Source organism: Rhinopithecus roxellana, chromosome 16, assembly GCF_007565055.1.
Source record: "Rhinopithecus roxellana isolate Shanxi Qingling chromosome 16, ASM756505v1, whole genome shotgun sequence".
NCBI lineage: Eukaryota > Metazoa > Chordata > Mammalia > Primates > Cercopithecidae > Rhinopithecus > Rhinopithecus roxellana.
Window position 1 is genome coordinate 113,430,749 of NC_044564.1, and position 72,089 is coordinate 113,502,837.

At 41.8% G+C, this 72,089-nt stretch overlaps 1 protein-coding gene across 1 annotated transcript; it reads left to right on the top strand.

Annotated features, from left to right (window-relative positions):
• Positions 1-7,283: 7,283 nt before the first annotated feature.
• UGCG (UDP-glucose ceramide glucosyltransferase) lies at positions 7,284-46,146 on the top strand. The gene is made up of 9 exons (XM_010361339.2): positions 7,284-7,840; positions 25,691-25,832; positions 33,270-33,372; positions 35,197-35,298; positions 36,872-36,984; positions 40,261-40,439; positions 42,050-42,136; positions 42,942-43,131; positions 43,603-46,146. Exons 1-9 carry the CDS (start codon positions 7,743-7,745, stop codon positions 43,771-43,773), a joined length of 1,185 nt encoding a protein of 394 aa, XP_010359641.1. The 5' UTR covers positions 7,284-7,742; the 3' UTR covers positions 43,774-46,146.
• The last annotated feature ends 25,943 nt before the right edge of the window (positions 46,147-72,089 follow it).

The window sequence follows — 72,089 nt, forward strand, 5'->3', positions numbered from 1 at the left end:
CTACAATATACTCTGGTTTGTTTAATATTTGAGAATTGTAAAGTATTGTATGCTCTGTCACAAGGAATAATTTGCCAAAGATAAATCCTTCTAATAGGTAATTTTATTTTTTATGGGTTGAAACAGTAAAGGGAGAAATAGCGAAAACAAAAGTTAGTAATGTAGATGAAATGAGACAGAATGAATGTACTTCCTCAATTAAGGAATAATAGTAAAACTTTATATCCATGTCCCTGGAATTGTTATAAATATTTTACATATGTTAACTTATTTAGTCCTCACAACAACCCATTTATAAACAAAGAAACTGAGGCAAGAGGCTGGGCACAGAGCCTTACACTTGTGATCCTAGCACTTTAGTAAGCTAGGGCAGTAGGATTGCTTTAGGTCAGGAGTTCAAGACCAGCCTGGGCAACATAGCAAGACCCTTTCTCTACAAAATAAAAACAAAAAAGCTGAGGCAAGAGAGGTTAAGTGACTTGCTTAGGTCACATAGCTAGTAAATGGTGGACTAGAATTCAAACTCAGCCTGTCTTGCTTTCACAGTATTCAGGCTTAGCCAATAGTTTATACTGTAACCTAAAGCAAAGCATTCTTAAGATAAAGTATTTTGTAGAGATTCTAAAGTCAGGAGGTCTAGTTTATCTTAACAGCCTTTGTTTCTTAGTAAATATTAAATTCAAGTTTTAGTTATATTGTTGGTGATTCTGTAAAATGATACAATAAGAAACAGATTTTGTTGGAATTTTCCTGAATTATTTTGTGAGAAAAAAAGCACTTACGAAAAAGATTGTTCTTTTAAATGCTTCCACTTTTTTTTTGTGCTCTTAATGAACTATTCTGCAATGACATTATGTTTCATAAAATTCCTCTTAACTGAAGCAAATTATATGGTCGAAGGAAAGGGCAAGATGTTTACATTTCCAGCGCATCTTAGTGGAAAAACATGATATACTTTCCTAAGTCGCAGATGGTGAAATTGACTTTCCTAAATCTCAGATGATGAAGTATATATTACATTGGTTATCAAACTAAATAATGCTAGACCAAAATCTACTTTGCAAATTGAATTTTGAGAGTTGAACATCTACTATATGTTGTTTAAATTAACTCAATACTGTACTTGCTTACTTAAATAGCACCGGCTTTGGAGTCTGACAGAGCCGGGTCCAAACTCCCATCGTTCTCACTTATTGAATGTCATCTGGGCATTTAACTTAATCTTTTTGGGTTCTAACTGTACAGTTTATGATTGTTGTGAAAATCAAGTTAATGGTTAAATAATTTCCCTAGCATGTCATTTATGTTCCCTTGTTCAGTAAATATTAGTCAATCTCTCTCCACAATAAACTTACTGAGTTTGTTTACACACATACACAAGCTGCATAGTCTAGGTGAAGATTTTAACATTATGAGCTTAGAATGAGTCATAACTATCTATCTAAAATGAAAGAAATTTCCAAAAACACTTTTAAAAAGATAATAGGCTGGACGCGGTGGCTCACGCCTGTAATCCCAGCACTTTGGGAGGCCGAGGCGGGCGGATCACGAGGTCAGGAGATCAAGACCATCCTGGCTAACACGGTGAACCCCGTCTCTACTAAAAATACAAAAAATTAGCTGGGTGTGGTGGCAGGCGCCTGTAGTCCCAGCTACTCAGGAGGCTGAGGCAGAAGAATGGCGTGAACCCGGGAGGTGGAGCTTGCAGTGAGCAGAGATCGCGCCACTGCACTCCAGCCTGGGCGACAGAGCGAGACTTTGCCAAAAAAAAAAAAAAAAAAAAAAAAAAAAAAAAAAAATTAGCCTGGTGTGGTGGTAGGTGCCTGAAGTCCCAGCTACTGGGAGGCTGAGGTGAGAGGATCACCTGAGCCTGGGAGGTTGAGGCTGCGGTGAGCCGTGATTATGCCACTGCACTCCAGCCTGGGTGACAGAAGGTGCTTAAGTGCCCACAAGGTGCTAAACCCTGGGATCTGATGGCAAACTAGTAATTCTTTTTAAGACAGAGTCTTGCTCTGTCACCCAAGCTGGAGTGCAGTGGTGTGATCTCACTGCAACCTGTCTCAAAAAAAACAAAACGAAAAGATAAAAACAGTTGATATTTACATGGGGCATATTTGAACATCTTTCGAATTTAGCTTCCGTTAAGAATAAACATGAGTGGTTCGATCGAGGAAAGTATGGATTAAAACAAGATTAAGCATGAAATTTTAAAAGTAAAATGAGTATGTGATTTAATTTAATTTTTTATTTATTTTTGAAAAAGTCTCACTCTGTTCCCAGGCTGCAGTGCAGTGGCACGTGATCTCGGCTCACTGCCACCTCTGCCTCCCAGGTTCAAGCAATTCTCCTGTCTCAGCCTTCTGAGTAGCTGGTATTACAGGCACGCACCATCATGCCTGGCTAATTTTTATATTTTTAGTAGAGACAGGATCTCACCATGTTGGCCAGGATGGTCTCAAACTTCTGACCTCGTGATCCACTGGCATTGGCCCCCCAAAGTGCTGGGATTACAGGCATGTCTGGCCAAGTATGTGATAAAAAAAAAAAGACTTTAGGCCGAGTGCGGTGGCTTACGCCTGTAATCTCAGCACTTTAGGAGACTGAGGCAGGCGGATCACAAGGTCAGGAGATCGAGAACATCTTGGCCAACATGGTGAAACCCCGTCTCTACTAAAAATACAAAAACTAGTTGGGCGTGGTGGTGTGCGTCTGTAGTCCTAGCTACGCTGGAGGCTGCGGTAGGTGAATCGCTTGAACCTGGGAGGTAGAGGTTGCAGTGAGCTGAGATTGTGCCACTGCACTCCAGCCTGGGCGACAAGAGCAAAACTCCATCTCAAAAAAAAAAAAAAAAAGATTTTAATTAGGCATTTGGATATGAGTTAGCATAGCAGCTGAGAAGAACATGAACTCTAGTAAACTCTAGTCAACTCTAGTCACTCCCCTGGACCACACCCACATATATAAACACAGGATACCAGTGGTTTATCAAGATCAGGTGCTGAACTGATAATTTGCCCGGAATCTTTGTATCATTTAAAGGCAATTTACAGTAACACAGTATCGTAGGATCTGAAGCCTTTTACAAAGTTACCATTTCATGCATAACAAACCAATGTAAATTAATCACCTGAGCTGATAATTATTTTTCTACTTAATTCTAAACATGCTTAGAAAAAAGACAAGAATTATTTTTTATTGGCATTAGCACCACAAATTTCATGCTAATTAATTCTAACTTAGTTTATGAAACTTCAAATTTACTCCATTTCTGGAGGATCACCTTGTTTTCACCTTATTTTTAAAGTTTTTATAGGGCTGAAAATTTGCAGTATGCCTATCTTTTAAAAATAATAATACACTCACCAGAGAAAACTGAATTGTGATCTTTAAAATGTTTATATGAAAAATTATTTATAACAATGACAAAGATGGAAAATATGTCTGATATTGAGCCAAAAATTATGCTGTTGACTGTCAAGTAGAGTAAGGGCTTTGGAGTAGGTCTTCAGGGCGTGATTAGTTGAACTAATATGTAATTACTCTAATTCTCTGGCTTAATTTTATAAGGTAAAGGAGGAGGTATGGAAGTTAACGTGTATTTTTCTCACAAAGAAAAACCATTTAAAAATCTTTACAAAGGAGAAAGCTGAGAAATTTTTCCAGAAAATTTCAGAAGCCACTGAAATTTTTCCAGTGACTTCTGTCAATGGATAAATAAGCATTTTATCTATTCATTCAGTCAACAAATATTTAAGTGTCCACAAGGTGCTAAACACTGGAATCTGATGGCAAACTGGTAATTATTATTATTTTTAAGACAGAGTCTCACTCTGTCACCCAAGCTGGAGTGCAGTGGCAAGATCTTGGCTCACTGCAACCTCTGCCTCCCAGGTTCAAGTGATTCTCCTGCCTCAGCCTCCCGAGTAGCTGGAATTACAGGTGCCTACCACCATGCCTGGCTAATTTTTGTATTTTTTGTGGAAACAGGGTTTTACCATGTTGCCCGCCACCATGCCCAGCTAATTTTTCTATTTTTTGTAGAAACGGGGTTTTGCCATGTTGCCCAGGCTGGTCTCAAACTCCTGGGCTCAAGTGATCCTCCCACCTTGGCCTCCGAAAGTGCTGGGATTAGAGGCCTGAGCCACTGTGCCCAGCCACAAACTGGTACATCTTATTCAGACATTTGTAGCATTTCCAACTTTATACACATATTTGTACACTAATTTTTTTAAAAAATTTCTTTTCAGAGTAGTTTTAGGTTCACAGCAAAACTGAGCAGAAAGTACAGAGGGTTCCCATATACCCCCTGCCATTCCCTCCACCAGCCTCCTACACTATCAACATCCTGCACCAGAGCGCCATATTCACAGGTATACATATTATAGGATCATACAGAATAGTTTCACTCACAGCCCTAAAAATCCTCTGTCATCTCTTTGTCCCTTTCCTCTGCTCCATGGCAACCACGGATCCTTATACCATTTTCATACTCTTCCCTTTGCTAAAGCTGTTGTTTTAAAATGAAGTTTGGGTAAACATAGTTTAACTAGGGTCAAGCATAAGGTAACTGATCTTTAATCTACTGATTATACTCAATTTAGCAAATTTGTTAACTCTTAAGAATATCTACTTTCACATTTCTTTGGCCTCATTTTTTTGTGTTATTGGTCATACTGTATAAAATCCTTTGTTGTAAGGTTTCAGAAAACATTTTTTTCAAAAAATGCAGAATATAAAACAATGCTTAAATTAAGCAATTGGTGTAGTTCCTTAAATCTAAGAGAGCATTTAATTATAAGATGCAGCATTATTTTATATATCACTAAGATGCACTATTATTTTATATTTGAGTAAATAAAAAACCACAAGCCATTGGCTGGGCGCGGTGACTCACGCCTGTAATCCCAGCACTTTGGAAGGCTGAGGCCAGTGGATCACCTGAGGTCAGGAGTTCGAGACCAGCCTGACCAATATGGTGAAACCCTGTCTCTACTAAAAACACAAAAATTAGTCAGGCGTGGTGGCATGCACCTGTAGTCCCAGCTACCCGGGAGGGTGAGACAGGAGAATTGCTTGAACTCGGGAGGCAGAGGTTGCCATGGGCCTAGATCATGCCACTGCACTCCAGCCTGGGCAACAGACTCTCAGGAAAAAAAAAAGGAAAAAAGAAAAAACACGCCAATTAATTGTAATATGGCATTGACTGTGAGATGCATTTCCATTTCAGAGAAATTAAAATTTATTAGTGTTTTTTTTAAGTGTGCTTTAGAATTAACTACAATAGTAAATTTTTGTTTGGAATGTTGTTTCAATGTTAGGATTCTATTCTGTTTTTTTTTTTTTTTTTTTGACAGGGTCTCACTGTCACCCAGGCTGGAGTCAAGTGGCACGATCACAGCTCACTGCACCCGCCACTTCCTAGGATCAGGTGATCCTACCACCTCAGCCTTCCTGGTAGCTGGGACTACAGGTGCCATCACCATACCTGGCTAATTGTTTTGCTTTGTTTTTTTTTTTGTTTGTTTTTGTTTTTTTTTTGTAGAGACAGAGTTTCGTCATGTTGCCCAGGCTGATCTCCCAAACTCCTGGCTTCAAGCAATCCTCCTGCCTGGGCCTCCCAAACTGCTAGGATTACAGGCACGAGCCACTGCGCCTGGCCCTCAATCCTGCTATTTTTATCAACCAGAAACTCTCAACAGCGGGAATTTGATTTTGAAGCATTGTTCTTTCCCACTGATTCTACACCAGTGGAACCAAGGATGTCAATTGAGGAATGGTTCAGACATTAACTCTTCTAGTTGTTGTTTGTCATTTATTTGCAGATTGAGGTAGATCATTCAGTCACTATTAACTATCATAAACAGCAATAATAAACAACTTTTCTTTTTCTTTCTTTTTTTTTTTTTTTGTTTTGAGACGGAATCCCGCTGTTACCCAGGCTGGAGTGCAGCGGCGCGATCTTGGCTCACTGCAACCTCCGCCCCTCCAGGTTTAAGCAATTCTCTGCCTCAGCCTCCGGAGTAGCTGGGATTACAGGCGCCGGCCACTACATCCGGCTAATTTTTTGTAATTTTAGTAGAGACAGGCTTTCACCATCTTGGCCAGGCCGGTCTTGAACTCCTGACCTCGTGATCCACCTGCCTCGGCCCCAAAGTGTTGGGATTACAGGCGTGAGCCACTGCACCCGGCCACAACCTCTTTTCAAAATTGAATTCAGTTCTGAAATCTCTCAAGGGAGGTCGTGGATTATTTAAAAGGAAATTACTTGAAACAATAAACATAAAACAATGTAGAAATAGCATAAATTCATCTAGATTGAAGAAACAGAAACATGGAGTACTAGTATCTTCTTGAAATTACTTAAAATTAGGACAAATAGTTACCCTACTACCCAAGTGGCATTTCTTTCCATTTTAGAGCTGTGCTGTCCACATATACAATCAAAATTTTCTAGTAGCTAGCCACAGTTAAAGTCTTTAAAAAGAGAAATTAACTTAATAATTTATCTAATTTAATGTAATATGTCCAAAATATTATCTTTTCAACATGCAATCAATATAAAATTTACTAACGAGATGGTCTTCCACATCTGGTGTACTGTTTACACTGTACTCCACAGAGTGGCGAGCTGCCTTTCCAACCCTCACTTAGCCACATGTGGCTACCGTATTGGACAGCAGTCTTAGGGGATTTCAGTATCAACTGATTCTTTAATTCTGAGTTTGAGAATTTCTTTTTATAATACACACGGTCGCTAAGGTGCTTAGAGATCTGTGAGGCGCATGGAGATTATTTTACTCTCAGGTCCCTTTTGATCCAAGATCCCACAGCACTAAAAGCAGTAAGAGGGAAGGCAATGGGCAACCCTTGCGCCCAGGAAGGTGGCCTAGAGGAGGGGCTCGTTGCTCCAAGCAGTGCCCTGCGGGGAGGCTGCAGATGCGGCGTTGGAAGTGGGATTTCGAGACAAGCTCCGGCAGCTGCCCGGAAACCTTGTCTTTTTCTGGGGCACCCGGGAACAGCAGGGCCGGACGGAGGGGGAGCAGCACAGGGTCCCGAGCCGCCACCGCTGCCAAGGGAGCTCGGCCCAGGGCTGCAGCACTTCCCGCCTAGGCGGGCGGCAGCCGGAGCCAGGAGCCGGAGGAAGCCCAGCCTGCGTCCAGCGGACAGCAGGACACGATCTCCCCGGCGCGCTCTCGCCGGCGCCGCAGCGGGCGCGCGGGCGGCAGGGTGGGCGTGGAGCGGCGGGGGCACCGCCCCTGGGAGAGGAGGGCGCCGCGGTTCCGGGGGAGGGACGCGCAGAGGAGTGGGGCGCGAGCCGCCGGTTTTGATTAGTGCGCGGAGCTGCGGCGGCGGAGCCAGGCGGCGGAGCTGCTCGGCCGGCAGCCCGGCGGCGAGACGGAGAGGCGGCGGAGGTGCCGGCGCGCAGGGTCTGGCCGGCGGCAGCGAGGGTCGAGAGAGGCGAGCCGGGGCGTGGGGCCGCAGTTACCCCGACCAGAGCCGGGAGACCGCAGCACCCGCAGCCGCCCGCTAGCGCGCCGAAGACAGCGCGCGGGCGAGAGCGCGCGGGCGGGGGCGCGCAGGCCCTGCCCGCCCCTTCCGTCCCCACCCCCCTCCGCCCCTTCCTCTCCCCACCTTCTCGCCTCCCGCGCCCCCGCAACGGGCGCCCACCCTGTCCTCCTCCTGCGGGAGTGTTGTCCGTGTTGGCGGCCGCAGCGGGCCGGGCCGGGCCGGCGGGCCGGGGGATGGCGCCGCTGGACCTGGCCCTGGAGGGAATGGCCGTCTTCGGGTTCGTCCTCTTCTTGGTCCTGTGGCTGATGCATTTCATGGCCATCATCTACACGTGAGTGAGGGACCGCAGGAGGGGCTCGGGGCAGGGGTCCGGGCCTCGGGGACAGGCGAGAATGGGAAACGTTTGTGCTTTGAAGGGGACCGGGCTCGGGCGGGGGTGGAGAAAGCTGATCCTCAGGCTGTTTCCCCTCGTTCCCTCGCCCCTCGGACCGACAGTGGCGGTGGTCTTTGCGAGGGAAAAGTGTTGGGCGAGAGAAGGGTTTGCTGGGTTGCAGGTGACTGCCTAGCTAGGCGAAAGGAGACTGCTCTTACGTGTCAGGCTGAATGAAGGTGGTGGCTCGGTTTGGTTGTGCTAGGGATTCGTGTGATTTTTCATCCGGGCCGAGATGTATGGTGTATTGTTTTTTTCTTCCGACCTGGGCCACGTTTCTGTTAGGGTGGTGATTGTGTCCACTTTTCTGGGAGCTGCTCACAGCTCTCTGGACACCTCCCTGTGGATTTTCTTCTTCCTGAAAGAGCTTTGTGCGCTTAGATAGGTGTGAAGCACCTGTCCACCCTGAAAAATGTCCACCAAACCTGCGAGCTGGCATGATAGCTTTGAGTCCTGTAGCTTGTACATATCAGCGTGGTTTTCTATCCTTTTTTCAATTCCTCGTCTTACTGTCTTATGTAGATTTGTACTCTCCCCCCGCCCGCCACATCTTTTCATTTTTGTTTAACAAATACTTCTTGAGGCCTACTAGATACCGTTCACTGTTCTTGGCCAGGGGACACGGTGGTGAGCAGGACAGAATTCCTGTCCTCATGGGGCTTACATTCTAGAAGGAGGAAGCAGATAAAATCCAAATAAGGTTATGAGATTGTGATGAAGCATGTAAGTGAAATAGAACTGGGTGATGGCATGAATAGAGACATGGGGTATGTGGCTAGTTTGGTATATCCACTGTTTAAGGTGAAATCTGCCTCTCTAAAGAAATGAAAAAATTATATAGAGCACATTACTGATATCGATTCACTTGGATTTTTAGTCTGGGTGAGAAAAAGAACATTTGTATATAGTAATCGTTACCATGAACTAGAATAGAGTGTATGTTAGTGGAAGAGACTTTAATAAATTAGTTACTTTTAGTTGTTTGTTTGTTTTTTTTTTTTTCCTTTTTACTGCGGAAGAAGTGTGCCTTTGCTTTTGGAAACACTGTATTTTATTAGTACAGTGTGGCATTTCCTGGTACTGAGAAAGATGCTGCTGGTACAAGTTATACTGATATTTCTTTGAAAGTGAAAGAAAACATGTCACTTGGATATTGTTGACTTCAGTTTTTGGAGTTTGTGAGCTTAGTCACTGAGCACATTCTGGAGTTCATTTAAAATATGAGTTCTTTTCCTTTAAAAAAATTGTTACATTTTACAGTCATAAAAATAAAAAATGCTTACCGTGTAAGGGATTTATGCAATAATAGGGATGGAGAAAATTAAAACATGCACACACCAAAACTACATTACCTTGTTAACCTTTTGTGACTGTCCTTCCTATTTGTGTGTGTGTGTGAGAGAGAGGGAAGGAGGGAGGGGAAGGGGGAAGAGAGAAAAGGAATCTATTATGATTATTGTTCTGTAACCTGCTTTAAAGTTCATCTGTTTAATAAATGTTTATTGAAAAGCCGTTTTGTGCAAGGCACTGTTCTAGTTGCTGGAAGAGTGAAGAACAAACATCCAAGGCCCCTGTTCACATGAAACTATCCTGTAAAATGTCATGACCATTTTTTTCATCTCAATATCTGCATGATCTCTACATCATTTGTAATAGATGCATGATATTTTAGTTTACCAGGTACTAAAATTTATTATTATTGATGGATGTTTAGGTTGTTTCCAATTTATCTAGATTACAAACAACACTGTGATGAATTTGTATGCATACATCTTTGAGAAATAATCTCCTTAGATTATATTTCCGAAAGAGGAATTATTGGGCCAGAAGTGGTGCACATTTTAAACTTTGATACATATTGGCGCCATAGAAATGTTATATGTTTTCACAGTCCTGGTAACATTGTATGATAGCCCCATTTTGCCTTACAAACACTAAGTAGCAGGCATTTCACTGTTTTTATTTTCATCCCTTTAAAGTTACATTGAGCACTTTTAAAATACGTTTATATGCTAGTTACATTTAGATGTAAATTACATACTCATAATCCTTTGCCTGTGCTACAATCTGTTGCTGAATTCATCTTTCTGATATAAAGGTTGTTTTTCTGTTATCTGTCATATGTAGCTTTCTTTTCCCCAGTCTGTTATTTGTCTTTTAACTTTGTACATATATTTGACATAGAGAAAAGTGTTTGTGCATGTGTGTTTTAGGTAGATAGGACTTTCTGTTTCTTTTACGTTTTCTAACTCTTACAATTTTTATATCTTCCTTATTCCTCCAAATTACTATATATATTAGTCTCTGCTTCCTCTGAGTATTTTTATTTTTTCTTAATTTTTTTCACGTTACCCTTAATTCATCCAGTATTTTACTTCGTTTTATGAGAGCTAGAGCCCTAATTATAGTTGCTTCTAAGTATTTAGAGACTTGTCCAAAATTACTTATCAAATGATTATTTGATTATTCCACTGTTTTGAAATATTTTTATTATAGACTAAATTCTGCTTTATACTTGGGTATGTTTCAAAGCTTCCATTGCTCTTTCTTAACCTATTTTAGATGGCAGATGTTTTTAGGATTTCTGCCTACACAGTGTTCAAGGTAACACTCAGATTAGAGACATTTCATATTCAAGAGTCTTATTGTTGAGATTGAAGATTTCCTAAAAGTAACTAAAGATTATAGCCTTGGCAAGTTAAATAGCCTTTATGGGTTTTTTTAAAAATTATTATTATTATTTTTTTTTTGTGAGCGCTAGTGTGGCTTGATAGCTTGGGACCTGAGGCGAAATTGTGTAAAAGTCTAGAACTGGTTTGCGTCTTTCCCTTTTAGCCCTTGGGAGCCATGTTGCTGCATGATGAAATGATCTGAGCAGAAACCTTGCTTCATGCTCTCTCCCCTGTCCCATCCACCTCAGATTATTATTATTTCCCTGTGTACATAAGGTCCTAATGTTTAGCATCAGGCTTTATCTTTCTACTGGAGGTGCTAGGCTAGTGTGGAAATAATTTATGTGTCCTTAAATGTTAGCTACCCCCAAGTAAAACAGAGGTCCTTTTACCTGGAGAGGTGTGTGTGTGTGTGTGTGTGTGTGTGTGTGTGTGTGTGTGTGTGTGTGTGTGTATTTTTTTACTTTGAGACAGGGTCTTGCTCTGTTGCTCAGGCTGAAGTACAATGGCACGATCTTGGCTCACTGCAACCACCACATCCCAGGCTGAAATGATTCTGCTGCCTCAGCCTCCTAAGTAGCTCCCAAGTGGCTGGGACTACAGGCATACCTGGCTAATTTTTGTGCTTTTTGTAGATATGGGGTTCTGCCATGCTGGCCAGGCTGGTCTTAAACTCCTGGACTTAAGTGATCTACCTGTCTTGGCTCCCAAAGTGCTGGGATTACAGGTGTGTGAGCCATCGTGCCTGGCCCCCTGGAGATTTTTTAAGATTTTTAAAGTTAATCCTGCTTTCTGCAAACATATTTCCTTTATTTTGTTTATTATTATTTTTTTGAGACAGTCTTCTCTGTTGCCCAGGCTGGAGTGCAGTGACTCGATCACGGTTCACTGCAGCCTCCACATCCCAGGTTCGAGCAATTCTCCCACCTCAGCCTCCCAAGTAACTGGGACTACAGGCGCATGCCATCACACCTGGCTAATTTTTGTTACCCAGACTGGTCTCAAACTCCTGGGCTCAAGTGATCCCCCCATCTCGGCCTTCTGAAGTTCTGGGATTACGGGTGTGAGCCACTGCACCCAGCCCAAGTATGCTATTTCTAACGTACAGCAACTTCAATACCCGATGCATAGTTTTTGAATGGAATTTGTATACTCATTGTGTCAGGATAACTGCGATAAATGACCTGTCAAAAACTGGTTGTGTTTTTAATGTAAATATTAGCATTTGGGATATTATTTTTAGTTAGTATGATCTTTGCCTTAAATTCATGAATACTTGGTGTTCTGAGCCTTAGTGGAATGTAAGTTGAGAACGTCTTTTTTGGGTTTAGTCCTGAGGATGCCCTTGGACTGTGGTCAAACGTTCATCAGTCAGGATCATTGCTACAGGGCTACTTTCAGGGAAATGAATAAGGCAGTTCAGCAATTGCCCATTTAACCTGAGCTTGGGAAGATACAGAATTAGACTATAGTGTGATAGCTTTAAAGAGCAAAGTGAGGGGCAGCATCAGGGGGGAGGGAGAGCATCAGGAAGAATAGTTAATAGATACTGGGCTTAATACCTAGGTGATGGGATGACCTGTGCAGCAAACCACCATGGCACATGTTTACCTGTGTAACAAACCTGCACATCCTGCGCATGTACCCTGAACTTAAAAGTTGAAGAAAAGAAAAAGAGCAATGTGGAAATTGTAAGATTTTAATATTCAGTGATGGTTCTATTGATTCATTATCCCTCCCTTTCTCTCTGACATTAATTAGTTCAGTACATCTTCATATCTACCCTAGATATTGAAACTATGTCTACTCGCTGGTATCTCTGTCTGCAGCCTTGTGCCCCTTCGATTTTATATTTCTTATTGTAGCCTTTATCCTTCTGGATTACTAATCTTGGATCACAGTAGCTTGAAATCTTACCATGATTCCTCATTGCCTGCAGGTTACAGTTCAAACTCCTTAATGAGACAAGCACAGCTGTGTAGGAGCTGAGCCATCCCTGTGTTCTTGTTTCTTCAGCAACGTTGTATTACTGGCGTTTCCCCAAACGTGCAATGTGCTTTCTTTGGAATTGTCTTTCTTTTTTCTTTCTCTTTCTTCTTTCCTTCCTTTTTTCTTGTTTGATTAACTCCTACTTTTGGACTTTAGTTCCTTGTTGGGTTAGGTGTCCTTTATGGCACCCAGCCATCTCCTATTTGTTTTCTATGGTGGTGGAATCTTTTACATTCTATAGTGTGGTAAGCCCATTGTCCAGTGGGCAGAGTTTGTGTTTTCCTGTAGAGATAACTCACCATTGGTTCCCTTCTGTGAGAGAATTTGGGTTAGCAAAGTTAAGCTTGCACAAGAAGGTGTGCTTTACTTATTGCTTTACTTACATGCATTACTTATTGCTTATGAAGCCCACTTTGAAGCAATACCGTTTTTGAAATACGTGCTATATGTAGTAAATTGGTCATGACATACTGATTATAAACAGACAGTAATACAGTCATGAGTGATAACATAACAGAGGTCATTAGTCACTGGAAATTGCTGGCATGGACTATGTGAAGTTAGGGACCTGCTGATATAGCAGTGAACCTAATTTTACACGAAATATTAACAAGCTCTGTGACATGGAGCAGGGAAGATAAATTCCTAGAGTCAGATAAATTGGTTCAGCAGAACCACACAGCGGAATTATAAAAACAACACATTCTGGGGCTGTTAAGCAGGGTGAACTTTTGCCCTTGTGGAATTCATAGTCTTCCTTAGAAACCTAGAGGGAAATTCTGTCTTTTTTCTTTCTTTCTTTTTTTTTTTTTTGAGACAGAGTCTCATTCTGTCGCCCAGGCTGGAGTGCAGTGGTGTGGTCTCAGCTCACTGCAACCTCTGCCTTCTGGGTTCGAGTGATTCTTGTGCCTCAGCCTCCCAAGCAGCTGGGACTACAAGCACGCGCCACCATGCCCTGCTACGTTTTGTACTTTCAGTAGAGATGGAGTTGCATCATGTTGGCCAGTCTGGTCTCGAACTCCTGGCCTTGAGTGATTCCCCCGTCTCAGCCCCGCAAAGTGCTGGGATTATAGGCATGAGCCACTGTACCCAGCCGAGTGAAATTCTTGTACCTCACTTGTGAAGAGCTGTATTAAGGTTACTGCAGAGGCTACTTCCCGCCATCTGAAGGGGAAGGAGTCCACCCTCCTTGTTTAACCTTTACCTGCCTCCAATAGGTTTCCCTGCATCCTGGGCTTTCCTCTTGCAAAAGCCAGATTTGAAAACAAAACTGTAAAAGAAGTTATTTAAAAATGAGACAGGCCAGGCGCAGTGGCTCATCCCTGTAATCCCAGCACTTTGGAAGGCCAAGGCACGTGGATCACCTGAGGTCAGGGGTTCAAGACTAGCCTGACCAATATGGCAAAACCCCATCTCTACTAAAAATACGCCAGGTGTGATGGCAGGTGCCTATAATCCCAGCTACTCGGGAGGCGGAGATAGGAGAATCACTTGAACCCTGGAGGCGGGGGTTGCAGTGAGCCAAGGTCGTGCCACTGCACTCCAGCCTGGGTGACAGAGTGAGACTCTGCCCCAGGGGAAAAAAAAAAGGTTCCCACCTTGACTTTTTTTCTTTTCCTTTTGAGACAGGGTCTCGCTCTGTTACCCAGGCTGGAGTGCAGTAGTGCGATCATGGCTCACTACAGCCTTGACCTGCCAGGCTCAAGCAATCCTCCTACTTCAGCCTCCTGGGTAGTTGGGACTACGGGCACATGCCAGCACGCTTGACTAATTTTTGTATTTGTTTGTAGAGATGGGGTTCCACCATGTTGGCTAGGCTGGTCTAGAACTCCTGAGTTCAAACAATCTGGCCACCTCGGCCTCCACAGGTGCTGGGATTATAGGCCTTTTCCATTCTTCAGTCACCTAGTCTTTCTAGACCTGTGGTTGTCAACTTTGACTGCACTATGGAGTCACATCGAGGGCTTGAAAAAAAGAAACGACTGCTGCCTGGGTCTCACCCCTACAGACAAGGTTAAATTGGTTCAGGCATCAGTATTTTCAAAACTCCCTAGGTGACGTGGATGTGCAGCCTAGGCTGAGAATGATTGCCATGGGCTGTCTGTCCACAGTTGTGTCCAGCACCTGCCACCTCTTGGCTTTATTTAATTCTCCATTTAGCCCAGACCCCACAGTTCATCACTACATTATCTTGCCTCTTGCCTCACCTCGTATCAGTCTGCCCTGTTATCCTGAATCCATCCAATAATTATAGCTGCTCAACTTTGAAAATCCTACAGAGGGTAATCACACAGCCATGTGGACTAATACTACTACACGTTGGTACTCTCAGGGCTCAGCTAAACCTGCATGTGGTGCTGCCTGGCAGTGCTTTTTTTTTCTGTATTTAGCTCTGATACCCATCACTTAAAAAAACCTCTTCTAAATCTTCCTTCTACCGCATTCTTGGTGGATGACCTTAGCTCCTACTTCATACTGTGGATCCCGTCATGCCTTAAATTACTTTTTTCCTTTTCTCTCTTTGCCCTTCACCTAGCTCTTCTTAACGGGCGCACCACCATGCCCGGCTAATTTTTGTATTTTTAAAGAATTTCAAGTAATCTTCAGAAAATTGAACTAGAGGCTGGGCGTGGTGGCTCACGCCTGTAATCCCAGCACTTTGGGAGGCCGAGTCAGGTGGATCACCTGAGGTCAGGAGTTTGAGACCAGTCTGGCTAACATGGGGAAACACTGTCTCTACTAAAAATACAAAAAATTAGCCAGGCGTGGTGGTACTCGCCTGTAATCCCAGCTACTCTGGAGGCTGAGGCAGGAGAATTGCTTGAATCTGGGAGGTGGAGGTTACGGTGAGCCAAGGTTGTGCCATTGCACCCCAGCCTGAGCAACAAGAATAAAACTTCGTGGCCAAGCGCGGTGGCTCAAGCCTGTAATCCCAGCACTTTGGGAGGCCGAGACGGGCGGATCACGAGGTCAGGAGATCGAGACCATCCTGGCTAACACGGTGAAACCCCGTCTCTACTAAAAATACAAAAACTAGCCGGGCGAAGTGGCGGGCGCCTGTAGTCCCAGCTACTCGGGAGGCTGAGGCAGGAGAATGGCAGTAAACCCGGGAGGCGGAGCTTGCAGTGAGCTGAGATCCGGCCACTGCACTCCAGCCCCGGCGACAGAGTGAGACTCTGCCTCAAAAAAAAAAAAAAAAAAAAAACTTCGTCTGGGGGGTGGGGAGTTTCAGCTAGAAAGCCAGGGCGGGGAGGATCGCCTGAGGCCAGGAGTTCAAGACCAGCCTGAGCAATATAATAAGACCCCATTGCCACAAAAAAAATTTTAAAAAATCAGCCAGCGACGGTGGTATGCAGTGAGCTATGACTGCTACTGCACTTCAACCTGGGTGACAGAGCAAGATTGTATCTCAAAGAAAACTAGAAAAATTTAAAATAGAAGCCCTCTGTTCCACTCTTTGGCCCTTTCACTCAGTGTCAGGTTTCAGTAGAAACTAGTGTTTGTTTACTGTTATCACATCTCAGCTTCCATTCATTTACTTTTTAACCCATTTTTAGCTCTCTACCGTTATCCTCCATGAACTGTCCCAATTCTTGCCAAAAGTGCTCAGAGATAGCAGTAAGTACATATGTAATCTACCGAACATTTCCATTCTTATCTTGGTCTCTCCAGCAGCATTCAGTGTTATTCTTTCTTGAACCCTTTGAGAAAGAAAACAGCCTGGCCAGATAAACCCTTCTGTCACTTTACTTGCACCCTGGCTGTCTTTCTGGTTCTTTGATCCCCACTTTTAGTCTTCTTCATGCATTACTTTTTTTTTTTTTAGAGGGAGTTTCGATCTTGTCGTCCAGGCTGGAGTGCAGTGGCACAATCTTGGCTCGCTGCAACCTCTGCCTCCCAGGTTCGAGTGATTCGCCTGCCTCAGCCTCCCAAGTAGCTGGAATTACGGGCGCACCACCACGCCCGGCTAATTTTTGTATTTTTAATAGAGACGGGGGTTTCACCATATTGGTCAGGCTGGTCTCAAACTCCTGACCTCAGGTGATCCACCCGCCTCAGCCTCCCAAAGTGCTGGGATTACAGGCATGAGCCACTGTGCCCGGCCTCTCCTTCATGCATTACTAATTCAATAATATTATATTCCTTGGCCATCTTCTAAGAATGCTGTGCCTCGGAGAGCTTGTGTATTTACCTTACAGTGGATGGCTTCTATGTTTTTATCTCTAGGCTAACCTTGCTGAGCTCTCTGTATCTGTTTACTTATTTACTCTTCATTTATTCACAATTATTTTTAAAAATTGAGAACATACTATGTATTATTGCTGTGCTGGGCTCTGGAGAATTTATATTCTACTGTAGTGTTTCTCCAAGTGTAGGTTACTGCCAGCCTGCATCATTTGGGATGCTTGTGAAAAATGCAGATTCCTAGTCTCTTCATCTGGTTCATTCACTTGTGATCTCTACCTGTGGGCGTTATTTATACCAAAAGTTGCAAACCTGTGGTCTCCTAGATGAGACATCACCACTTGATGTCTTAAGAGTAACTTAAAGTTCGTATGTTCAAAAGTTCATTACTCTCTCCCATCTCTCATTGTGCCTAGATTTTATGAATGGCACCATTAATTACCATAACCTGACCCAGATATACCCCTCCTTCTCCCTCATTCCCCCTCCACCAACACCCTCGTCAGTTATTGGCTAAGCTCCTTCATTGTGAGTTCTCACCTTCTCTTGATTTTGCTTCTTTCGCTTGTTTCTTTTGTGTGTATGTTTTGTTTTGTTTGAGACAGTCTTGCTCTGTCGCCCAGGCTGGAATTCAGTGGTGCAGACTCGGCTCACCACAACCTCCGCCTCCTGGGTTCAAGCGAGTCTCCTGCCTCAGCCTCCTGACTAGCTGGGATTACAGGTGTGCACCACCATGCCTGGCTAATTTTTGTATTTTTAGTAGAGATGGAGTTTCACCATGTTGGCCAGGCTGGTCTTGAACTCCCAACCTCAGGTAATCCACCCGCCTCAGCCTCCCATGAGCCACTTACAGGCATGAGCCACTGCACCCAGCCTTTCACTTGTTTTTATGCCTTTCTGGTTTGTGTGTCTCTCTGTTCCTTTTGGACCTTTGTAATATTTTTCCCTTGCCTTCCATCTCCCCTGCCTGTACTTTATTCTCTTAACTTCTATAAATACAAAAATGATCCTGGTTGCTTCCTTCTAGTCTTTCACGGTTGTTTCTTGCCTAGAGGATGAGCTCCAGGCCTTTTCAGCTTTGTCTGTGAAGTCACGAAGAATTTATAGCGGAGATGAGTCTTTAAGCAGTGCTGCTTAAGCTTGAGTGTGCCTGTGAATCACCTACGGATCTTATTGAACTGAAGATTCAGTTTCAGTAGTTCTGAGGGTCAGTGAGACCTGAAATTCCAAAGCTCTGAAAAGCTCCCAGGTGTTGCCAATGCTGCTGGTCCACGGGCCACACTTGGAGTGTGAAAGTCTGGAAAGACCGCCTCCTAGAAATAGTTGGATGCTTCCATCTCTCTTCTCTCAGTGTTCCAAACATACTTTGATGATAGTCTGTATCACACTGCATTTGCAGAGTCCTGTACAGACTTTACTTCTGAATGAGGGGTGACCTGTGTACATGTGAGAACCACCTCTCCTATTAACACATGGAAATGCTGTAATGATTAGACACTTACACACCCAGAGCCTGAAAATATGAAAGGAAAATCTGCATATTCCAGAAACCAAGAGGGAATGCAAAGTAGTAAGTTGGTCTTGTTTGCTAATTTGAATCCCGGGGAGGTTTTAATTTACTGATATCTCTTCTCGTTATTGGTTATATTTTCCTCATTCTTTGCATGCCTGGAAATTTTTTAATAGATGCCAGACGTTTTGAATTTCACCGTGCTGGATGCTGGATGTTTTTGTTTTTCTGGACTCTTGACTTGAGTTCTTCAATTCATTTTCTTTTTTTTTTTTTTTTTTTTTTTGAGATGGAGTCTTGCTCTGTTGCCCAGGCTGGAGTGCAGTGGCACAATTTTGACTCACTGCAACCTCCGCCTCCCAGATTCAAGTGAGTCTCCTGCGCAGCCTCCTGAGTAGCTGGGATTACAGGCACACGAGACCACACCTGGCTAATTATTTTTTGTATTTTTAGAAGAGACAGGGTTTCACCGTGTTGGCCAGGCTGGTCTCGAACTCCTGACCCCAAATTATCCTCCCGCCTTGGCCTCCCAAAGTGCTGGGATTAGAGGCATGAGCCACCGCCCGGCCTACCTTATTTTCTGTGTCATAGGAATCACTCTCTTCCTTTGCTTGATGTCCAGTATCTTCAAAACTGTTGTCTCCTGTATTTTTTTTTTCTGATTTTTTGGTTGTTTCAGGTGGGAGAGAGTAAATCCAGTTAGTGTTTCTTCATGTTGTCCAAAAGTTGAAGGTTTGGTGGGTGGTGGGAAGAGTAGGGTTTTTAGTATTAGTGTGAGGACAGAGTCAGTGCTGCACACTAGTTGTAATAACCTCAAACTGTAAACGACCCAAACATCCATCCACAGAAAGTAGATAAAGTGTGGTATATTAGTAAAACTATCCGGTAACAAGAGTGAATACATGATAGCTAAATGTAACAACATGGATGAATCTCACAAACATAACGCAACCCAAAGAGGCCAGACAGAAAAGATACATCCTATGGGATTCCATTTGTATAAAAATTTAAAGCCAGCAAAACTAGTCTGTAGTGTTAGAAGTCAGGACAGTGAGTACCCTTGAGGGGAGTGTAGTACGTGGAAGGAGACATGAGGGGACTTCTGGGGTTCTGCTAATACCGTTTTTTGATCTGGGTACTGGTTACGTGACAGTTTCACTTTGAGAAAATTATTTGAGCTGTGTACTTACATATGACTTTATCATATGTACATTATGTATCAATGAAAAGTACCACCCCCCCCCCCACACCACTTCCCCAACAAAAAGGTCAAGGCTGCAAGCCAAATGCATTACAGGAAGGTAAGAACTGGATTCCCAGTATAGAACCTGGAAAGCAAGTTGTCTGCCCTAGGCTGAGGGTGGAAATGGACACCCATGAGAAAGCTTGTGCAATGTGTAGGAATCATAGGCTCAAGTTCATACTATCTAGGAAATACAGAAACCCTGATCTGAGACCCTAAAAGAAAAACTGATTGGAAACCAGTAAAACTTGTAAGACCCTATCTGAGCCACTTATAATCCTGCCCCACTTTAAGGTCTCCACCATTGAGGCCACTTTTGAAACACTAGGCAATTGATCGCCCCCCCATCACCCATGCTGGAGTGTAGTGGCACGATCTCGGCTCACTGCAACCTCTGTCTCCTGGGTTCAAGTCATTCTTGTGCCTCAGCCTCCCAAGTAGCTGGAATTATAGGTGTGTGCCACCATGCCCAGCTAATTTTTCTATTTTTAGTAGAGATGGGGTTTTGCCATGTTGGACAAGCTGGTCTTGAACTCCTGACCTCAAGTGATCTGCCTGCCTCGTCTTCCCAAAGTGTTAGAATTACAGGCGTGAGCCACTGCACCAGCCCTAAGGCTACTTCTGACCTTGGAAATTTCGTTATTTTGAAAAAAACCACTGGGATTTAAAAATTTTTTTTGAAAAAAAAAATCACTGGGGTTTTATAAAAATTTTTGAAAAAAATCACTCGGATTTTAAAGCTCTTTATTCTGTCATCCACATTTCAAACTCTTTCATGATTTCTATGTAGAAATTTGTAGATTGGCTTCCAACACACTGGTCATGCCCAAAGGCATTGTTTCCGCGTGTGGAATGATGGTCCAGAGCAAAGCTTTGTTGACATGTTTATTAAGAATTTTGTAAGGAGAAGATTTTCTGGGCCATGTGCAACCCAACTTCCCCGTTAAGCCACAGCTCCTCAACAGTAGGGAATTCACCTGTTCCTGTTGCATCTTCAGTGCATATGATAGTGACTAGTGTACATTCGGGGCTCTAAAGATGTTGTTCAGTAAGTGACTGCAAAGTAGTCATGGAGTACCACTGTGTGCTGAGCATGGTGCTACAGATGTTTTGTTCATTTGGTGACCTAATGGATATTCTTTTATTGTTTTGACAAACATTTCAAGTAATTTGTACCACGTGGCCTTGTTGGTTGCATTATGTAAGTTGAAACAGTATTCTGCAAGGTAGGATCTTGTGCCCTAGGGGGTACACAACAAACTGATCCATTGGGTTTTGGAAAGAAAATATTAGAGAGAGACAGGGACAGAGGGGAGGCACAAATATGTTTTTTTAAAGGTCCTGTGATATAGTCTGGCTTATTTTGAGTAGAAATGTCAGACACAGTACTTAACAATTCTCTTCCTTCATAAACCTAGGGCTTTGTGGCTGTTGGGAGAGTCAGAATGAGTCTGTGATAAAATACTGCATTCTCAACACGAAAAGTTATTCAAAGGAGGAGGTGTATCTAATGGTATTTAAAGTAGAACATCTTGGAAGAAGGGAAAAATAGGATCTACTCTAAACTTTACCAAAATGTAATCACTTCAAGACTATACAGTACAGTTTAGATGGTCTTCGTTGCTGCTGTTTTTAATCTAAAGCCTAGCCACAGGCACTGAGATTATTGGTGGGCCAGGTTTCTCTGTTATTTGGTCGGCAGTTGACCTGCATGTTTTGGTAGTTTAATAACACTTAAGGATCACACAGTGGGACCAACAGATAAAAATCACTGGGATTTTAGACCTTGTTCTGTCATCCACATCTCAAACTTTTTCATCATTTCTGTGTCTTTGCCTGTCCCTCTCTCTGGGCTGCATTCTGGGTAGCTTCTTCTAACCTAGATTCCAATTCTTTCGTAAACTGTGAGTATGCAAGGTTCTGTATTACTTGTCTTTTGAATTTCTGATGTCAGTGATCATAACTTGTCATTTCTAGAACTTGTGTGGTTCTTTTTATATTATTTGTGGTCATATATGATGATTTCCCTCATTTCCTTCTCTTCTCTTGGGTTTCGTTCAGGTACAGGGAGGTTGCATTCTTGGCCCAAACCCACGTGGTGAGGTGTTCTCCAAGAAGACTTTTTTCTTTTTTGTTTTTGTTTTTGTTTTAGATGGAGTCTTGCTCTGTTACCCATGCTGAAGTGCAGTGGCGTGATCTCGGCTCATTGCAGCCTCTGCCTCCCAGGTTCAAAGGATTCTCATGCCTCAGCCTTCTGAGTAGCTGGGACCACAGGTGCACATCACCATGCCTGGCCATATTTTGTATTTTTTAGTAGAGACGGAGTTTCACCATGTTGACCAGGCTGGTCTCGAACTCCTGACCTCAAGTGATCCACCTGCCTCCACCTTTGAAAGTGCCGGGATTGCAAGTGTGAGCCACTGTGCCCGGCCAGGACTTTTTTCTTTTGTTCTGTTTCACTGCGGACTTAATCCAAGATAGACAGCATCTACATCTTCCCTGTATGGACCAGGATTTTTCTGCTTGCCTTTCAGAAAGTCCAGATTTACACAAGGCTCTCAGAACAGTTGTCCTGTCAGTCTTATCTCAGGCTTCTCTCCATCTCCAGGTCACCAGGGACCAATGGATGGTCAGAGGCAAGCATGGACTCCAGCACTCACTCGCTGAGAGATTTTTTTCTCCTTTCTGACCTTAGAGACTCTTCTCTTTATTTTCCTAACGGTTCACTTATGTATTGTAAAACATGCTTTTACTACACTTGTATTAAAAAGGAAGAGAGAAAAGTGTATATCTATGAATAAGTACACATACAATTCGTGTATACCATAAATATGTGTATGTATTTTGACTTGTATATGCGTTTTTAAAACCTCTGGAAGGACAAGAAACTAGTAATGCTGGGGAAGCAGTAATGGAAACAGGCAGATGGGGGGATAGTGGTGGCAGATTTCTTTTATCAGACCCTCTTAATATTTTTAGTGATTTGAACCGTATCAGTATGTTACCCGTTCAGGGGCTGAACGTGATGGCTCATGCCTATAATCCCAGCACTTTGAGAAGCCAAGACAGGAGGATTCTTGGAGCCCAGGAGTTCAAGACCAGCCTGGGCAATGTAGTGAGACCCTATCTCCATAAAAAAAAATTAAAAAATTAGCCTGGTATGGTGGCGTGTACCTGTTATCCTAGCTACTAGGGAGGCTGAGGTGGCAGGATCGCTTGAGCCCGGGAGATGCAGATAATTACACCACTGCATGCCAGCATGAGCAACAGAGCAAGACCCCGTCTCATATATATATATGTCCTTTTCAATCAATTAATTGTGTAATATAAACTTTTTCCCCTGTAATCCCAGCACTTTGGGAGGCCGAGACGGGCGGATCACGAGGTCAGGAGATCGAGACCATCCTGGCTAACACGGTGAAACCCCGTCTCTACCAAAAATACAAAAAACTAGCCGGGCGAGGTGGCGGGCGCCTGTAGTCCCAGCTACTCGGGAGGCTGAGGCAGGAGAATGGCATAAACCCGGGAGGCGGAGCTTGCAGTGAGCTGAGATCCGGCCACTGCACTCCAGCCCCGTCGACAGAGCAAGACTCCGTCTCAAAAAAAAAAAAAAAAAAAAAAAAAAAAAAAAAAAAAAAAAAAAAACTTTTTCCCCAGCAGTCTAGATGTTCTTTACCCAGTAGGTTTCAGGCATCTAGTCTGCTATTTTGTTAGAAATAGAATAGTGATTACTTTTGTGGTTATATGCATTTTAGATCATGGTTTTGCCCATCTGGTCCTCTAGATGAACTCTGTAGATCAATATTTTCCAAACTATCTATGGCAAGGCAGTCGTTCTTTAAAATTTTTCCAATCTAGCTGGGTGTGGTGGCTCATACCTGTAATCCCAGCACTTTGGGAGGCTGAGGCGGGCAGATCATGTAGGTTCAGGAGTTTGAGACCAACCTGGCAAACATGGTGAAACCCTGTCTCTACTAAAAATACAAAAAGTTAGCTGGGCATGGTGGTGCGTACCTGTAGTCCCAGCTACTTGGGAGGCTGAGGCAGGGGAATCACTTGAACCTGGGAGGTGAAGATTGCAGTAGCTGAGATCGCACCACTGCACTTCAGCCTGGGTGGCAGAGCAACTCTGTCCTTAAAAAAAAAAAATTCCAATCTGCCATGAGCCAGTACTTTGTTAACTACAATAAAAATAAATTGCTGATTACATGCTTGATGTCTTGGCAACGTTAAATTGCTATACAAGTTTCTAAAAGGTTTCACTCAATTGTTTCTCACTTGTAAACCGGTAAAAAGCAACTACTGGACCAGACCACACTTTGAGTAGCACTGCAATAGATGGTGCTCCAGTGTTTTCTGGTACTTGGTGTATCAGAAATTGATTCCACCCTGTTCTAGAAATTTTTTGTTGATTTTTAAGTTTTTCCATTGTAAACCTGGTGTGTGTGTGCATGCATTTGTTTATGTGTGTGTAAAACTGTTTGTATGGCTTTATCTGAAACATCAGATGTTTGCTACAGCACACACCTGCCTTGGTTAGAGACCAAGCCTGTGGCTAACTGGTCTGGGTAGTGGTACTGGTGTCCCTCCAAAAGTCACTCCCAGTTTAATAGTGGATTTTATCAAATCAAGATGCATTGATGCAAGTATTTTTTGATCATCTGGAAGTTCTCATTGGTTGATTTTCACAGTAAGTCAGAGCTGCCATCTGGCTGGCAGCAATTGTAAGGTACCATTGATGTCAGAGATGTTAAAGTGTGGAAGAACATGTGTCTTAGCATATCTTGCAGATGGACCCATGATTGTTCTAGTGTCTAATTACTGTTGAATGCTTGGAGACTTGTTTATGAGAAGTACTCGTCATGTATTTATGAGAAGTAGGAGGAAGCCTTCAGTGGCTTCCTTTAGAAACTTCACCACTATACTGAATGGCATCTTGTTGCGACAGCCTGATGTTAACTGGGGCACGTTGTCTGTTCTCCAGCATTGCTTCTTTTTCTTGAGACAGAGTCTCACTCTGTTGCCCGTGCTGGAGTGCAGCAGCGCAGTCTTGGCTCACTGCAGCCTGCACCCCCTGGGTTCAAGTGATTCTTCTGCCTCAGCTTCCCGAGTAGCTGGGATTATAGGCACCCACCATCACGCCCAACTAATTTTTTTTTTTTTTTTGGTAGAGATGGGGTTTCACTGTGTTGGCCAGACTGGTCTCGAACTCCTGACCTCAAATGATCCACCCACCTTGGCCTCCCAAAGTGCTGGGATTACAAGTGTGAGCCACCTCACCTGGCATTGCTTCTCTCATTAGGAGCCTTGCTGTGCTGCAGCATCCTTGCAATGGACCAGCAGTGAGAATGTTGGCCATTTGGCCGCTTACCTGTGAACTGGTGGCACTGGTATATCTTCCAGTGTCATTAATAGACACTTTTCTCATCATTTAGGTTTTTTTCTTACTTTCAGTTTCCTTCTGTTCTACCCCTGCCATTCTGACTTTATTAATATTGGGAGTTCCAGTTGTCCCATTATCTTGCTTGCCGTGCACGCTGCTTGACACTTCTTTTAACTGTGTGTTATCTCCCTGCAAAGAAATGTATCAGAAAGTTCTGGTTATCCTTTCATAATTTTCTGCTGCAGACGGGGTTTTATTTTACCTGTTTTTATAGTTCTGTGGCCACTTCGATGGCAATTTAAGAGGAAGAGGAGTTAATCTTTGGGCTAAAAACATTGCCATTCATTTCTTCACCATGTATTTTATTGAAATGTCTGTGCTGTGCCTGGCATGGTTCTGTGAGTACAGCAGTAGTCAGAGAGTACATCATGGGTATTCAATCTTTTGGCTTCCTGGTGTCACACTGGAAGAAGAATAATTGCCTTGGGTCACATATAAAATACACTAACACTAACAATAACTGATGAGCCTTCAGAAATCACAAAAATCTCATAATGTTTTAAGAAAGTTTATGAATTTGTGTTGGGCCACATTCAAAGTCATGCTTACCTGGTGCTACTTCCCTTCATGTTTAGATCTTCTCTTAGAAAGATGTCAGCTTTTTAAAATCTTAACTTAGGATTTAGTGATTCTATTGATAGCTTGTAAGTGCTTTGATTTGACACGATTGTATTCTATAGAAATAATTTTTGTATCATTTGCTTTTTAGCCGATTACACCTCAACAAGAAGGCAACTGACAAACAGCCTTATAGCAAGCTCCCAGGTGTCTCTCTTCTGAAACCACTAAAAGGGGTAGATCCTAACTTAATAAACAACCTGGAAACATTCTTTGAATTGGATTATCCCAAAGTAAGTACAGTGTTATGGTTTTTTGTTTTGTTTTGTTCCCCTCATGATGAACCTTTAGTGATTTTAATACTGTAAAAGGTGAAGGTATTAAAAATTCATGATGAGGTTGGCCTCATAAAATATAAGCTTTAGTAGTAGTCATCACAGAACAGAAATGTGATGAGGAAGGGGTATAAATACCCTTTCTAACCACCTGTATGTCCGTGTGAAGTAGAGATCCCTGAGTAAACCTGAAACTCAGACAATGTCAAGGGCCTGGTAGTTTGAAAATAAAAATTTTCTTCCATAAGAGTTGGATGTGGACAATAGGAAGAGGAGACAAGGAGAGGGAGAAAGCAATGTTAGTGGTCCGAAATGAGTTGCAGTACAGCTAGAACTCAATATGACTTCCCCGGAGAAACTGGCTTTGAGCCGAGAGTAGATTACAATTAGTGGTAAGGTAGGGTTTCATCTTACCTCATTTTTAATTTTCTTACTGTTCTGATTTTAATAGCTAATTCTATTGCTTATGCCATTTGTCTTTATAATCTGTATATCTATAAACTCAGTGTACTCCCTTAATTGGAGAACTTCCGGTTTCCTTGAGCTGAAAGTATTTTTTTATCCCTTTGCTTTAGTAGTCCACCTGTAGTTTCTTAGGAGAACTTAATATTCTTTGATTTTCGTACTTAGCTTTACAGCAGCTTTGTATTAAATTGCTTATTTGAGACACTGCTTTTGAAAGGGCACTTTGGTGGTAACAGATCACTTGTGAGAAGAATGTGTCTTTAAGCTTCTACCCACTTGACTCAGTATGGTTTAATTTTCCCTTTGCAGTCTCTATTCACTTTCCTCGGTTTTTACCCTATTGCCTCAGTTTTTCCATAGCTATTTTTGCCGCTGGGGAGTCGTCCCTCTTAATTTTTTTGGACAGGGTAGCTCAAATAGTCAGAAGGAAGATGATATGCACACTACACTTCTCATGGTGACTGGTTTTCATGCTCTTATTTCTTTTCTTTTAGCCTTTATTTTTCTCGGTAGCACCAATGAAAAGAATAGAGAAGACACAGATGTGATAGCCTTAATGCAGCACTTATTAAGTAGGTAGACATGAGTATCATTCAGTTGTATTTTTAGTGTTTTTATATTACTGCTTTGGAGTTTGGGAGTTTAAAAGCCAATTTTGGAGTATTGAAAGCTGTTTTGAAGCAAAAAAATTGTATGTTCTAGCTTGTGTTTATATGTTTAATAATTTTAGATATTTGAATTAAATACATGTGTTAACTTCAATCAATTAAATACATAGTTTTTAAAAAATAAGATATAATTGTATATACTTGTTTTTTCAGACTAAAAAATGTAAAACTTAGCCTTTTGTAATTCAGAAAGAAGGATATAAATAAAATTAATTGTAAAATAAGCTTTGCAGTAGGAAAACTGAAAGATTTTCAAGCTCTGTAAAAGTAAATGCAAAGGAGAATTAATGTTTATGAATGAAAGAAATTTTTCACTGATTATGAATGAATCTTAGAGCATAGCTTAGAGTCATGTGCATTGTCATTGTGAAGCTTAATCTCACATTTCAGTTTTTCACCATCCTCTTTCATTTTCCCCATTCAACCACTCTTAAAATTGGTTATGGAATTTTTATGTTGTCGTGCTTGTGAGACAATAGTCATGGGATTTAAATGCTTGAGGAAATTAGTGAGGGGTTTAGTTGTAGAAAGTTTTTTTTTTTTTTTTAAGACAGTATCTTGCTTTGTCACCTAGGCTGGAGCATAGTGGCACAGTCATGACTCACTGCAGCCTCGGCCTCCCAGGCTCAAGCAGTCCTCCCACCTCACCCTCCCTAGTAGCTGGGACCATGGGCATGTGCTACCACACCTGGCTAATTTTTGTATTTTTTGTAGAGGGTGTTGCCATGTTGCTGGGGTTGGTCTTGAACTCCTGGACTCAAGCAATCTCCCCACCTCAGCCTCTCAAAGTGCTGGGATTACAAACGTGAGCCACCATGCCCTACTGAAAGAATTTTTAAAAGTAACCCCAGGGATATATGTATCCATTGATTATGAGCATTTCTAATGACCCCATAACTGATTTATTGTGAATGAAGATTTCGACCAGGCGTGGTGGCTTGTGCTTGTGTAATCCCAGCCCTTTGGGAGGCTGAGGTGGGAGGATTGCTTGAGGCCAGGTGTTGAAGACCAGCCTGGGCAACACTGTGGTGAGACCCCACCTTCAAAAAAATAAAAATTAAAAATTGAAATAAAAAAATTTTTTGGAAATTACAGTTTAGAATGATCTCAAGTGCTCTTGTTTTCACTTAGAGTAGTAGTTCTTTTTCCATTTAGTTATATCATTTAAGTGGGTTAAGGAGAAAGCTGTTTTGACATTCATTGTAAAATGAATAATAGTATCTGCAGATTATTTTATTGTTTGTTAGTACATAATTTTGTTTTCTAATTATAAAAGTATATTTAGCTGTATAAATAGAACATTTGGAAAGCAGAAAAGTGCAAAGTACCTGCAATCTAAGGGAAATGTTTGATCTCACAGCATTTTATTTACTTTGTAAAAACCAAATACAACGGCAAATGTTCCACAGGAGACTAAAGTTAAACCACTGAAATCACGCATATCTGAGTGTGAACAGACAAGGCATTTGTGTCACCACGAAGTCAAGGAGACACAAAAGAAACATTTACGTGACTGCCAGGTGCAGTGTCCTTTCATATTTGCATTTTGCCTGGTGTGAACATCGTTTTAACACTCTCTTCTCATATTCAGTTGGGACCATCATAGGCCATTTGGGGGAAATAATAGAACATATATTGGAGTTTTAAAATTTTATTTGATTTGGACATGTGCAAGAAAATTTGCTACTACTGGTACTTGCTCTGAATTTCTCGGTTTCAATTTTTGTGAGACTAGTTTCCCTGAAAGATCTCTGTGCTGTATACATCTTACAGATCTACTTTTGTACTGATACTCATTCCTTGGGAAGACATAAAAGAATGAAAAGGTGATGCAGTTCATTTTCTACAACATTGAACATTCATTTGTCACCAGCATAGAAAGGATTTGGGGAGAGATTAAGCAGTAGCAGGAATAGTCAGTAATCTGCATCTAAAGTGACTTGATGGCTTTGCTTCAGTACATTCTGGCCATGTGAAGAATACCTAAATTAACTATCAGAGTTATTAACAGAGTGAACCTATCATAACTATGATTTTTTTTCTTTTTTGCAATTATAGAATTTATTTATTTATTTATTTATTTATTTATTCCTTTTGAAGCAGAGTCTTACTCTGTCACCCAGGCTGGAGTACAGTGCCACAATCTTGGCTCACTGCAACCTCCACCTCCTGGGTTCAAGCAATTCTCCTGTGTCAGCCTCCCGAGTAGCTGGGATTACAGGCGCATGCCACTACCCCTGGCTAGGTTTTGTATTTTTATTAGAGAGAGGATTTCATCTTGTTGGCCAGTCTGGTCTTGAACTCCTGACCTCAGTTGATCCACCCACCTCAGCCTCCTAAAGTGCTGGGATTGCAGGTGTGAGCCACCGTGCCTGGCCTGATTTAACAATTTTAATACAGGGATTCTTAGCAAATAAAATGTCTGATCAAATTGTGAAGACACAGAGCTGATAGCTGAAAAACGATTCCTGGTTGAAAGCTGATACTTTAGGAAATACTTGGAATGCTGCCTCCCATTTGGTGTAATTTCCAATATCAAAAACAAATGAATCTTAAGTATTTGAGTCTGAACCTTTTTTTGGGATAATATGAATATGAGTCTCTTTTACGCTCTGGCTAATCAGAAAGTATTTGTTTTTAATTAAAAATTGTGTTTAAGCACTGTAATCAATAAAAATTAAAACTTTTAACCTTGCATCTGAATAAAGGCAGACTATACCTCCCTTACTTAGGACCTCGCTACTTAACACTAGTATAACATTTTTCTTCCCATTGAGTGTATTTCTAGTACTATATTTTTACAAAGTTTTGTCTTGCTGGGGAAAATAAAAGCTAAGATTAGTTTTTTATTGTACTTTATGGAATTGTATTACTTATAAACATTTCCTTTCATCATATGCACTCATACTTATAAAATAGCATTAAAAAGTCATTAAAGGCTGGGCATAGTGGCTCATGCCTGTAATATCAGCACTTTGGGAGGCTGAGGTGGGCAGATCACTTGAACCCAAGCATTCAAGACCAGCTCATCGTCTGTACTAAAAATACAAAAATTAGCCAGGTGTGGTGGTGCACACCCATAGTCCCAGCAGTTACTAGGGAAGCTGAGGTGGGAGGATTGCTTGAGCCTGGGAAGTTGAGGCTATAGTGAGCCAAGATCACGCCACTGCACTCCAACCTGGGTGACAGTGAAAGACCTTGTCTCAAAAAAAAAGGATTAAAAAAACTATGCTGTGTTTGGGAAAACAAGGAACTCTTTAGAGCAAGCCTTGCTGAGCAGCCTCCTATAGTAGGAAAGCTCATTGTTACTTTTGTCCTTTGAAAAGTCACTTAACCTCTCTAATCATTATTGTGAAGGTCGTTGCCTTTTTGGTGGCTCAACCAAACATTGTTTTGCGAGTCTGAATGGGAGGTTGGCTGACAATTTCGTGACTTAGAGTCAGCTCTTAAGGAAATTTCAGGAGGATGGTAGAAGTAGGGCCCTTTCCATTTTCAGATTTTATCTGGTCTCTGGAGACCAGGTAACTGTCAAGTTGGTGTCAGTACCTCTTGCGTGGCAAGTTTGGTCAGCCATTAGAGGTGGATATTGGATAGAATATATGATAACAGCAGTAGGTAGGTGGAAAGTACGAGGAGAATATACATTGTTTTCCCCATCGACTTAATTATTAAAACATGTTTTTCATTTGAAAAAATATCTTACTAGCTAAATCTTCTTCGTTAACTTTAGTTTTGGTTCTTTTGTGATCAACTGCAAATTTCTTTTATTTTTATTTTTATTTTTTTTCCCCGAGACAATTTCACTCTTGCTGCCCAGGCTGGAGTACAATGGCGCGATTTCAGCTCACTGCAACCTCCCTCCACCTCCCGGGTTCAGGCAATTCTCCTGCCTCAGCTTCCCAGGTAGCTGGGATTACAGACGTATGCCACCACACCTGGCTAATTATTGCATTTTTAGTAGAGACGGGGTTTCACCATGTTGGTCAGGCTGGCCTGGAACTCCTGACCTCAGGTGATCCACCTGCCCTGGCCTCCCAAAGTGCTGGAATTACAGGCATGAGCCACCATTCCTGGCCCACAAATTTTTTTATTGACAATTTTTGCTGAGATTATAGTTAGTGGGCAAACAATTGTTATTATGCTCAAAGCACTATAAACATTTTATCTCTACTTTTTACTTGGGTGTGCTTTTCAGTGAAAGTAAATATAACAGACTTTGTCATTCTCTTGAGTTAGTTAGCTTTGTTATGTCTTCATGGACGTAATTAACCTCCCTTCTGTGCTTGAAAATGTTCAACCAGTTTTATGTTGTCGTCTTTTGGTTTTGTTTTGTTTCTTGAGATTGTGTCGCACGCTGTCACCCAGGCGGGAGTGCAGTGGCGTGATCTGGGCTCACGGGTTCAAGTGATTCTCCTGCCTCAGCCTCCCAAGTAGCTGGGATTACAGGCACGTGCCACTACACTTGGCTAATTTTTTGTATTTTTAGTAGAGACAGGGTTTCACCATGTTGCCCAGGCTGGTCTCAAAAACCTGACCTCAAGTGATCCACTAGCCTTGGCTTCCTGGGGTGCTGGGATTACAGGCATGAGCCACTGTGCCTGGCCATTCAGACAGTTTTAGAAAAGATTTGTTAGGAAATTTGTCATTGAGTCAACATGAATTTATTACCACTTCTGGGGAAAAAAAAAAAATCACTGCTTAGAATACATATCCTACAAATAATAGAGTAGTATTTTTGTATGTTAAGGACAAATACTTAAAAAATTTAGTTGTTGGCTGAGCGCAGAGGCTCACGCCTGTAATCCCAGCACTTTGGGAGGCAGAGGCAGGCAGATCACAAGGTCAGGAGTTCAAGACCAGCCTGGCCAATGAAACTCCGTCTCTACTAAAAATGCAAAAGTTAGCCAGACGTGGTAGCGGATGTCTGTAGTCCCAACTATTCCTACTCGGGAGGCTGAGGTAGGAGAATCGATTGAACCTGGGAGGCAGAGGTTGCAGTAAGCTGAGATCATGCCACTGCACTCCAGCCTGGGCAACAACACAAGACTCCATCTCAAAAAAAAAAATTGTTAATGAAAATTTAGGGGTTCAGCTCAGGATTTTATAAATCTGGCTGCATGTCAGATCACCCCAGAGACTCAAAAGTCTAGAATAGGGTCCAATTCTCTTTTTAAAATAAATGCCCCAGGGTAATTTCTTTTTTTTCTTTTTCTTTTCTTTTCTTTTCTTTTTTTTTTTTTTTTGTTTTGCGACAGGGTCTCACTCTGTCTCCCAGGCTGAAATGTAGTGGCACAGTCTTTGGCTCACTGCAGCCTCAACCTCCTGGGCTCAAGCAGTCCTCCCACCTCAGCTTCCCAAGTAGCTGGGACCACAGGCATGCCTCATCATGCCCAGCTAATTTTTAAAATGTTTTGTAGAGACATGGCCTTGCCTTTTTGCCCAGGCTGCTCTCGAACTCCTAGGCTCAAGCAGTCTTCCCACCTTGACCTCCCAAAGTGCTGAGATTAAAAGGCATGAGCCACCATGCCCAGCCCCAGGGTAATTTTGTCACAGCTAGGCAAGTGTTAAGAAATGCCTTTCTTAATTTACTGTTAAAAATCTAAACATAGCACTGGGCAAAATAAAGTTGTGGGTATTTTCATAGTTACAAGACTAAACATTCATTTCAAGATAGTAAATGTTCATTCAAATCAAATTCTGTTTCGTTTCAAAAAGTTATAAAACAAAAAAGTGTAATCTTACTTTGTCCTTTTCATGTGATGAATTTGGAAGGGCCCTTTAAATTTATATAAGTTGATTTTATATGAAATTTGTTGCACCTTCATGAAATAATATTAAGTGTAGAGACAAAGCTTCTACGGAGAGGGTGTGTTTATTTTGCTTCCTTTTAATGTCACTTTTTACTCTGCTAGGCACCCTGTGAGCAGTTAGTGAATCTTCAATAATGATGGCCATGGAGAAGCTTGAGATCCAGTTAATTCCTAGGAGATTGCTATCTGGGAATGGCAAGACTGCAGTTGTGGGCACTGCCAGTCTCTTATTTCTTCTGCTTGCAGATAGGCTCCTAATCAGGAGAAGCTTCATTCCATTAAAGCAACACTTGTTATCATAAGTGTTTGCATCCGTTGTGAATGCTGTCTTAAAACTTTGCATAATACAATTGCTTGTTTATTCCTGTGCTTTTTATTCAATCAATAAATGCTAGTAAGTGCTTTTTTTTTTTTTTTAAGAATTTAACTTACATACAATGCTTTTTGACTAGTATGAAGTGCTCCTTTGTGTGCAAGATCATGATGATCCAGCCATTGATGTATGTAAGAAGCTTCTTGGAAAATATCCAAATGTTGATGCTAGATTGTTTATAGGTAAGTAAATTCTGTAGTAACCATTTTCCATTGATAGTGTAAAGTATCAGTAATCTCTGCATTGAACTGAAGATTAAGGTGTTAGCCTTGTTTGTTTTAAACATGTTTGGTGGAGTACTGAAAGGTGTTTATGTCCTTTTGAGAAAAGTTATAAAAACAAAGGTTTTTTTTTCATAGCTGAGATGAACAAAGTCACACAAAAAATAATATTTTTCCCATTAATCAGACATGAGGGTCTGTTATTTTTCGTTTCTTCAATATTTTAAATGTGTGGCGTTTTCTGTATCTTATTGACTATAATTGGGTGAATGATATAATTCACTTTTATTATATTACAAGAAGGGTATTTTTCCAAAAGCCTACAGGCTTATTTGAAAGACTTATTAAAGTGTGTTTGCCCTTAATGTTTTTTTTTTAAACATAGAACTGATGTGATCTCTCTAGAAAACAAGTAAGTCATGTATAACGATACCAGATCGTTGCTATTTGAAGATAGAGCAATGATTTAAATTTTTTATTAGCTTAAAATGCACTTTTGAAAATTAATGTAAGTGTAGCACACCTGCAGATTAATCAGGACCATTACAGATCTATCAACTCATGGTCAGAGATGCTCATTCTTCACATGTGCTATCTTAAACTATTTACTGTCATATATTTATGGGGTTTCTTTGTTTTTTTTTTTTTTTTTTTTTTTTTTTTTGAGACGGATTTTTTGCTCTTACCACCCAGGCTGGAGTGCAATGGCGCGACTTCAGCTCACTGCAACCCCTTCCTCCTGGGTTCAAGCAATTCTCCTGCTTCAGCCTCCTGAGCAGCTGGGATCACAGGCGTGCATCACCTTGCCCAGCTAATTTTTTTCTATTTTTAGCAGAGACAAGGGTTCACCGTGTCAGTCAGGCTGGTCTCGAACTGCTGACCTCAGGTGATCCACGTGCCTCGACCTCCCAAAGTGCTGGGATTATAGCCTCCCCAGTAACTGGGATTACACTCATGTGCCACCACGCTAAGCTAATTTTTTTGTACTTTTAGTAGAGATGGGGTTTCGCCATGTCAGACTGATCTGAAATTCCTGACCTCAGGTGATCCACCCCCCCGTCGACCTCCCAAAGTGCTGGGGTTACAGGCGTGAGCCCATGGTGCCCGGCCATGTGTATTTATATTTAATAAGTCTTTATTAAATATAATCTCACTGTATTTATGAATTTATACTGTTTTAATTGTAGCTTCAAAATGACACCTATAGCTTCTTTCCTTAGGATTATTTTTTAAATTGACAAAATTTGTATATATTTTTGGTGTACGGCTTGATGTTTTGAAATATATATATACATTGTGGAATAGCTAAATTAAGTTGATTAACATATGCATTTCTGCACATATTCATGGTGGGAAATCTCTCTTAGCAGTTTTCAAATAAACAACACGTTGTTGTGTACTTTCTCATGTACTTGTACTTTATTTGTGGTGAGAGATCTACTCTCAATCATTTTCAAGTATACCATACATTGTTGTTAGCTATAGTTGCCATGTTGTACAATTGCCGTTAAATATTGACTCATACTTAACTACTAAGGCGGGGACTTAAGAATTAGAAAAAGTGAAACAGTGAATTTTCAAAGGTAAATGATACAGTTTTCCTTTTGAGAATGGAGAGTTTTTTCCTAAATATATTATTATGAATAATAGAGAATGTTACATAATATGAAAGTATGTTTATTTGAATTGTTAAATATGCAAGTACTTTTCATTTCTATCATGTATCTTTATACTATATTTTTAATGTTGCATAAGTCTTTTACTACTCTATCTTTACATTTTTAGGTGGTAAAAAGGTTGGCATTAATCCTAAAATTAATAATTTAATGCCAGGATATGAAGTTGCAAAGTATGATCTTATATGGATTTGTGATAGTGGAATAAGAGGTGAGGTTTTTTTCTTATTTATTTTATGGAACTATTAATTTGAAGATAAAATGCTAAAAGCAATCTGCAGATACATTCATGAGTTCTTTTTATTTGCCTGAAAGAGTAATTTATTTCATCATTATTTCATGGTGATACGTCCAGTTAATGCTAAGATTTTTATTTTTTTCATCCTAAACTAGCATGTTACATGTATTAAAATGTTTTCATTTTGAAGAGAAAATTTCAACCATTAAATTAAAAATGGTCATTCATTATATAATCTGCAAGCTTTCCCATGGGTGTAACTTTTCCCTTGTTTGCCTGACACTTATCTTTAATGTGTTTCGGCTTGCGTAATACACCGTCTCACAAAGGGACAGAAATTAATAGGTGCATATTTTATTAGAACACATACGCTTATCGGACTATACGCATGACTTTTTACTTAAATGATTTTAGCAAGAAGCCTTTCATATACTGAAATTATAACTTGCCTTTGTGAACACTTATAATAGTTTCAGTGTTCTATAATATTTTGTTATATTCTAATTGCCTTCAGTTTCTCAACCCCAATACTATTTAATTGTTATAATAGTTTCAGTGTTCTATAATATTTTGTTATATTCTAATTGCCTTAAGTTTCTCAACCCCAATACTATTCACATCTTGGGCTTTGTTGTGGGAGCTGTCTTCTAGGATGTTTAGCAGCATCTCTGGTATCTACCCATGCGATGCCAGTAGTAAAAGCAAAAATATCTTCAGATGTTGCCAGAGGTCCCCTGTGGGGCAGAATTGCCCCCAGTTGAGAAGCACTGACCTAGAATGAGTATTTAAAGTCCAAATACAACTTCTCTTAATACAGTAGATTTAGTTCTTACAGACTTGGAGGAAATGAAAAATAAGGTCATGTAAAAATGATATGAGATGTTTGCTATTTAAAGATTGGGCAATAATTTAAATTTTTTATCAGCTTAAAATGCAAATTAGAAAATGAACATAAATGTCGCACTCCTATGAGTTAATCAGGACTATTACAAATCTGTCAACTCCCGGTCAGAGATGATGTTCCTTCTTCATATTTGCTGTCTTCAATTATTCACTATCATATGTTTTTCAGTGTACAGATCTCTGTTCAATATAATCACATTCCATTCCGGTGTGCAAATTTGATACTCACAGAGAAAGTAGTCTCATTTCCTATGGTTGGAGAGTAGAGAAGCCAGCACGAGAACTGAGGTCCTTTAACCTCTGCTCCTGAACCTTTTCCACGATGACACATTGTCCTTACTCCAATTTAGAAGTTCCGACAGGGGGTAATCTTTTACTAAGTATATTCTGCCTCTGGTACATAGTAGGTATATACTGGGCTAAAAAATGTATAAATTAGCTTTCAAGAATCAGACCCTTTTGAAATTTTGTATTCTCCTCAGAAAGGTGGTGGAGATTCATTTTATTAGATCCATATGTTTAAAATAATGTTTTTATTAAGAATTTAATAACAATTCACCAAATATATTTTATATTAGTGGGCATTCTACTAAAAAGAAATTTTCTTTTCTCCCCCTCTCTGCCTTTTTTTTTTAAATTGTAGTAATTCCAGATACACTGACTGACATGGTGAATCAAATGACAGAAAAAGTAGGCTTGGTTCACGGGCTGCCTTACGTGGCAGACAGACAGGGCTTTGCTGCCACGTTAGAGCAGGTGAGTATGGTGGTTATAAATCATGTTAATGGTATCAGACCCCTCATCTCCCAGAAGCTTGAAACTATGGGAGCAGGAATTAGGTATCTCAAGTTAACTGTATTAAGTCCATTTTGGAACCTGCTGTGTTCTAGAAGCCCTGAGTTGAGAGCAGCTGTTTTCATTAGTGAGGAAATTCTTGGGCCCCTGACTGTACCCTGGCAGTAAACAGCTGTGCTCAGGAAATGCCTGTGGTCTTATTGCCAGCTGAACAGTCTAACCTCCTGCCTTGTAGTATTCACTTCCAGTTCTAGAGTTCAGTTCTTCATATTGTTCTTTCAAACATTCAATCTGAAAAGAATCGCTGCCCCCGACTTTTTTTTTCTTTTTTTTTTTTTGACGGAGCCTTGCTCTGTTGCCCAGGCTGGAGTGCAGTGGCATGATCTCGGCTTACTGAAACCTCCACTTCCCAGGTTCAAACAATTATTCTGCCTCAGCCTCCCAAGTAGCTGGGATTTCAGGTGTGCTACCACGCCTGGCTAACTTTTGTATTTTTAGTAGAAATGGGGTTTCACCATGTTGGCCAGGCTGGTCTCAAACTCCTGACCTCAAGTGATCCACCTGCCTCAGCCCTCCCAAAGTGCTGGGATTAAAGGCATGAGCCACTGCTCCCAGCCCTGAAAAGAACCTTTTTAAAATATCACAAAGTATTTCAAATATACAGAAAAGAAAATTTATTCATACAAGTCCTTATAAAACCCATTGGATGTCCTTTTAAAACATATTTCTAATAATTATCTGAGAAACTTATGTTTTCATTTTATTTTTTCTCCACTTTAGAAATAGTAACATGCATAGGAAACTATAAATAATGGAAAAGTATAAGATGCAAAAAAACAAAAACCAACAACCTAGAACCCTAACAATTACAGGAAGTTTCTGGGTTTTTTTGGGTTTTTTTGTTTTTTGGGTTTTTTTTGTTTTTTTTTTGAGACAGAGTCTCGCTCTGTCACCCAGGCTGGAGTGTAGTGGCACTATCTCGGCTCACTGCAAGCTCTGCCTCCCGGGTTTACACCATTCTCCTGCCTCAGCCTCCTGAGTAGCTGGGACTACATATGCCTGCCACCATGCCCGGCTAATTTTTTGTATTTTTGATAGAGACAAGGTTTCACTGTGTTAGCCAGGATGGTCTCAATTTCCTGACCTCATGATCTGCCCTCCTAGGCCTCCCAAAGTGCCCAGCCAGAAGTTTCTGTTTTTAAAAATAAAGGTTTGTTATCTCATTTGGGCACTTTGGAGTCTTTATTTTTTCCCCCCCTTTCTGGGCTCTTTAGAAAACATTGTTGAGATAGTATTCTAAAAGTAATCTGTATCTTATTTTTGTGACTTTGTAAGCTTTTCCCATATCATTAATAGCTTTTTTACTGGCTGTATTGTAGGCTATCCTGTGTGTGTCCTATGCTTGAGTTAATCATTCCTGTACTGTTAAACATTTGGGAGGAAAAATTTGTTGTAATGTTATAAGGACAGATAGATGATTTCAGTCTTTAAATATGTCAACTTGCTCTTAAACATATCTGCATGTATATTCTTTTGAATTGCAGTCTTATGATTGCCACATATCTGAGGGGGTAAAGGTACATTGTGGGAACTTGCGTGTGACCTTTGGCAATTTGAACTGTGAACTCTTTCTTAATATTGCCTGTAAATGTATTTGTTCTACTGCAAGAAATTGTTAGTCCTAAATGCCAGAATCTTTGTTTAGAAAAAGAAACTGAGTAGCCACTTTAAAATAAAATACAATCTATTCTAATATACCAAATTGTATTTTTGTCTTAGAAATATCCAAATTGATATAGATGTCAATAACATCTCCATTATGTATATGTCAATAAACATCTCCCAGAATACACCCATTCCCTTAGTGTAGGTTTAATCTCTGGAAGTCACTTTGCCATACTTAGAATGAATCATTCTCAGCTGTAAAGAAATCCTGGGTACATTCAGCTCCGTGACTTAACAGCTCATTCCTAAGACCTCAGTAACTGCTAAGGAATTAAGATGTGTGCCTCTATTCTTAGAAGTCAGGTTCGATTCAGTCCTACAAACACTAGGACTTCACTGGAGTCTGGGTTCAGGGTAGGTAGCAAGAATCATAATCTTAATTGCCCCTTAGAGTTTCTTGCTCTGCACTGTGTGTGTAACTCCAGACATTGAGAAAGATCACTACTCTTTATTTCAGGCTAATTAGAAAAGGCAACATATCTGAGGTGTAAATAATAAATAGGATTTTATGTCTGCTAAGTAGGGTAATAACAGTCCTTTTCTACCATCGATTTATCAGCTTATGTATCTTTTTTTTTTTTTTTGAGACGGAGTCTCACTCTGTCGCCCAGGCTGGAGTGTAGTGGCCGGATCTCAGCTCACAGCAAGCTCCGCCTCCCGGGTTTACGCCATTCTCCTGCCTCAGCCTCCCGAGTAGCTGGGACTACAGGCGCCAGCCACCTCGCCCGGCTAGCTTTTTCTATATTTTTTAGTAGAGACGGGGTTTCACCTTGTTGGCCAGGATGGTCTCGAACTCCTGACCTCGTGATCCGCCCGTCTCGGCCTCCCAAAGTGCTGGGATTACAGGCTTGAGCCACCGCGCCCGGCCCAGCTTATGTATCTTATGACTTCAGAGTATATGTAGAGAAATGGCAGTAGGGGACGAGAGAATTTTAGTATCCCCCTTATGAAAAATACATTGGAAAAAATGGGGAAATTGGGAAGAGTGACTAAGGGAGAGGGAGCAGCTAGCTACAAAAGGATGCAAGAAAAGGAATTAAGAAATAGGATTGTGTCCCCTCCCCCCCCCAAAAAAAGAAATAGGATTGTCCTGAAGGTTGATAGACCTATGGGTGGTATGTGTATGCATGTATGTATATATACACATATATGTAACATACGAATATGTATATTGATCCAAGTAAACAAAGTAGATGTGTGTGTGTATATTTACATGAACACCCTAAAAATAAGATACATTAAATATTTGTTCATCTTTTGTATGTCAATGAGTGATATTTTTACCTTATTTTGTATCTAAATTAAGTTTCATTTGGATGCATTTTTAGATTACTAAGTGTGCTTGCACTATGAAAGCAATATTATATACCACTTTGTATTCAGGTAGTTTACGTAAGAATAATAGGATATTCATTCAATCATACTTTTAAAAAACGTTGGGAAAAACAATTCGTAAACACCATACTTTTAACATGAAATTCTAATCGTACACATTTGTGATTTTTTGGGCAGGTATATTTTGGAACTTCACATCCAAGATACTATATCTCTGCCAATGTAACTGGTTTCAAATGTGTGACAGGAATGTCTTGTTTAATGAGAAAAGACGTGTTAGATCAAGCAGGAGGACTTATAGCTTTTGCTCAGTACATTGCCGAAGATTACTTTATGGCCAAAGCGATAGCTGACCGGTAAGAACTAAATGAAGCCATAGTATTTTTATTACGTAACCTCTGTTGGTTTATTCTTTTTGTTCAACCTGTAGATTAGGGCTTTTTAATTTAATTTTATTTTTTTGCTAGTAAGTACAGAATAGATCAGTTTGAATTTTTTTATTTTTGTTTTTGAGGCAGAGTCTTGCTCTGTCACCCAGGCTGGAGTGCAGTGGCGCAATCTTGGCTCACTGTAGCCTCTGCCTCCTGGATTCAAGTGATTCTCGTGCCTCAGCCACCAGAGTAGCTGGGACTACAGGCATGTACCAGCACGCACAGCTAATTTTTTTATTTTTAGTAGAGATGGGGTTTCTTTATGTTGGCCAGGCTGGTCTTGAACTTCTAACCTCAAGTGATCTGCCCACTTTGACCTCCCAAAGTGCTGGGATTACAGGTATGAGCCACCACATCCAGCAGATCAATAATTTTAGAGAGTAATTCATATTCTAATTATAGAATTGTAGGTATGTACTAATGAAGAAAGTAAATGTTCTGATTCCTCTGCATTTTTCAAATTAATGTGTTTTAAAGTGATTAAAAGGAAGTTTCTTTGTGATTAGAATTTTTACTATATAGATATAAATTTCTGTGTTTTAGAAGAGTTAAAACTGTCAGTTATTTTTATTTATTAAAAATAAACCAGTAGGTGAAAATTTAAAGACTATCATTTCAACATTTGAAATTTGTCAGTGCATTATACGATACTTTGCTAAGAAGCCACTGAAAAATTCATATGACTGACTTAGCGTTTCTCTATCACAAGATACTTGTTTTGTTTTTTTTGAAACAAGTCTCTCCCTGATGCCCAAGCTGGAGTGCAGTGGCACAATCTCCGCTCATTGCAACCTCCACCTCCTGGGTTCAAACAAGTCTCCTGCCTCAGCCTCCCAAGTAGCTGGGATTATAGGCGCCTGCCACCACGCTCAGCTACTTTTTTGTGTGTGTTAGTAGAGGCGGGGTTTCACCGTTTTGGCCAGGCTAGTCTTGAACTCCTGACCTCACGATCCGCCCGCCTCGGCCTCGCAGAGTGCTGGGATTACAGGCGTGAGCCACGGCACCCAACCTAAAATACTTGTTTTTAAAGGGGATCACTGCCTTGTGTGAGAATTTTTTTTTAATTTTTAAAAAACTAAAGTGTGTTTTAAATAAAAATTCTGTCGTGATTGTGTTAATGTGGTTCGTGGTTTCCTGGTGTCTCCCATGAGACCCATAATGCTACTTTCTGTTTACATGTCTTGTTGAATATTCACACAACTTTGTTTGTTGTTTGGTTAGTAGTCATCAGAGACTCATCTATTAAATATGGAACCTCTCCATTGTTTTTCCAAATGACTACATTTTAAGTTTCTTAAACTGTAAAGTAAGGAGGGTACAGTTTCTTCTAGTTCTTAGATGGTGCTGTCATGGTCTAGCGTAATTGCTGAAACATCCATACGTATGGTAGACCTTAAATAGTGTGCTAATCCTGAAAGCTGGGCTCACCCTCCATCCCGGCAATTGCCTGGTCTTTATAATGATTACTGAATGCATAACCAGTTACGCTTGCATGTGTTCATCATAACTTACTTTCTAATTGTCTTAATTTTCAGAGGTTGGAGGTTTGCAATGTCCACTCAAGTTGCAATGCAAAACTCTGGTTCATATTCAATTTCTCAGTTTCAATCCAGAATGATCAGGTAAATCAACTATTTTCTTTTTATATTTCGTTAAAAGGAAAGGTGGGGTGGGTGGGGGAGTTAGTAATTTTTACAGGTTTAATGTAGTTAAATAAGTATACCTAAAGGTTAGATTTTTGTTTAGTTCCCGAAAATAGAGTTTAACTTCTGTGTTTAAGATAAATTTAATGTCTAAATATATTTTATTTGCTGTATAACACTGAAAGCACTCAATAGAGAGATGTCGAGACTGAATTTTTTAATATGCCGATCTCTATTTTCTAACTTTCTATACTGATTAAATTTTATAATCTGTATTCATCAGCGCGTAGGCCATACAAATGAATTTATCGACATTTTTCTTTGACATCCTAGACAAAAATAGAAAAGAGAGTCATTAAAAAAAAAATTTAGGTTGTGTGTGGTGCTTCACACCTGTAATCCCAGCGCTTTGGAAGGCCAAGGCGAGAGGATCGCTTGAGCCCAGGAGTTTGAGACCAGCCTGGGCAAAATGGATGAAACCCTGTCTCTACAAAAAATGCAAAAATTAGCCAGGTGTGGTTTTCATGTGCACCTGTGGTCCCAGCTACTTGGTGGGGATAAGGTGGGAGGATCACTTGAGCCTGGGAGATTGAAGCTACAGTGTGTGCCACTGCAATCCGGCCTGGGTGACAGAGCAGAACCCCATCTCAAGTAAAAAAAGAAAAGTTTAAAAAGAATGGCCTTTCTATCACAAGGTAAAAAACTGATTATTTGGGGGAGAAAAAAATGGATTTGTCTTGTAACCAGGATGTTGTTTTAAAGAAAATCCTTTTTGTTTTTCTAGGTGGACCAAACTACGAATTAACATGCTTCCTGCTACGATAATTTGTGAGCCAATTTCAGAATGCTTTGTTGCCAGTTTAATTATTGGCTGGGCAGCCCACCATGTATTCAGATGGGATATTATGGTATTTTTCATGTGTCATTGCCTGGCATGGTTTATATTTGACTACATTCAACTCAGGGGTGTCCAGGTATGTGGATAGGCATGAAAAGGTTGGCAGTCACTTGGTGGAACTAGAACTATTTTAATTTAGAAAAAGTTGAAGAAAATCTATCTGAGCCATTCTTCAGCTTCCCATTGTAGGTTAGTCTCAGGTTTGAACATCAGTTTCTCTAGTGGGATGTTGACACAAAACTTAAGTTGATTTGCAGCTTTCTATTGGTTATACAATCACTTTTATTAAGGTTCCAAAAACATGAAGTTAATTAAATCAGTGAGTATTCAAACTAATCATACATTAAGATAGCAGTTATTTTAATGCATCTTCTAGTAGCAGTTGGCATTTTCTTGAATGGTATAACATGGCAGTTAAATTACATAAGGAAGCAGACTGGATTTTACATGGTACACTTAGTTAGAAGAGTGAAATCCAAGAATTTAATTTTTTTAACCGTGTCTTTGACAGTGAGTGAAATTAAAAAAAAATTTTTTCCATTCGTAGGGTGGCACACTGTGTTTTTCAAAACTTGATTATGCAGTCGCCTGGTTCATCCGCGAATCCATGACAATATACATTTTTTTGTCTGCATTATGGGACCCAACTATAAGCTGGAGAACTGGTCGCTACAGATTACGCTGTGGGGGTACAGCAGAGGAAATCCTAGATGTATAACTACAGCTTTGTGACTGTATATAAAGGAAAAAAGAGAAGTATTATAAATTATGTTTATATAAATGCTTTTAAAGGTCTACCTTCTGTAGTTTTATCACATGTATGTTTTGGTATCTGTTCTTTAATTTATTTTGCATGGCACTTGCATCTGTGAAAAGAAAAAAAAAAACACATCTGTAGTCTTGGCCAAATGATACACTTTATTTTGTGGAATAGAGAATCAAGAGAATTGGTTCTAGGAACCTGGGTTTGTTCTTCATTGTTGTTTATTTTTTTAAAATAAATAAATATATATATAGATGCTCTGCAACAAACACTATGACAGTATCCTTCAGTAGAGAAAGTTTCTTATTTGTGAGTACACTCTTTTAGAACATTTACGGGTGGGATGGCAGCAGCTTTGCTTTAGGGTTTAGAAGAGATTAGAAGGAATGACTATTCATGTCCAAAGTGAATGGTTTTGTGCAGTGAACAACACACGGCGAGGTACTAACTGAGAAACTTTTTCATGCTTTATGCCTACCTCTTGTAGCTGTTGCAGAGCAAATATAAATTGTAATAAGGTAGCTAGGCCTTGCAGAAACAAACAGAAAAACTTAAAAAAAAAAAATAAAAGAGCTGGAGTCTAGTATTTATATGAATCTGTGAGAGATACTTTTTTTTGGTCTCACTGCAATGAACCAAAAGTGGCTGAGTTTGGTTTTTAATTGTAGCCATGTATTGAAGGCATCTTTTTGACCAACTCTTGTTGGTTCTGTCTTGAACCATTGTTAATCACTGTGCTGTAATTAGTATAGCTAAATCTTTTCCTTCCTTGCTCCTGCCCCAGCCCACTCCATCTTCCCTTAACATTTTTTCAGGGGGGTGTTGGGAGTGGTTTTGTTTTAGTATGAGTGGATGTTTTGATAGTTGTAAGGAAAAAATGCATTTCAGACACATTTCACACATGAGCTATTTTCTTACACAGTATGTCTTATTGTTAATAAGAATGTAATTTCATGATACAAGTATTTAATATCTTTTTTAAGTCAGTAAATATTCTAGCCATCAATAAATAAATTGCAGTAGAGTATTAAGAGGGGATAAGATGAGTTTACTCTTAATCAGTATCAAACTAAGTCTACTGTGTGTGTTTTTTTTTTTTTTTTACACTATTATAGTTAGTCTAGTCTTATTTAAATTGGATTTTTGTATTCCAGTTTATATGACAAAATAGACTAGATCAGTGCTGGTTGTAAATGCATGCTGTACCCCACTGTTTTCTCCCCATCATGCCGCTAAACTTGCTCACCAGGTTGTGCTTAACTTGTGGTGAACTGGACTTGTTTTTGGTTTTTCTTGTTTTTGTTTTTTTTTTAAAAAAACAAAAAAAACAAAAATGTAAGGGACAGTGCAGAAGCCTTTTCTTTGTTTAGTGGTGGTGTTTTGCTTTTTCTTCAGGATTGGATGGCATGTTGTCCACAGGAATGCCTACTGCAGGGCTAATACTGGCAATATGGCAGCTGTAAATTCTGAGTTACTACAGTCTCCATGTCAAAGCATAATGTGTAGCATATTAGCAATAACTACATATTTATAGAAAACACTTTTCACTCTACTGAGCCAATTCATTTAATTGTCAAATGTCTATATCCATGGTTTAAATGGCAACATATCTATAAGTATGTGTACACATTATATTTAAGCTTTTCTCTGGGCCAAACTGCTTCATCCTTTTTTCTTCCTTTTTTTTTTTTTTTTTTAAAGCCTTATGATGAATTTGTTTGAAGGGCATTTTCTTTATGAACAAAGGCTTGGATGCATATTCCTTTCTTTCTGTGAATGGGAATTGTTCCCTGAGGAAAGTTGCACAGTTAAAACCAGTCTGGTTGTGACCCACTACATGTTTTGTTTTTAATCACTATGACCTGAGTTGAACTTTGCTCACCATGTTTGTACTTGTTGGTCTGTTTAATGAAGTTTGGTTGATGCCATCCTTTGCACTGCCGAAGTGTAAACTTGTGTATTACTTAGCTTTCTGCTGATCTCATTATGGACAGTGTAACAACAAAACCAAAATGGCTGGACAGACTTCTTGTGTTTTGTAAATATAAAATAGGACAGTTCTGTAGGTTTGTTCAGTGTGCTAGTGGAGTATTTCCTTAATGTAAAGCTTCACTTAAACAGAGTGGTTCTTTGTTTAGCAAGCTTGGAGTGATGATAAAATGGTAAGAAATAATATAAATGTTGAAGAAAGCATCACAACAGAACTATAGGAGTCTAAATTTAATAAATAATCTTTAAAAAAAAACATTGTCTAGAATATATACCATGTTTTATTATTTAAAATCATTGTCTTAAATGTTTGTTCAAAAAATAAAAATTTGAATACAATCAAAACATTAGCAGTAGTATTTTTTGTTCTTTTCTTCTATATTTTTATAAATAGCATGTTCCAGCATTCACATCAGAAGTATTAGAAGAGTTCTGTCAAATATTCCTTTTTTTTTTTTTTTTTGAGATGGAGTCTCGCTCTGTCGCCCAGGCTGGAGTGCAGTGGCCGGATCTCAGCTCACTGCAAGCTCCGCCTCCCGGGTTCACGCCATTCTCCCGCCTCAGCCTCCCGAGTAGCTGGGACGACAGGCGCCTGCCACCTCGCCCGGCTAGTTTTTTGTATTTTTTAGTAGAGACGGGGTTTCACTGTGTTAGCCAGGATGGTCTCGATCTCCTGACCTTGTGATCCGCCCGTCTCGGCCTCCCAAAGTGCTGGGATTACAGGCTTGAGCCACCGCGCCCGGCCCAAGTATTCCTTTTGAAATCTTCCTTTCACCTGAGCCATTGGTAAAATAAATAAGGACATAGGCAGTCCTGTGACTTAGGTATGTCTTTTCTACATTGGTTGCCTGTTAAAATCACCTGGAGAACTTGTAAAAAAATATATATATGTATACACACACACACCCTGGACCCTGTACACCACAGACACATGGAACACACACACCCTAGGCCCTGCCCACATAGATTTTGGTGTAATCATTCTGGGTGAGGCCTGAGCTCTTCTACCTGTGATTCTACTGTGAGAATGGCTGGCTCGTAACGACCTTCAGAAAAGAGCCAGTGGTCCTTTGGGCCCCTCTTCCCCAGGCTCACAACTTGAACTCAGCCTTTTAGATCTTACCACTCTAATGGCTAGGAAAGGTAAATCCAAAGGAAGGAATGGAATGGCATTATTACTTGAGACCCAGATGGGAGATGAACCTTACGTACTTTCCAAGGCCGGGTCCCTCCCAAGCTGGAGGCCTTCACAGGCCTGTTTTACCACCATCCCATGAGAAAAGAATGTTCTTAACTGGAGAACAGATCTGGGGTAGAAAGAATCTACTATCAGCTGAGTATCTTTGTCTCTCCATAGCTCATATGTTGAAACCTAATCCCAAATGTGAGAAGGGTCTTTCAAGGTGAGGCCTTTGGTAGGTGATCAGAACCCTCAGGATTGATGCTTATAAAGGAAACCCCAGAGAGCTTTCTTGCCTCTTCCACCACATGAGGATACAGCAAAAAGGTGACCAGCTATGAACCAGGAAGTCCACTTTTACTAGCCACTGAATCTGCCAGGGCCTTGATCTTAAACTTTCCAGTCTCCAAAACTGAGAAAGTTTTGTTTATAACCCCCCCAGTCTGTGGTATTCTGTTACAGGAGCCATAAGAAACTTAAGACACAACTAAAAGGGATCTGGCCCAGTAAACAAACTGATTCCTTCTCATTTGTGTACTTCTAACCCTACAGTTTAAGAAATGATCAACACAAAGTTGATCAGTATTAGAATTTCATAGCTAGGTAGATCTTGAAGATCCCTCACCCTTATTTTAGAATGAAGCTGAGACACCCACGGTGAGAGCTGTGATCATAGGGTTAGGTAGACACGGCGCTGGTGGCAGAGCTGGGAGTAGCCCCTCTATCTGGTCCCAGTGTGGTATATTTCTCCACTGGATCACATTGTTTAAATTTATGCCTACACTAGCTTTAAAATTTACCTAGACCTTAAGGGGGAAAGAATAGCACAGTTTTAATAACCATCTGTATCCTAACTCTCAAAAATTGTTCTAGAGAACCAGATTCAAACCTGTAGAACAAGAATGTAAATTACTATAAAGCTCATTTAAAGTGAAATGCTTTACGTACATGATTGATAGAGATTAATACATACCACAAGACTGTGTTCATGAGAATGAAAATAGTTCAGACCTTCTGAAGTTTATCAGGATCTAGTACTTGAATTATTCACTTACTCATTTCAAGTTATAGTTTATGACCACATCAACTTCATTTTGGTGAAAAGAAACATCGCAAAAATGGTGAGCACCTATCTCTGCAAAGCTGCAAGGATATGTGTTTAGTTGGATAATTTGCTTTAAAAATATTGATACCTAGAAGAAAGTTTAAAATCACTATCTCAGTATTTTCTAAAAACAGAAATGCATATCTTTAAGGGATCCCTGAGCAGCTAGTTGCCTAAGAACCAAAATGTGCTAAGCCTTTCATATGGCCCCTCCTCAGTTCTGGGAGAAATTGGCAGAGACTGTGGGTGTCTGGAATGGTTTCATGTGGTTGTGCTGTTTAGACTAATCATCATTTAGACATCCATGCTAATAGCATGGACTTGTAATTATCTAATTTAAACAATTTAGGGATATCATTTATTTCTCTACAGGACTGAGAGTGTCTGCACCCCTCCCCTGCTGCCTGCACACCTCCCATTGCGGTCATGCCACCTTTGTTTCCCAACCTTTGTCACCAGCCATGAAACCTCTATCATTTCCCCTCATGACTGGCCAACACCAGGCCAGCCTAAGGAACATACTGGAGAAATCCAGCCGACTATTTATTGTGCAGCTCTGGAGCAGGGGAAAGGAGTGGGTTAGAAGTGGTGACTTGGGAGTAATTTCCCTATAGGTGATGGCTGAGACGGTGACTATAACCTAAGTCAAAGTGTCAGTAGGTGACAACTAAGGACAGAATCTTGGGAACCTATTTAGAGAGACAATGGAATAAAAACATCTAGGAAAAGAGGCTGCCAAACCTGGCGTTCAAATGAGCTTTTTGGTAGCTATGGGACTTTGGGAAGCTTCCTTCATCTTTCTGAGCCAAGCTTTCTTACCACGTAGAATGGAGATGTTAAAGCACTTTCTGAGGTGGTAGAGATGATTCGACCAGGTCATGTACATAAGCATAGGGACAGTTAGTGCCTTTTTCCTCCAAAAGAAGAAAGAAATAGTAAAAGGAGTGCCACAGTAACCTTGGAAAGAGAGATTTCAAGAAGGAAGTGGTCACGGGAGGAGCCATTGACTATAAAGGATGGGAAGAGGCTAGTAAACTCTGGGGCAGGAAACTCCCTGTAGAGTTACCAACGTAGGTCTCCGCCGTAGTGAATTGTCTCAGATGTTGATAGATGAAGTATCTGCGTGGGAGTAATACAGCTTCTTTATGAATGATTTTTCTTGTTTTATACAATGATACATTTTCTACAGTGAGAGACAAAGGGGTGGGACTTTCAAAGCCAGAAATTGCTCCTGACCCTGAGAGCACCCATATGACTCTGATGCCAAGGAAACGTTTTAAGAAAGGCAGCTCCCAGGAGGCCAGTTCATCAGAGTGGAAGAAGCAGAAGTCAGAGGCTTTAGGTTTGGCTGCATGTAAGAAAGACATGAAAGCTATGGGCGCAGATATTTGGAAACTGCAACAACGATGCATTTCCACCCAAGGTCCCAGTAATACTAAGACAAAAAACAACCTGACTCGAATTTGCGAGAAATGTCCTAAGAAGTTGGGTCAGTAAGAGATGATGAAGGGGAATTGCCCATCCCCATCTTCCAGTCTCCTGACTTTATCCTAGACCGTCTCCCAATAGCCTAATCAGCATTCCGGAAGCAGCTGTGGGCACCCTAGCCCTGCCCAGTCTGTCCTTTTTCATTTTGTTCTGATTCACTTGTTTTTGGTTATATTGCTTGTTTTACTTCCTGCTTTGTCTCTACATTGACTTGGAGCTTGACTTCTGACTTCAGCTTCTTTCTCTGACCCCATGTTCCTCAGCCTTACTCAAAGCCCAGGAATAGGTGGTCCTTAATTTTCTATTCTCATTTCACATCACCATCTCCAGCCTGAGCTCTCCATCCCCAACCCAGTGGCTCACTCCCAACAGCTGACTCTTTTCCATGTGGAACCAGAGCTTCCTTGCTTCCATGCTGTTTCCTTGCCCTGAAAGTTTCTCTCACTTCATCCTCACTTTCCCTGCCTATGGGAATGCTCTCTTTCTTTATTGTTGGTTTTTTGTTGTTTTTTGAGTTTTTTTTTTTTTTTGGTTTTTTGGTTTTTTGGTTTTTTGAGACAGAGTGTCACTCTGTCACCCAGGCTTGAGTACAGTGGTGCAATCTGGGCTCACTGCAACTTCCACTTCCTGTGTTCAAGCGTGCCTCAGCCTCCTGAGTAGCCGGGATTACAGGTGTGCACCACTACACCCAGCTAATTTTTGTATTTTTAAGGGGTTTCACACCATGTTGGCCAGGTTGGTCTCAAACTCCTGTCCTCATGTGATTCCCCTGCTTCGGCCTCCCAAAGTGCTGGGATTACAGGCGTGAGCCATCACCACGCCCGGTCAAGATACTCTCCTCCTTTAAACGTCAACTCACATTCAATTCAGGACCTTTCCAGAGTGGTGTGTGCCCACATTTTGTCCCTTTCATTTTGTCAGGCATTTCACTTAGGTGTCTGCAGGTCATTTATAGTTTTCAGGGGCCTGGACTTTGCATATCTTAGTAGTCCTTTCTTGTGCTTTTTTTCTCTTTGTACCCTTCCCTTCCCTCCACTGCATTCACGTAATAGTCACTCGGGAAAGGTCTATTGTTGACAGTCAAGCCAGAATCAAAACATTAATTCTGGCACAAATGTCATTTAATACCTTTTCACCTTCTCATTGTGTTAGTAAAGCGTTTGCTATTTCATGCTCCCAACCCCCCACACTCACTCTACTTGACTAAAAGATTTCTCTACACATGAGTAAAATACTAAAATTTTGTTTTCCCCTTCTGGAATCTTCTAGTTCTGGTTTTGGGTTTTTGTTGTTGTTTCTGTTTGTTTTTTGTTTTTTGAGACAGAGTCTGCCTCTGTCGCCCAGGCTGGAGTGCAGTGGTGTGATCTCAGCTCACTGCAACCTCCGCCTACTGGGTTCAAGCGATTCTCCTGCCTCAGCCTCCTGAGTAGCTGGGATTACAGGCACACACCACCATGCCTAATTTTTGCATTTTTAGTAGAGACGGGGTTTCGCCATGTTGGTCAGGCTGGTCTCGAACTTGTGACCTTGTGATCTGCCTGCCTTGACCTCCCAAAGTGCTGGGATTACAGGCCTGAGCCACTGCACCCGGCCAGTTTTTTTTTTGTTTTTTTTTTTTTTTTTTTCCTTAAACTTTGAGAAGCTGGCAGTTTGGGGAAGGAATCAAGAGGTGACCCTGTCAAATCTATCTCATCAACATCCTACAAGCCCACTGATTCTTGTTGTGCTTTATTTTCAAGTCACATGTTGGTTTTGGATCATAAAAATAGTACATATTTACTATAAACATGAAACATAAGAAATGAACAAAAGCACTTCTAGGTAGCTACTCAAGAGAACTGGAAACAAAACATGTCCACATAAAAACTTGAATGTTCATAGCAGTGTTATTCCTAATAGCCAAAAGGTGGAAACAGCCCAAATCTCCATCAACTGATGAATGGACGAACAAAACTTGATCATATACAGACAATGGGATATTATTTATCCCTAAAAAACAAATGAAGTGCCGGGCGCAGTGGCTCACGCATGTAATCCCAACATTTTGGGAGGCCGAGGCGAGCAGATCACTTGAAGTCAGGAGTTTGAGACCAACCTGGCCAACATGGTAAAACCCTGTCTCTACTAAAAACACAAAAATTAGATGGAGTAGTGGCACACGCCTGTGATCCCAGCTACTCAGGAGGCTGAGGCACGAGAATCGCTTAAACCCAGGAGGCGGAGGTTGCAGTGAGCCGAGATCACCCCACTGCACTCCAGCCTGGGCAACAGAGTGAGACTCTGTCTCAAAAAAGAAAAAGAAGAAAAAGAAAGGAAGTATTGATGCATGCCACAACATGGATGAACCTTGGAAATGTTATGCTAAGTGAAAGAAGCCGGATACAAAAGGCCTCATAGTGTATGATTGCGTTTGTATGAAATGTCTAAACCAGGCAAATCCATAGAGACAGGAAGTAGATTAGGGGTTGCCGTGGGCTGGGGATGGGAGGAATGAGGCATGACTACTAACAGTAGTCATTACTAACAGGGTTTCTTTTGGGGTGATAAGAATGTTTGCAAAGGAAAAAAATAAATGTCACTCTCAATGTATTATTTCCTTCCCACATCCTGGCACATACTGCTAAAGTGCTTTCCAGAGAAGGTGTGTGCGTTTCTCATTACTTGTCATCCTTGCTAGGAGTCAGAATAGCTATTTTCTAAATCTTGCTAAATTTGACAGATGAAAACGTACATCATTCTTTAAATATGTGGCTTTTTAATGACTGGTAAGATTGAGTATTTTTGTATGTATTATTTTTTAGCCATTGGATTTTCTTCCACTTCTTAATCTTGTTTATTTATTTATTCATTCATTCATTTATTTTGAGACCGAGTCTCACTCTGTCGCTCATTGTGGAGTGCAGTGGCATGATCTCAGCTGACTGCAACCTTCACTTCCCAGGTTCAAGCGATTCTCCTGCCTCAGTTTCCCAAGTAGCTGGGATTACAGGTGCCCACTACCATGCCTAATTTTTGTACTTTTAGTAGAGATGGGGTTTCACCATGTTGGCCAGGCTGTTCTTGAACTCCTGACCTCGGGTGATCTGCCTGCCTTGGCCTCCCAAAGTGCTGGGATTACAGGCTTTAATCTTATTTAAATGAGGATCCAAATGTTTTCTTATTGCTTGCTCCAATTCTTTTCCTTTTAGCAATATAAAATAGCTTTTATATTGCCAAGCTGAGCCCTTCACTCTTCTAGAACCTTTGCATTTAGGAAGGTGTTTCCTCAAGGTAAGATAGAGTAGGCACGGAAATAATCAATTAGCATTTGTGCAACTAAATGGCCCATAGAAGTTGTCCAGATCAAAGATTAGTCTTCCCAAATTTGCTTTCCCTCCCTCTTTTCAAGTAAAACCATTTTCAGCTTTGAAGTAACAATATTTTCAGAGTCTGTGTTTGTGAAATAAAGCTGATTTGGCCTTTGGGTACTGTTTCTTAGATACATTACTGAACTTCATTTGTTATTATTTTATATTATGTTTTCTAGTCTTCAGAGTTAGAATATGCTAACTGTGCAAAGTCGGTTGGGCCATTTTTATTCCTATGCTCCAGAAAAAAATTACTTAGCTAAGAATTATCGGTCCTTTAAAAGTTTGAAAGAGGCCGGGCGCAGAGGCTCATGCCTGTAATCCCAGCACTTTGGGAGGCCGAGGCGGGCGGATCACCTGAGGTCAGGAGATCGAGACCAGCCTGGCCAACATGGTGAAACTCTGTCTCTACTAAAAATACAAAAATTAGCCGGGCGTGGTGGTGAGTGCTTGTAATCCTAGCTATGAGGAGGCTGAGACAGGAAAATCGCTTGAGCCCACGAGGCAGAGGTTTCAGTGAGCAGAGGTCATGCCACTGCACTCCAGTATGGGCAACAGAGCGAGACACTGTCTCAAAAAAAAAAAAAAAAGGTTTGAAAGAATGTATTTTATATTATGTATTTATATTAAACTTTATAGGCCTGGCATTTTGATAATATTTTCAATTTATTTCATTGATAATAATCAGTTCTGCGTTTGTAAAGTCAGTTTTCGTCATGTATGCGTTAGAGACGCACATAGCATGTTCATAATTCTCTTCAGATGTTTTCTTTTTCTGGTCATATATGCTGTTGAGCAGGAGGTTTGCAGCCCCCGTGCCAGCTGAACTTGGACCTCTGTGATCTAAGAGCAGAGCTGCAGGCAAGATCATCCCCCCCGTGTCTATCAGCAGCTTCCTACTGTGAAGAAAACCTGACCCCATTACTCCTCCTCTTAAAACACTTGATGTTGCCATCAGGATAAAGCCCAAGCTTTTCTCACAGCTGAGAGACCATTTTAGGTTAGGCCCCAGCCAACCCCTCCTGCTTGTCTCTCAACTCTTTTCCTGACCTATTCATATAAACCCTCCTCAGAGCAAACTTCCTCCAGTTTCCTGACGCCTGGCCTTCCCCGCTCTGGGCCTTGGTGCATGTTGCTTTCACCTGGGTTCCCCAATTCCTCTAATTAAGTCCTGCTCAGTCCTTGGGACTCAACTCAGAAGCCAACTCCCCCAGGAGGGCTTTTCCGACTGACACTCACGTGGTTATGCACCCTGTGTCTGCGCCTCCCCAGCCTCACCCTTTCTCTGCTCTAGCACTTACACTAATTATTTTAATTGCCCCTTTAGTTCTTTGTGTTTGTCATTAGATTGGAAATGGCAAGGGCAGGGAGGGTTCATAAATTACTTGGCTTTGTGTCCCAAGCACCTGATGTAGGACCTTACGCAAAGTCCTTTTTATTGAACAAATCAATGAACAAATACTGGTAAGCATGCCTGTCTCACTAGTATTAAGTCTACTATGGCCGGGCACGGTGGCTCAAGCCTGTAATCCCAGCACTTTGGGAGGCCGAGACAGGCGGATCACGAGGTCAGGAGATCGAGACCATCCTGGCTAACACAGTGAAACCCCGTCTCTACTAAAAAATACAAAAAACTAGCCAGGTGAGGTGGCAGGCGCCTGTAGTCCCAGCTACTCGGGAGACTGAGGCAGGAGAATGGCGTAAACCCGGGAGGCGGAGCTTGCAGTGAGCTGAGATCCAGCCACTGCACTCCACCCTGGGTGACAGAGCGAGACTCCGTCTCAAAAAAAAAAAAAAAAAAAAAAGCCTACTATTGCCCAGGCTGATCATACAGTGGTGAGGTATGTAGATTGTACAGCCAGACTTAGATTCACTTTCCAGCATCACCGTTTGTATCCTATACCACGTCTCTAAGTGGACACCAATGTCAGAAGTGAATGGAATGATGCATATGAAAAGCTACATCCTCAATAGAAGTTTTGTGTTGCTATGATATGGATCTCAAGTACTAGACTCTGTCACTAAGCAAAATGAAAGCTTGACTACCCAGTGGACAAAGTCACTTTTCTTTTCCATTTTTTTTTTTTTTTTTTTTTTTTGAGATGGAGTCTCGCTCTGTCACCCAGGCTGGAGTGCAATGGTGCAATCGCGGCTCACTGCAACCTCCACCTCCCGGGTTCAAGTGATTCTCCTGCCTCAGCCTCCCGAGTCGCTGGAATTACAGGCACCTGCCACCAGGCCCAGCTAATTTTTGTGTTTTTAGTAGAGACGGGGTTTCACCATATTGCCCAGGCTGGTCTCGATCTCCTGACCTCAAGTGAGGCCTCCCTCCTCAGCCTCCCAAAGTGCTGGGATTACAGGTGTGAGCCACCACACCTGGCCCAAAGTCATTTTTCTTTCCTCAATACTTGAAGAATTGTTTATCCTCTGATGGAGAGGGTTGCATGATCTTTTTGAGGGGAATTGACCTTTTGCCCTTGATGATTCAGAGTAAATATTCTAGTGTTCAAGGAGAAAATCAATCTGATTCATTTGAACTATTATAAACAGTGCTATTGTAGCCAGCAATAATACTGTCCAGAATGTTAGAGCTAATGGATTGACGTGCAAAGCTTAGGAAGCAACTGCAAGACCTCATTGCATAGACCTGTGTTCCTATAAGAATAGCCCACAAAATCTGAAAGCTGAAGTGTCCGCAGCAGAGCATTGCACATATGACCTGGAATCAGATGTGCCCACATCATAGGCAACATTCAAGGGGTTTTACCAGGTTGGAATGCTTCCAGCTGTTATTCATTTAGTGGACAACTGGTTCTACATAATCCAAAGGCAATTTCCCAGGTGTTCTCTTCTCTGAGCACTGAGAGCAGTGAGCACATGGGTGCTTAGGTCTCTCCAGAACTGACCATGTGGAAGAGAGTTTTCTTCCATGCGGCTTTGTAGGTTGTTAAACTAGCGTGAATCAGAATCATCTTAAATGCCAGCAGCAGCGCCCCTCCCATGTGAGGAAAGCAAGGACTCTGCAACTTTATCAGCTTTCCTGAGGTTCTGATGGAGGCACTTCCAGCCACTCTTACAGGAACATCTCGGTAGAGGTTTATCCCCAGGGGGATGCATGTTCCACAAGTCAAGGATGGTGGAGTGGAGGTGGGAGCCTTGCAGCCTGGAGGGTTGAGGCTCAGACCCTAGGATGTCAGTCTGTTGATCTCTAAGCAAAGCGTAATAGATCTGTAATCACCAGAGGTTACAACACACAGGACTCTACAAGCCAGGCCACATGGAACAGCAGATGTTGACTGACAAGTAAGAGATCTGGTATCAGACAGAGAAAGTAAGGCAGAGGAAAACTTGTTGAAAAGTTAACAGAAGGTTTTCTTTTCATATTTTTTCTCCTAAAAACTGGGATTTTGAATTTTGTCACTAGGGTGGCTGGAACTTAAAATTTCTATCTATTTTCATGGATTAGCCCAAAGGGGAAAAAATGAATGGAGGAGTACCATCTGCTGTGACTACTGAGACTGAGCCAAAGCTGCCGAGTGGAGCTAGAAAACACTGTCTGTCCTGCAGAGTCCCACTGATTCGGGCCAACAGTGCTGTATTCGCCCATCCTTGGGAAATTCTGGGAAAATGACAACCTGTATTGGCTGATCACTTTTGATTTTCAGTCCCTCCCATGTAGGACAATTCAACCACCGAATGAAGAGTGCAGACACACCTCAGAGCTCATAGTCTGGTATCTAGAGATGAGGATCCAAATCTGGTTGCCTCACTCCCTTGCTATGACCATCATCTGGGAGAAACTGATCAATTCCATTGAAGTCAGTGGCACCAGAAAAAAAGGTTTCACTTCTTGCATGTGAGAACAGAGACCACACCCCCAAAAACCTCAACAGAAAGTCCCAGCTGCCTGTCTCATTACTGCTGGCCCATCCAGTGGCAGTCAGTTCACTATGGCTTGAAGAATTCCAACAGCTGACTCGCAAAGGAAACATGCAATTTCTCAGAGATAGACCAAATTGCATGATCAGAAAATACGGCTAACATAGAGGCAGAATTAATAAGAGAAAGAGAGGTAAACTTCAGTGAAAACCTAATGAGGAGGAGAAACATAATGAAGACATTTAAGAAGATACAATTAGAGCATAAAAAATGAAATTGTGGAACTGAAAAGTATGATTTCTAAATTTAGAAATTCAATGTAGAAGTTAAAGAGAATGATTACTTCTGAAAATCAAAATAGTGTTTAGTGGGATCCCCACAACCCAGAGCAAAACAAAACAAAATATACTAAATACTAAGAGAAATACACAGATACAAGACAGAGAGGACCATTTAGGTGGAGACCTAAATTGTTGAATAATAGGATTTCCAGAAGGAAAAAGGAAGAGAGAGAAGAAAACCAAAGACTTGCTTCTTTAGATTTAAACGACTTCCTAGTCCCAGGTGGGTAAAATGAGAAGACACATCTGTAGGCAAAGAAGTGTCCTAAAAGGAGAAAATGGGGAAAAATTAAATAGGGTTAAAATTTTTAACCCAAAGGATAAATTTAATGGTCATCAGCCAGAAAGAACAAGTTACTGACAAAGGAAAGGTAGTTAGACCATTGCTGAACTATCGGCAATACTGAAGGTTACTGGAGGGAAGTGTGACAGGAAAATCTTATATCCAGCCAAAATGTTATATGAGGGCAAAAATAAGGTATTTATGGGCATGTAGGACCTCAGAAAGTATACTACCCATGTACTCAACCTGAGGAAATTAGTCAAGAAAGTACTTAAGAAAATAAGGATGCAAGGAGGCCAGGCACAGTGGCTCACACCTGTAATCCCAGCACTTTGGGAGGCCGAGGCAGGCAGGTCACCTGAGGTCAGGAGTTCTAGACCAGCCTAGCCAACATAGTGAAACCCTCTCTCTACAAAAGTACAAAAAAAAAAAAAAATTAGCTAAGCATGATAGCAGGTGACTGTAATCCCAGTTATTCAGGAAGTTGAGGCAGGAGAATCGCTTGAACCCAGGAGGCAGAGGTTGCAGTGAGCCGAAATTGTGTCATTGTACTCCAGCCTCGGCAACAAGAGCGAAACTCCATCTCAAAAAAAAAAAAAAAGGAAGAAAGAAAGAAAGAAAATAAGGATGCAAAATCATAACCAGATAAGAGGAATAAGTTCTAGTGTTCTACAGAATTCATAGTTCCTATAGGTCTAGTGTTCTGTAGGATCTCTATAGTTAACAATAATATATTACACAGTTTCAAATAGCTAGAAGGAGGATATTAAATGTTTCCAACATGAAGAAATGATAAATGTTTGACAGGATGGATATGCTAATTACCCTGATCTGATCACTTTACATTATATATATAAAAACATCACTTTGTACCCCATGAATATGTACAATTATTATTTGTCAATTTAAAATAATAATTTTTTTTTTTTTTGAATGGAATCTCGCTCTGTCACCCAGGCTGGAGTGCACTGGCATGATCTTGGCTCATTTAAACCTACACCTCCCAGGATCAAGCAATTCTCCTGCCTTAGCCTCCCAAGTAGCTGGGATTACAGGCATACACCACCACACCTGGCTCATTTTCGTATTTTTAGTAGAGACAGGTTTTCGCCATGTTGGCCAGGCTGGTTTTGAACTTCTGACCTCAGGAGATCCACCTGCCTTGGCCTCCCAAGGTGCTGGGATTACAAGCGTGAGTTACTGTGCCCAGCCTAAAATAATAGTTTAAAAAAAAAAAAATTCAGCAACAGGGAAAGACAAAGAATACAAGAACCTTGTAATTGTTATACTCTAAATAGATGCTAATGTGACATGGAATAATAAGAATTTTAAATCAGATGAGACTTATTATGGAAGAAAATTTAATAGCCTTGGCTAAAATTCTAAATTATCTCAAAACACAGGAGTAGGGGTGTGAAAGAAGAAAGTGGGGAAGTAAAAGTGCTTTCAAGCTTTGTTGAGGTTTATGAATTGTGAGGGAGGGGCTGCAACGCCATTCTACAGTGCACAACAAACAACTTTTTGGTTGCTCCTGGCTGGGGCCGGTGGCTCACACCCGTAATCCCAGCACTTTGGGAGGCCAGCGGGCAGATTGCTTGAATCCTGTAGCTCGAGACCAGCCTGGACAACGTGGTGAAATGCCGTCTCTACTGAAAAAGAAAACACACACAAAAAACAAAAAAACCACAAAAATTAGCCAAGCGTTGTGGTGCGTGCCAGTAATCCCAGCTACTTGGGAGGCTGAGGCAGGAGCATTGCTTGAACTCGGAGGCAGAGGTTGCCGTGAGCCTAGATCGCACCCCTGCACTCCAGCCTGGGAGACGAAGTGAGAGTCTGTCTCAAAAAAAAAAAAAGTTGCTCCTTAGACTTAACTGTTCTAAAAATCCTTGATCTGTTCTTCCATTAAGGATTTCTATTGGCAGTAGTATCCTTTCTCTCTCTCTTTGGCCTCGAAGTTTCCTTTCCCTACCTTCCAAGCTCCTCCCCCTTTTTCTGTTCTTACCCATGTTCATCTCACTTTTTACACAGGGAAAATTAACTACAGATTGTGAACTTAGGTTCTGTGCAGCTCCGGGGCATGCAGAGCCTTCAATGTCCAGTTCCAGAATGTAGGCTTTGTTGTGAAGGCAGTAGGAAGTAATTGAAGGTTTAGTGTGTTAGAAAGATTTATCTGGCTGCTTTGTGGAGGATGGATTAGAGAGAACGAGCGTGAAGCACAGACACCCAGCAGGAAGGTTGTTGCTCTAATCCTTGTGAGGAATTCTGTTTCTTTTCCATTCCTATGACCTAAATGTGGCTGAAACATTTTCTTTTTAGTTTTGTACAGGTCAGATGGGAATGTACCACTCACAAACTGCTCACTTTCTATAATGGGAACTCTTTAATGTTTCATACCAATCCTAAGCCTTCCTTAGGAGGGGCAGACTGCCTGAAGTCCCAGGAGGCTGACACCTAAGAAAAGTCCGGTCCCGGCGCAGTGGCTCATGCCTGTAATCTCAGCACTTCAGGAAGCTAAGGCAGGTGGATCATTTAAGGTCAGGAGTTCAAGACCAGCCTGGCCAATATGGCAAAAGCCCATCTCTACTAAAAATACAAAAAATTAGCTGGGTGTGGTGGTGCATGTCTGTAATCACAGCTACTGAGGAGGCTGAGGCAGGAGAATCACTTAAACCCAGGAGGTAGAGGTTGCAGTGAGCCGAGATCGTGCCACTGTACTCTAGTCTGGGTGACAGAGCAAGACTCTGTCTCAAAAAAAAAAAAAAAAAAAAAAAAAAGTCCATGTCAGGATCACAGCTCACTTCATTTGACTTCCTGCCTTCACTTGACTCCTCCAGAACGCTGCTCTCCAATCTGTTCCTGCATATGACTGACTCAGTCCCACTGACTTTATCCTTTATCTCCCTGCTCCAGTTTCCCACTTACTCAGATTTGATGACCAGCTTGGTATTCCCTGCTGTTTCCTAACACTCAGAGTTTCATTCTGTAGTATGTTGAATTAAAACATTAGTTGAGTTCATAGCCTCATCAAGTCTATTGCAAAAGTTATGGCATTTATGAGAAAGAAGAAGTTGGCCTAGAAGAATTGGTTTGGGGGAATTCATGTGACTCAGAGTATCCCAAGTCGCAGTGAGCCTCTCTTGCCAGCAAATGCAGCTCTCCCTCCTTTTCCTCTTCTGTCAGGGAGCCCACCTTGCTAGAGGGACTTACCTTTGCCAATTCTCTTTATACCGGGCATTCTTACCATCTCTGATTGCCTCCAGATGATAGCCAGCATGACCTTGAGGATCCAGAACGAAGAAGGAAGCTAAAACATCAGAAGGATGTTAAGCATTTGCTCATTTTTATTAGCAAAACCCTGGAGAATGCCTGTGAGCATAAGGGCTGGACCAAGTAAAGAGGGACATGGATAAAGGTGAGGCTAAACTTTATTTATTTATTTTTTTTTTGAGAGGAAGTCTTGCTCTGTCACCCAGGCTGGAGTGCAGTGGCGCGATCTCAGCTCACTGCAACCTCCGCCTCCTGGTGTTCAAGCTATCCTCCTGCTTCAGCCTCCTAAGTAGCTGGGACTATAGGCACACGCCACCACGCCAGACTAATTTTTGTATTTTTAGTAAAGACGGGGTTTTACCATCTTGGCCAGGCTGGTCTCAAACTCCTGACCTCTGGTGATCCACCTGTCTCGGCCTCCCAAAGTCCTAGGATTATAGGCATGAGCCACCACACCTGTCAGGTTAGGGTAATTTTTTTAATATGGTATTCTTTCCAGAGATTTTGGATGAAAATGCCAGCTCCAGCATCTAGGAGCGATTTTTCTCAGTTGACTGACAGGAAACTGTGATTCATAGATAGACTACACCAAATGAAGCCAAGAGGACAGAAATTTCTGCCTACGATGTAGAGGAAGGAATGCAAAGGCAGGAAGATGGGGACTTGGGAGTGGATTTATCATATGTGATTCACCCACCTCAAAATTATGTCCTTTTAGGCTGGGCGTGGTGGTTCATGCCTGTAATCCCAACACTTTGGGAGACTGAGGTGGGCGGATCACCTGAGGTTGGAAGTTTGAGACCAGCCTGGCCAACATGGCGAAACTCATCTCTACTAAAATTACAAAAATTAGCCAGGCATGGTGGCGGGCACCTGTAATCCCAGCTACTCCACAGGCTGAGGCAGGAGAATCGCTCGAACCTGGGAGGCAGAGGTTGCAGTGAGCCAAGATTATGCCACTGCACTCCAGCCTGGGCTACAGAGCAAGACTCCATCTCAAAAAAAAAAAAATCATGCCCCTCCAGTAAAGACTAACAATATACTCATATCACCAATCCATTGAGAAATGCATTGGTGCAAGGAGAGCTAGAATCTCTGTAAAGCAGTTGTAGGCCATGGATGCAAATGGGATGACCTGCACTTCTTATGGGATGAGACAGTCTCCCTAATTCCAATCAGGGTGATGGAAATGGGAGTAGAACACACAAGCGAGGCCAAGCATCAGCACTTCATTTCGAAGGCATGGAATCTACAGTTGTCATAACTGCCAAGGATACTTACGTAGTCATCTGAATAGTCTGACTCTTTGGTGATACCTAATTACCTAAACAGAAGATCCAGAATTGAAACAGATGGGTAGCCCACCACAAGGTTTTATCTGATGTATGAAACCAAAAAACTCCAAGTTTGGTGATAAGAGGCCTTACTTGAACCACCACCATAGAATCCTGCCTCCTCACTCAATCCCCAGGTCTGATTAATTTCAGAGACTATGAGCCCCTTAAATAAAAGGAAAGGTGCATACCCTCAAAAAAAAAGGCTGTGATAACATGACAAGTATATACTCAGCCTCTTCCCCCTCAACTTCTCCAAATAGACAGCTATTCATAGGGGTAGGTGTACACGCAAGGAAGGAAAATATCTAAAACTTCAGCTTTGAAATAATGGGAGACTAGAACACTGTCATGGATTACCAGTCAGTGGCAGCCTCATGATAAGATTATAAAGCTTTGATTCCAATAAGCCTCACATTGGGCTCTAATAAGACCCCAAACTCATCTCGCGGTTGAGTGTACAATTGGAATAAATAAGTTCAGCAATTGGCATAATTTCCAAATTGACCCTCTAACCCAAGTCATGAGGGCTATTTGGTAAGCAAAGCAAATTAAGCCTTTACAGCAGCACTGTCCAACAGAAATATAATGTGAGCCAGATGTCTAATTTTAAATTTTCTAGTAGCTGCATTTTAAAAAGTAAAAAGAAACAGGTGAAATTAATCTTAAAAGCACATTTTACTGAACCCATGGTATCCAAAATAGTATCATTTCAATATGTAGTCAATATAAAACTTATTGAGGTACTTATTTTTATATGAAGTCTTCAAAATATCATCCAGGCGTGGTGGCTCACACCTGTAATCCCAGCACTTTGGGAGGCCGAGGCAAGCAGATCACTTGAGGCCAGGAGTTTAAGACCAGTCTGGCCAACACGACAAAACCCCGTCTCTACTAAAACTATAAAAATTAGCCAGGTGTGGTGGCACACGCCTGTAGTCCCAGCTACTAGGGAGGCTAAGGCGTGAGAATTGCTTGAACCTGGAAGTTCGAGGCTGCAGTGAGCCAAGATCACACCACTGCACTCCAGCCTGGGTGACAGAGCAAGACTAGGTCTCAAAAAAAAAAAAAAAAACCTAACAGGACTTGGAGGCCAGATGTACCAGGTATTTTTGATGCCTTGGGTAAGACACATATGTGCCTGAAGTGAGAGATGAGCCCAGGAGTTGAGGTTGCAGTGAGCTATGATTGCACTCCAGCTTGGGTGACAGAGCAAGACCCTGTTTCAAAAAAGAAAAGAAATCGGTGTTAACATCGTTCTTTATTACATCTAATAACCCACTTAGATAGTTTTTCATTCTCATTTCCTCAACTATAGGCTCTGCTGGTTTAGAGGTCTTAGTAACCAATCAAAGAATGTTTCTCTCAGGAGACACGAAAATGATAGCACTGACATCTGGGCAGAGTTGAAGTTGATAATTCTTTCAGTCAAACCTCAGAAATTGACTGGTAGCCATAGAGGAAAATGAGGAATGGAGAATCTTTCTGGATAGAGTCATGGACCTGGGACTCCCTTGTAGGAGGCTGATATCCCTGCAGGGTATCTTGCGTTGTTCTTCAGGTTGCTTTAGGACTCTTAAAGCAAACCACCGTATTTTGTACTTAAAGCTTGCATCGGGTGCTTTCCCAAGCATCCAGGCCCAGGAATGACACTGTATTGGGAAATGAGCTAATTAACCACATCCCTTCTTCCTAAGCCAACTCCAGGGCAACTGCAACATTATCATAGAAGTTGCACAGGTCAATGGCCAGGTGCAGTGGTTTATGTCTGTAATCCCAGCATTTTGGGAGGCCAAGGCAGGCAGATCATGAGGTCAGGCGTTCGAGACCAGCCTGGCCAACATGGTGAAATCCCATCTCTACTAAAAATACAAAAAATTAGCCAGGCGTGGTGGCAGGTGCCTATAGTCCCAGCTACTCAGGAGGCTGAGGCAGGAGAATGGCCTGAACTTGGGAGGTGGAGCTTGCAGTGAGCTGAGATTGTGCCATTGCACTCCAGCCTGGGTGACAGAGCGAGACTCCATCTAAAAAAAAATTAGTTGGGCATGGTGGTGCATGCCTGTAATCCCAGCTACTCAGGAGTCTGAGGCAGGAGAATCACTTGAACCCGGAAGGTGGAGGTTGCAGTGAGCCGTGAGCCGAGATCACACCACTGCACTCCAGCCTGGGCGACAGGACAGAGCAAGACTCCGTCTCAAAAAAAAAGAAGTTGCACAGATCAAGATCAAAAGACTGAGAAAAGAGACCATGGCTTGAACCCCCCAGGCTTCCTACTGTTTATTGCCAAAATCGTAGCCCTCCTTTTCTGAAAGTGAGACCATGTTCTGGTAAGTTCTCTGCATGGAGGAGCACAGAATCTGAGTTTGCTGAGAGTAGGCTGAGAATCGGCCCATCCTCACTCTTCCAGTTAGTCACTCTTCCTCCCTCTGGAAGACTGTGTGAAGGAAAAGAGGAAAACGGGGGTGAACATGTCTGCCCATACTTTTTCCCCTTCTCCATGACAGTATGAAGAACGGAGAACAAGCTTTCTTCCCTCTCCACACTCCCTTTCACATTGCAACATCCTCTGAGTCTATCAGGGGCCATCAGCAGATCTGGCAATGCAATCTATTCTGATGAGAAATGGGATAGAAGCGACCTTTTTTCCCTTTAAACATCATAGTTGACTGACAATGGTCTTTGCTGTCTTCTCTAGAATAGTAGGTAACATGGCAATCATATAGGAGGGAAGACCAGTAGCCTGAAAGAGCAGATATGGTATTTGGGGACAGGCAGAATGAAGTTAGATCAGCAGAGCCACAAAGGACCCCAGTGATCATCTGAGAATTTTAAAATAGGAGACATCAGGCATTGAGCAATTGGTAAGAGGAGCAAAAGGTGAAAGACACACAGAAGAGGCAGTAAGCAGATATGACCTGAACCTATGAGTGAGCAGACACTATAGGGTCAGATGGAGAGTAAAGAGCATTTTGCAGCTGGGCGCAGTGGCTCATGCCTATAATCCCAGCAATCTGGGAGGCTGAGACGGGCAGATGGCTTGAGCTCAGGAGTTTGAGATTGTGGGCAACATGGCAAAACCCTGTCTCTACAAAAAATACAAAAAATCAGCCAGGCATGGTGGTGTGTACCTGTGGTCCCAGCTATTCATGAGGCTGAGGTGGGAAGATCACTTGAGCCAAGGAGGTGGAGCTTGCAGCGAACCAAGATCACACTCCAGCCTGGATGACAGAGTAAGACTCTGTCTCAAAAAAAAAAAAAAAAAAGAGAGAGAGAACATTTTGCAGGTAAAGATGTGAACAGCAGAGGAAAAGATGGTGAAGCTGAATCAAAAGGATGGTAAGGTGCTAAAGCAGCCATTGGCTCCTCCTGCAGCTGAGGGAAGGGGAGTATCACCCAGTTGCTAGACCCACACTGAATCCTGTATAACAGCTATCCTCAACCTTGTTGGCACCAGTGACCAGTTTCATGGAAGACAATTTTTCCACAGATGGGATCGTGAGTTGGGGCATGGTTTCAGGAAGATTCAAGGCATTCTGTTTATTGCGCACTTTTTTTTCTTTCTTTCTTTTTTTTTTTTTTTTTTTTTAGTGAGACGGAGTCTGTGTCATCCAAGTTGGTGTGCAGTGGCATGATCTCGGCTCACTGCAAACTCCACGTCCTGGGTTCAAGTGATTCTCCTGCGGTAGCCTCCCAAGTAGCTGGGATTTCAGGCGCCCACCACCATGCCCGACTAATTTATGTATTTTTAGTAGAGATGGGTTTTCACCATGTTGGTCAGGCTGGTCTCAAATTCCTGACCTCAGGTGATCCACCTGCCTTGGCCTCCCAAAGTGGTAGGATTACAAGTGTGAGCCACTGTGCCCAGCCTTTATTTCTATTATTATGACATTGTCATATATAATGAAATAATTGTACAACTCACCATAATATAGACTCAGTGGGATCCCTGAGCTTGTTTTCCTACAACTAGACGGTCCCACCTGGGGGTGATGGGAAAGAGTGGCAGATCATCAGGTGTTAGATTCCCAAGAGGGGCTCAACTTAGATCTCTCACACGTGCAGTTCACAATAGGGTTTGCACTCCTATGAGAATCTAATGCCGCCGCTGATCTGACAGAAGGCAGAGCTCAGGTGGTAATGTGAGTGATGGAGCAGGGATGTAAATACAGATGAAACTTCATTTGCTCACCTGCTGCTCACCTCCTTCTGTGCTGCCCAGTTCCTAACAGGCCATAGACTGTTACCAGTTGGGGACTCCTGCTGTATAATCTTCCCATTATCAAACTATGTTCTAGGCCTGGGGGATGGGAGAGGATAGTTGTTTAGCTGCATAAAGGTTCACTAGAGACCTGGCTATATGGTCAGCACTCTGTTTTATACATATAGCTTCATAAACCATCAACATTCAAGGCAATCTGGATAAACGTCTCTGTACCTTACAGCCCAAAGAGCCTAACAGATTAGCTTTTCCTCTGGCAATTGCACTCTGCACAAACCATATAAATTAATACTAAAACTTTTGATCCACTGGTTTTTATCTCCCGGTAGTAAGACCTGTGGTCTTTTTGATTAGCCCAGAATTCACTGTGGTCATTTCTCCCATCCCAATAATCAGTGATGTAGCATTAGAAACCTCACTGTTTACCCTAACAACTCCCTCCACTGTTTTTCCCCCCTGGCCCTCCTAGAAAGGACTTCTTGGGCAGTAGGTGCATCCACATCTAGTGTCTGTCTTGAAATCTGAGAATGTCATGAGCAGTCAAGATGAGTTAGCACCTACAACACAAGTCCCTGCTCACAGGAAGTAAAGCACCTGGGTAGAAAATGGGTGTGTTGATGGGTGGAGATAGGTCAAATGGAGAGAAAACAAGAACATACCTGATTAGCTGGGAACTATAACCTCTAGTTACACTCTGATTGCCCCAACCTACTGCTACTCTACTTCCTCACCCTCCTCACCCCTTTTCTTTTCTTTTTTCTTTTCCTTTCCTTTCCTTTCTTTTTTTTTTTTTTTTTTGAGACGGAGTCTCGCTCTGTCGCCCAGGCTGGAGTGCAGTGGCCAGATCTCAGCTCACTGCAAGCTCCGTGTCCCGGGTTTAAGCCATTCTCCTGCCTCAGCCTCCCGAGTAGCTGGGACTACAGGCGCCCGCCACCTCGCCCGGCTAGTTTTTTGTATTTTTTAGTAGAGACGGGGTTTCACCGTGTTAGCCAGGAGGGTCTCGATCTCCTGACCTGGTGATCCACCCGTCTCGGCCTCCCAAAGTGCTGGGATTACAGGCTTGAGCCACCGCGCCCGGCCCTCCTTTCTTTTTTTTTATTTTCTTTTCTTTTTTCTTTTGAGACGGAGTCTCACTCTGTCACCCAGGCTGGATTACAGTGGTACGATCTTGGCTCACTGCAACCTCTGCCTCCCGGGTTCAAGTAATTCTCCTGCCTCAGCCTACTGAGTAGCTGGGATTACAGGTGCGCGCCAACATGCCTGGATGATTTTTGTATTTTTAGTAGAGACGGGGTTTCCCTATGTTGGTCAGGCTGGTCTTGAACTCCTGACCTCGTGATCCACCTGCCTCAGCCTCCCAAAGTGCTGGGATTATAGGCATGAGCCACCGCGCCCAGCTCCCCATCCCTTTTCTGCTGTCTACTGCTCCTCTCCTCTCTCCTTCTGCCTGATCTCTTTCCTGTCTTCTATCCCCATTTTTCTTTTCCTTTCTTTTTTTTTTTGGAGATGGAGTCTTGCTCTGTCACCCAGGCTGGAGTGCAATGGCACAATCTTGGCTCACTGCAACCTCCACCTCCCAGGTTCAAGTGATCCTCATGTCTCAGCCTCCCCAGTAGCTGGGATTACAGGCGCCCACCACCATGCCCGACTAATTTATGTATTTTTAGTACAGATGGGTTTTCGCCATGTTTGCCAGACTGGTCTCGAACTCCTGACCTCGAGTGATCCGCCCACCTCAGCCTCCCAAAGTGCTGAGATCAGAGGCATGAGCCACTGCACCTGGTCATTGACTTGTGCAACTTCTATGATAATGTTGCAGTTGCCCTGGAGTTGGCTTAGGAAGAAGGGATGTGGTTAATTAGCTCATTTCCCAATACAGTGTCATTCCTGGGCCTGGATGCTTGGGAAAGCACCCGATGCAAGCTTTAAGTACAAAATATGAGCCACTGCACGTGGCCTACCCCATTTTTCTTCAGGATCCTGGGTGGTATGAGTAAACCCCAAGGAAACATTGGCAGGACCCAATCCTCTCTTTCAAAAAGTCTCCAGTGACAAAAAGATAAATTTTTTCACAGTGAGGCCCAAATGTATTTTTTCACCTATGAAATTTGGCAAAGTTCGAAAGCCCATTTTATTTACAAAAGTGTGGGAAAATAAGCACTCATACATTTGCTGGTGGAAGCAGAAATTGGTACAAACTCTATATGAAAATTATAAATACACATGCCTACTTTGGGAGGCTGAGGCGGGAGGATCACGAGGTCAGGAGATCGAGACCATCCTGACTAACAGGGTGAAACCCCGTCTCTACTAAAGATACAGGTGGCGGGCGCCTGTAGTCCCAGCTACTTGGGAGGCTGAGGCAGGAGAATGGTTTGAACCTGGGAGGTGGAGCTTGCAGTGAGCCGAGATCGTGCCACTGCACACCAGCCTGGGTGACAGAGCAAGACTCTGTCTCAAAAATAATAATAATAATAATAATAATAATAATAAATAAATAAATAAATAAATACACATGCCTTTTGACCTAACAGTTCTACTTCTGGGAATTCATTCTACGGATGTACATGTAGCAAACTGACTTTTAATCTTTTTCTTTCAGGGAATATCCATTAAAGATGGCTCTAATGAGGAAGTAGCATTCTTTGGAATTCTCTGCAGCCCACAATATGAAATGTCTACTGTTGTAGTCAATGACTGGGCAAGGTGGCTCACGTCTGTAATCCAGCACTTTGGGAGGCCGAGGTGCTTGGATCACTAAAAACCAAGAGTTCAAGACCAGCCCGGCCAACATGGTGAAACCCTGTCTCCACTGAAAATATAAAAATTAGCTGATGTGGTGGTGCATGCCTGTAATCTCAGCTACCTGGGAGGCTGAGTCAGGAAAATCACTTGAACCTGGTAGGTAGAGGTTGCAGTGCGCTGAGATTGTGCCACTGCACTCCAGCCTGGGTGACAGAGCGAGACTCCATCTCAAAAAAAAAAAAGAGAAAGAAAATGATGACATCTCCCCCATCAAACCTCCCCCTGATTTCTCCAATAGAACGACACAAATAGCACTTCACTATATCACTTACAGATTGCAGTTGAAGAACTCAAGCTATTCACCAACTATTCTGCTTTCTGATGAATAAGTAGGAGAGGATTCTTACTGTGTAATATGAGATATTGGGCAAGCAGTGATTAAAAAGCAGTATCTCAAGTTACTCTCGCTGCAGAGGCATGTAACACTGTTGCCCAGGAAATACCAGAGCATTGTGCAAATGGAGAAGTCGTTTTCAGTTCCGATCTCAAGCAGGAAGGAACTCCTCCAGACAGAGGGGCTTTAAACCTCCTTTTCTTGGCCACAACATATATGAATACAGTCACTAGAGGAGAAAGTTCCCAGCAGATTACATGCTCACAGCCCTTGGGTTAGAGATTCAGAGCATTCAGCCTCACTCAGCTATTCTCAGACTCAGCATCCAAACACTGCAGCTTCAGCTTGTGCAGAAAGATGATGCTGAGTAATAGGATCCTATAGAAAGAGGCAGACATCCCAGTGCAGGGCGTCCTGTGTGAGACCAGGAGACGTCGGCTGCCTACAAAGAATTAGACCCAACCTGCCCCTCTGGTTTAGGGTCATCACTGGCATCATCTGAAGAGGAGCAGGAGTTGGAGATCAGAACCCACTGTGGGTTTTTTGAGTTTTTTTGCTTTTTGAGACAGAATTTCACTCTTGTTGCCCAGGCTGGAGTGCAGTGTCATAATCTCAGCTCACTGCAACCTCCGCTTCCTGGGTTCAAGTGATTCTCCTGCCTCAGCCTTCTATGCAGCTGGGATTACAGGCTCCTGCCATCATGCCCGGCTAATTTTTGTATTTTTGGTAGAGACAGGGTTTCACCATGTTAGCCAGGCTGGTCTCAAACTCCTTTCCTCTGATGATCCGCCAGCCTCAGCCACCCAAAGTGCTGGGATTACAGACGTAAGTCACTGTGCCCGGCCTCACTGTAGGTTTTTAACTAGTATGTAGTACAGACCTTTTTCAGTCACTCTCAGCATTTCATTATGATGTCTTTACAAAGTTCTGAGGTTGGTGAATTCCAAGACAATGTTAGAATCTTCTAGAAAAGTAAAGATACGCACTGCCTTTTACCAATTTCTTTACCATTGTTTGTGCCACACATTACAACAGCTCTTCATTTAAAGTGGGAGAGGGTATGATATTGAGTTGAAACATCATGGTACTTTCTGTTTTATGTTGGACAAGCCTTTTGTGCTTTGTCTTGTCTGTAGCGCCAATTTTCATGGTTCTATGGTGTATTTACAGACATGGTTCTATGGTGTATTTACAGACAATGGTGGTGGTGGGATGGAACAGAATAATGTTGGGGTCTGGAGTGCCTGGATAGCAGGAAATAATTCAGACAGAAAAATAGCAAGGCCAAAAATAAATTGTGCCCTTGAGAGGCTGAAAGAGAATGAGATATGAATCCCTGACTGTAATTGTAGTTGTGTTCACTGTGAGGACAGGTTTTTGCCCTCTGATAATAAATAGACTTTAATCCTAGGTGTGAGTGCTAGCCACTGTCAACAGGGGTGGCTCCAAACAAATCCAAAGTAATTGCCCAAGACACAACATCAGCCCACAACCAAATTCTCACACTGGAGAGTTACATGACTGGTGGATACAACTCATTAGGTAATAGTAAAGGCACTGGTTCTTCCCAGTCAACAAACATCCTCTAAATGCTTCAGGAGCCAGCCAGGCAAGCTATTCTAGCCATGGAGAGGTGTGGCTCTGGTGCGCGGTGACACACTGTGAACACCCAGTCTATGCAGTGCTGATTAATTGGGTAATGGATGAATGAGTCAAAGATCACGCTTCCCAGTTTGTCAGCTACTTGGTAGCTCCCAGGGACTGGCTCCAGTCTGTCACTGGCTCCATGCAAGCAAGCAATCCTGGGGCTGATTGTGAGCCACAGAGTCACTGTCAAGACCTGAGTTTCAGTGGAGTAGGTGGAGAGGCAGGATAAAGAGACATCTGACTCGCAACCTTTAATCTAGAGAGGAGGACTCAGAGGCTATGTTTTCCTGAGCATCTTCCTTTACTTCAGGGCATTGTGAATTTGTGATGACAGCCCAAGGGAAGAAACAAAGCAAGAGTCTGGTCCCACAGACTAGGCATCCTAAGGCTAAGAGAGGAGGTCTTCAGCCTGAGTCATCAGTTCAGGCAATGTATGAAGTCTTGCCTATAAGACATGACCACCACTGTTGAGACTTGTCACACTGCCAACCAAAAGTTCTGGGATGGGGGGTTGGGGGGTGGTAAACTTTCTTCCCAATCCCCAGAGTTCCAGGAAGAATAAAGGAATCACATATTCTCAGCTTTAAATCCTGGCTAAATTTCTTAATCATTGAATGACTGCAGACAAAGAATTAATATCTGAGTCTCAATTTCTTATCTGTAAATATAATATCCACATTGTAGGGTTGTTCTGAATATCACATTAAATTAGGTACATAAAGCACCCAACACAGTACCTAGTACAAGTAGAAGCTCCGTAAATGATAGAGTTTCTATCTCTGGGATTACTGAATCTCAGAGTTAGAAAAATGTAAAAAGTCATCCAACAAAACCCTCCTTCAATAAGCCGGGCATGGTGGTACATGTCTGTAGTCCCAGCTACTCAGGAGGCTGAGGCAAGAGAATGGCTTGAACCTGGGAGGCGGAGGTTGCAGTGAGCCGAGATTGCGTCGCTGCACTCCAGCCTGCGCAACAGAGTGAGACTTTGTGTCAAACAAAACAAAACAAACAAACGAACAAAAACCAGAAAAAGACCCAAACCCAAAACCAAAC

What these genes read in the sequence shown, in the direction of transcription:
- UGCG (XM_010361339.2), top strand. Translation starts at nt 7,743, where the DNA reads ATGGCGCCGCTGGACCTGGCCCTGGAGGGAATGGCCGTCTTCGGGTTC. An exon ending in TTGTGATAGTGGAATAAGAG is followed by an intron (nt 35,299 to 36,871) that starts GTGAGGTTTTTT and finishes TTTAAATTGTAG; the next exon opens with TAATTCCAGATACACTGACT. An exon ending in GCCAAAGCGATAGCTGACCG is followed by an intron (nt 40,440 to 42,049) that starts GTAAGAACTAAA and finishes CTTAATTTTCAG; the next exon opens with AGGTTGGAGGTTTGCAATGT.